The sequence below is a fragment of the Amblyraja radiata genome, unplaced genomic scaffold, assembly GCF_010909765.2.
Source record: "Amblyraja radiata isolate CabotCenter1 unplaced genomic scaffold, sAmbRad1.1.pri S35, whole genome shotgun sequence".
Taxonomy (NCBI): Eukaryota; Metazoa; Chordata; class Chondrichthyes; order Rajiformes; family Rajidae; genus Amblyraja; species Amblyraja radiata.
The window spans coordinates 705543-777631 of NW_022630148.1; the positions used below are offsets into that span (position 1 = coordinate 705543).

The following is a 72089-nucleotide window of genomic DNA, read 5'->3' on the forward strand; positions in this document are numbered from 1 at the left end:
GTCCAATCTAATCAGGTAATACTGTTCATTAATACGGCCAAACCAAGCACAAGTACAGCAGGTAGAGTGAAGAGAGTCTAATGAAATATTAATATTATTCATTGGATCCTTTTACCCTATCCCCGCCCTATCTCGAGGGGCAGAGAGAGAGGGGACGGGAGAGGGATAGAGGGGTGAGAGTGAGAGGGGTGAGAGATAGAGAGAGAGAGAGGGGGGTGGATAGGGAGGGAAGAGAGGAGAGGGGGGAGAGAGATAGAGAGGGGCGAGAAAGAGGGAGGGGAGAGGAGGGCCATGTCTGAGCGAGGAGCAAGGAGGGATAGAGGAGAGAGGGGGGAGGGAGAGAGAGAGAGAGAGAGAGAGGAGAGAGAGGGTAGAGAGTGAGAGATTGAAGATTCAAGAATAAATAAACTGATAAAGTGCAAATAACAGATAATAACGGGCTATTAATGTTCAGAGGTGAGGAGAGGGAGGGGGAGAGGAGATCCATGTCTCTGAGAGGGGGAGGGGGTGAGGGGGAAGAGACAGAGGGAGGGAGGAGAGACAGGGAGAGGGGGGGGGGGAGAGAGAGAGGGAAGGGGGAGAGAGAAGGGAGGGGGAAAGAGGGAGGGGGAAGAGACAGAGAGGGGGAGAGACAGAGGGGGGGGGAGAGAGAGGGAAGGGGGAGAGAGAAGGGAGGGGGAAAGAGGGAGGGGGAAGAGACAGAGAGGGGGAGAGACAGAGGGGGGGGAGAGAGAGGGAAGGGGGAGAGAGAAGGGAGGGGGAAAGAGGGAGGGGCAAGAGACAGAGGGGGGGAGAGAGGAGGGAAGGGGGAGAAGGGAGGGGGAAAGAGGGAGGGGGAAGAGACAGAGAGGGAAGGGGGGGAGAGAGAAGGGGGAAAGAGGGGGGGAAGAGACAGAGAGAAGGGGGGAGAGGGAAGGGGGAGAGAGAAGGGGGGTAGATGGGGGAAGAGGGGGGGGAGATTTTAAAATGTTACAGGCAGATTTATCACTTCTGAATCTTTTTAGATGCCGAAGGAATCAAGAAAGAACACATGGTCAATGCTTACCTGCAGTTCATCGCGTGTCCTCCAGTTGGTGTAGCGCGGCAACAGTGACCCGACTGCCGTGAAACCTCCCTATTGCGGTTTAGTTAGTGATGAACTAACAACCTCTGTCTGTCTGTCTGTGTGTCTACTACACGTTGTTGTCATTCACGATGATTTAAACTTCCCACCTATGTTTATTCAACCCGTTTCCAGCGGGAATGTGAAGGTCGGTGGTGGAGAAGGAACTAACTCCCAGTGACCGAGCGCGCGGGCGAGCGACCGTTGGTGAAGAACCTTCTGGAAACGGCGGGAAATAACGGATGGCAACGGCTGAGGGAGCGCGAGCGGGAGCGGCGACAGTTGCTGGGATCCCGGCGGCCATCTTGACTACTGGCAGTCCGTCAGTCAGTCTCCCGTTGACGTCAATGGGGGTGAAGCCAGAGGCAGCCATCTTGCCTGCTGGCAGTCAGTCAGTCAGTCTCCCGTTGATGTCAACAGTGTGGTCTGTGTCCGCCCGCCCGCCCGGGAGCGATGGTCGACAGTCGGGGTTGGTTAGTGTGTGGGTGGGGGCGGGTGAGTGAATGAGCGACGGTCAACAGCTGCTGGGGGGGTTAACGGGGGCATTGAGCAATTTGATTGAGTTTACGGGCCACAAGCGTCGGCGACAGTTCGGCGGCGGCGGCGATGGACGGTTAGTGGGGGGGGGGGGCCGCCCGGGAGCGAGTGTAATACAGTTTATCCGCCCGGGAGCGAGTGTAATACAGTTTTGGGGCCCGGGAGCGAGTGTAAAACAGTTTATCCGCCCGGGAGCGAGTGTAATACAGTTTATCCGCCCGGGAGCGAGTGTAATACAGTTTATCCGCCCGGGAGCGAGTGTAATACAGTTTATCCGCCCGGGAGCGAGTGTAATACAGTTGTGGGGCCCGGGAGCGAGTGTAATACAATTTATCCGCCCGGGAGCGAGTGTAATACAGTTTATCCGCCCGGGATCGAGTGTAATACAGTTTATTTAAGAAGGAACTGCAGATGCTGGAAGATCGAAGGTACATAAAATGCTGGAGAAACTCAGCGGGTGCAGCAGCATTTATGGAGCGAAGGAAATAGGCGACGTTTCGTAGCAATGTTACAAAATTTTGAGATTTAAAAAATCAAGTCTGTAATTTATCCCATCAGATAAAGCATAAAAAGAAGTTTAATTTGACACCTAATTCACTTTCATATCTCAAGTATTTAAAAAGTTATGGCCATTTTCATACTCGGAAATTAGCATCTAGTTCCCTATTGATTTTCTATGGACATAACAAAAAAGCTGTGATCGTGGACAGTCAAAAGCCCATAACTTTCTTAAAAATTAAGAGAACTGAATGAAATTTTCAGTTATCATAGATTGAAGCATTCTGAAACAAATATAAAACAATCTTACTTGGATGACCTGAAAGTTAAGCATATAATTAGTTAGTTACCCAATTGGAGCTAATTTCAAACTTCAATTACTAGATCTAAACATCTATCTATTTCTTAATAAATGATTAACATTTTTAAATAGCCTAAGTATCCAAATAATATTCACAAATAATTCACAATAAAACATGATTTTTAAATCTCATTTACATTAATTTATAGGCCAAATGGAAGGTATTTAGTGTTCAATTGCTGTAAATTAAAGTCAATTTAAATCAGCTTTCTAGTGGGTTCCTGTGAACGCGCTGGTTTAGAACGTTCACATTGCGGTAGATTTGTGCCTCAAATGCCCAGAAAAATACTGCGGGATATAATGGGCCCAAAATGAGCTACTCGCAACATTAAACTTTGTATAAAGGGATCTTAAGAAGCCCTTTTTAATGTGAAAATAAACAGCCTACCTTCTATTGTCCACTGTATGAGAACTGGTCCGTTGCCAGCGGTCGCGGGTTTAGAGGTTAATTTTTAAACTATAACAATTATATAAAGCCTTTAAAACTAATAATAGCTAAAGCGACGGAATATTCCTGCGATTTCCCGTTAATAATTAACTAGGCTGAACATCCTCGATTGGAACAGCCTAGGGGAAATCGCGTTTTACACCCGCCCCCCCTCTAAACGGCGCCAAAATCGCGCACACCCGCAGCGACAGATTTGCAGCGACGCTTCAGGTAGACTTTGCAACATACCTACGTTTCGGGCCGAAACCCTTCTTCAGACTGATGGGGGGGGGGAGAAGGAAGGAAACAGGGAGGAGGAGGGCGGGGGGATGGGAGGAGACAGCTCGAGGGTTAAGGAAGGGGAGACAGCAAGGACTAGCAAAACTGGGAGAATTCAACGTTCATGCCATCCGGACGCAGACTACCCAGGCGGAATATGAGGTGCTGTTCCTCCAATTTCCGGTGTTGCTCACTCTGGCAATGGAGGAGACCCAGGACAGAGAGGTCGGATTGGGAATGGGAGGGGGAGTTGAAGTGCTGAGCCACCGGGAGTTCAGGTAGGTTATTGCGGACTGAGCGGAGGTGTTCGGCGAAACGATCGCCCAACCTCCGCATAGTCTCCCCGATGTAAATCAGTTGGCATCTAGAGCAGCGGATGCAGTAGATGAGGTTGGAGGAGATGCAGGTGAACCTTTGTCGCACCTGGAACGACTGCTTGGGTCCTTGAATGGAGTCGAGGGGGGGGGGAGGTGAAGGGACAGGTGTTGCATCTCTTGCGGTTGCAACGGAAAGTGCCCGGGGAGGGGGTGGTACGGGAGGGAAGGGAGAATTAACAAGGGAGTTGCGGAGGGAGCGGTCTTTGCGGAAGGCAGACATAGGGGGAGATGGGAAGATGTGGCGAGTGGTGGGGTCACGTTGGAGGTGGCGGAAATGGCGGAGGATTATGTGTTGTATTTGCCGGCTGGTGGGGTGAAAGGTGAGGACTAGGGGGACTCTGCCCTTGTTGCGGGGATGGGGAGAGAGAGCAGTGTTGCGGGGTATGGATGAGTATTGGGGTCCCGGGATCGAGTGTAATAGTTTATCCACCCGGGAGCGAGTGTAATACAGTTGTGGGGCCGGGGGGGGGGGGGGGGGGGGGAGAGAAGGCAAGTCTGGTTGTTCAGTGTCGTGCAATGAACCTGCTTAGATAAAGGCAACTGGAGGTGAAGGAGCCATGAGTGACCAAATAAATGGCCATTCATTTACAGGAATCAAACACGATATTCCTTCCATTTGGCCCATAAATCCACGACAATGAGATTTAAAAATCATGCTATATTGTGAATTATTGTGTGAATGTTATTTGGACACTTAGGCTATTTAAACATGTTAACATAGAAACATAGAAACATAGAAACATAGAAACATAGAAAGTAGGTGCGAGAGTAGACCACCAGGTCCGTCGAGCCCGCACCGCCATTCGCTCATGGCTGAACACTAAACAGACACACTTACCCACAAACAGTAGACACAAGACACAGAACACAAGACACTACCCTCCCCTTTATACCGCTATCACCCCTCTCCACCCCAAGAACCGCGTGATCTCCTGGGGGAGGCAAAAAACCGGATAAAAACCCAGGTCCAATTCGGGAAAAAAATCCGGGAAATTCCTCTCCGACCCCAATCCAGTCGATCGACACTTGTCCAGGAGATCACTCAGGTCTTACTATACTAACCATACCTAGGTCCATATCCCTGCCCTCTCCCCGTAGCCCCTTATCCCCTTGGCAGCTAAAAAACCATCTATTTTAGACTTAAATATATTTAACGTTTCTGCTTCCACTGCTCCCTGGGGCAGTGAATTCCATAAATTAAATTAAATGTTTTCTTAAGAAATGGATAGATTCATAGCAAAAGGATTTGAGTATAAGAGCAGGGAGGTTCTACTGCAGTTGTACAGGGTCTTGATGAGACCACACCTGGAGTATTGCGTACTGTTTTGGTCTCCTAATCTGAGGAAAGACATTCGTGCCATAGAGGGAGTACAGAGAAAGTTCACCAGACTGATTCCTGATATGGCAGGACTTTCTTATGAAGAAAGACTGGATAGCCTCGGCGTGTACACGCCAGAATTTAGAAGATTGAGGGGGGAACTTATAGAAACTTACAAAATTCTTAAGGGGTTGGACAGACTAGATGCAGGAAGATTATTCCCAATGTTGGGGAAGTCCAGAACTAGGGGTCACAGTTTAAGGATAAGAGGTAAGTCTTTTAGGACCGAGATGAGAAAAACATTTTTTACACAGAGAGTGGTGAATCTGGAATTCTCTGCCACAGAAGGTAGTTGAGGCCACAGTTCATTGGCTGTATTTAAGAGGGAGTTAGATGTGGCCCTTGTGGCTAAAGGGATCAGGGGGTATGGAGAGAAGGCAGGTACAGGATACTGAGTTGGATGATCAGCCATGATCATATTGAATGGCGAATGGTGCAGGCTCGGAAGGCCGAATGGCCTCTACTCCTGCACCTATTTTCTATGTTTCTATGTAATAAGGGGTCGGCCATTTAGGACGGAGACGAGGAAACACTTATTCTCACAGAGAGTTGTGAGTCTGTGGAATTCTCTGCCTCAGAGGGCGGTGGAGGCCGGTTCTCTGGATGCTTTCAAGAGAGAGCTAGATAGGGCTCTTAATGATAGCGGAGTCAGGGGATATGGGGAGAAGGCAAAAGTCTTCCATCACAGTGAGGAGGTGCCTGGTGAACTCACTGTGGTGGATGTTAATTTGTGTTTATTGTGTGTTTTGTTATTTATTATTATATGTATGACTGCAGGCAACGAAATTTCGTTCAGACCGAAAGGTCTGCATGACAATAAAGGAATCTAATCCAATCCTGTGTCCAGAGGGTGATAAAAGCGAGCAAACACACTCCTTAACTCTGGCAAGAGGAAGTTGCTCGCAAATCACTACATGGTGGGGGTGTTGGCCACATACCAGACGAGCCTGCAGTGCAGTGGATCACCACATGGTGGGAGTGTTGACCACAGAATGACCGGGCCTGCAGTGCAGAGGATCACCACATGGTGGGAGTGTTGACCACAGAATGGCCGGGCCTGCAGTGCAGCGGATCACCACATGGTGGGAATGTTGACCACAAACTGGAGCGACTTATTTGATGCATTCAATGCACATTGGAAGTTGCTGTCAAACAATTAGATTTAATTCTGCTCTTTACTGCAAAATGGTTCTTTATTGCTCTGTGGCCCGTTTCCTTTCCCCGTAATACACCCATTCCCCCGATGCCAACATTTGTAAAAGCCCTGAAACCAGGTAAACAGACAAATAGGTGCAGGAGTGGGCCATTCCGACATGGGTGTGAATATCGAACAGACACAGATCGGTGACGTTTCAATGTTAATGTGAAGTAGTCATTAACCACTTGTGTCAAACGGTTAATGTGAGGCCATCCTCACCAGCAGACAATGAAGCAGCAATGCTGTATTCTGTGAATGTTTTTGTACTATTATACAATTAACATAGTGCCTTGCTACAGCAGCACCAAGAGTATTAGATAGCATTTATCGACATAAATAAGGAATAATATTGCATCAAGTTTCATCAGACTGGTGTTGCCGTGTGTAGCGAGACCGATGCTCAGCCCCTGTTCTTTAGTGTTTAGAGGAATGAGGGGTGACCTGAATGAAATGTCCATAGATTGGATGTATGCCGGGTGTCATGTTATGCTGCATGTAAGTATTTAATTGTCCCATTGTACATGTGAGAATTTAACACTCTTGACTCCCTGGTTATTCCCCTGAGTGAAGAGTCCAGATCTAGGGGTCAGTATCTGTGACTGGGGTGGTGGTCGTTGTGTTTCTGGGGTGGCTTGTTTCTGACTGAGGAACGGTGGAACAATGCAGGGCTGTCCAGCTCCACCCAGTGTAAATGTGCTTGGGATTCCTGTCTTCATCATTGTGTCTACCAGGGGTACCTCCATCCCCCAGCTACCGTTGGTCATTTGCGGTTTCAATACATTGACGACAGAGGAAGCCAATTATTCTACCCACAGTGTCTTTGTCGGTTGTGCAAGAGTTCATCGGTCAGATCCCACCTTCTGGTAACCAGTCTTCAAGCACACATTGTAGTGTATACGTTTCTTCAAAGGTAATTTTAGGTGTGGAATTCTCTGCCACAAAAGGTAGTTGAGGCCACAGTTCATTGGCTATATTTAAGAGGGAGTTAGATGTGGCCCTTGTGGCTAAAGGGATGGAGAGAAGGCAGGGGTGGGATACTGAGTTGGATGATCAGCCATGATCATATTGAATGGCGGTGCAGGCTCGAAGGGCCGAATGGCCTCTACTCCTGCACCTATTTTCTATGTTTCTATGAGTTCCAGATCTGTACTGATCCTGTGGTGGGAGAAACGTTTCACCAGGTCTACAATCTTTCAGCTAATTCCTGTATCACCATGCTAAACTGCTCCTCCTCCTTTCATCCCTCATCTCATTACTCTATACACCTCAATTGATGCTCTCGTGAAATTTAGCCTTTCCAATCATTTATCAAAGTTCCAAATACAGTTAATAATTTCCAGACTTATTCCAATTAACCACCTAACAGCCGGTGACTTTGCCAATTGTAACCTTTCTTGGAATTAGAAATGTGAGGTAAATGTTTGAGTTGTGTTTACGTGTCGGAACAGCATTTGTTTTATTTGAGCAGAAGATGTGAGCAGCCAATTCCACCCATGACATGTGTGACAGGAACTGTTGGGGAGAGAGTTCACCATTTGGACTCATCGATATTTTAAACTAGAAGGTGGTGTGCAACCTAAATGGGAACTTAAGGTTGTGTTATCCGGTTTGAGTTTAGACCTGCAGCATCTGTGAGTTTGAGTTTAGACCTGCAGCATCTGAGGGTTTGAGTTTAGACCTGCAGCATCTGTGGGTTTGAGTTTAGACCTGCAGCATCTGTGGGTTTGAGTTTAATTTCCTTCCTGCCATGATGACGCAGTGCGCAGGATGGGCGTCGCTTCCTTCCTGCCGACCGACCTGTTGCAGCGGCGGGTGAACAGGGAAGAGAAGTGAAGAGAGGGAGTCCACGGGCTGGGGCAGCGGGGAGAGGAGAGAGACAGGAGAGAGAGGGGAGAGAGGAGAGGAGCTCCACTGTACAGGCCGGGGGAGCGGGGTCCCGCTGTCGGAAGCCGGGCCGCTGTGGGGAGCGGGGAGACTCAGGGCCGCTGTGGGGAGCGACGACAGCAGATTGACATCGGTGAGTATTTTGTCCGCCGCTCCCCAGTGGACGGGTCTAATCTCGGGGAGAGACTTGGGTTAAATTCCCCCATTGAATGTGATTTTCTCTTGTCTGTCAGCAACACATTGAATGTATTGTTGTGAGTAAATGTGTCCCAGTGATAGTTTGAAGCAGAAAAGTCATGTTGAGCAACAGCTGCTGCTGCGTTTTGTCATTGGATGTGTTGGTGTAGATTAATGCTGCACATCCATCACACACACACTTGTATAAAGTTGTAACCAACACTTGATGTGTTGAATGAGCTGAGCAGTCTGCTGGAGTCAAAGCAAATGTCCCAGTTTGTTTTACACTTACTAAATGGGAACTATTTCATAATGAAACCGTCAGCTTGTTATTTCCGCTTTCAGATATTTTTGCTGATAAGACGTCCTCAATTGCCAGAGTAAAGGCCTTTCTGAGCCGTCTGTACGGAGAGTTGCACATTTTTTTCGCCCTGTGGTCACAGATAAGACTGGCTCTGGTTCTAGTTGATTAGTGCGCAAACACCTCATCAGTGGTTATCGGGCGCAGGTCGGATTGAGTAGAGTAGTAATTACATTTTGAAGTGAGCCTTTTTCACCAAGTTGAGGAGATCTAGTTGCTCAATCCCCTTTTTAAATGACTTAACATCGGGAGCAGCACGTGTGTTGGGTCCATTCCCTTATTGTCCTTGGGTAAAGGGAATATTGGTACTAAAGTCTATTGAAATTTAGCCAGTCGATGATGTAGGGACAGTTATTTTGTCTTGTTTCATGGCAGTTGGTGCTCTGGGATAACGGGAGGTTTGATGGTGTGATTTTGTGAATCTCCTTGTAAATTGCAATAACATTTAGCCCGATTCTGCGGAGCTCTAGGGTATCCCATCCGAGAGAAGTCGGCATATTATTCAGGCTTGATTTGCGCTTGTGGTCGTTACATACAATGCGGGCTGCCCGGCGTTGTACTTTCTCCAGGGTGATCTTGTTGTTGTTGAAAGGATCCCATACGGCTCCACAATACACCAATTTGAGCCTGACCAAGGACTTGTAGGCATTCTCTTTGACGGATGTACTACATGCGTGAACATTTATGTTGAGTAGGCCGAGGGACTGAGTGATCCCAGGAGAAGTTGCAGCTGAATGATAGTAAAAGGAAAGGATACTTTGAGGATTTCAGATTTGCAACACAGAATGCGTTTTGTACATGTCAGTTCTCATTTCATTATTCAAATGAGTTGGGACTGACTATTGGGTATGTGAGTTGAAATATGATATTTGCACAAATCTATTGACCACTGTAGGATGACGTGTGACTTTCACAACCGTTTTTTTGGGCGTGGAATTTTTTTTAAATTTTGCTCTTCCAGAAGATCGGAATGAAAAAGAGAAACTTGCTGGAAACACTCAGCAGTTTGATCAGCATTTGATTACAGTCCCAGCTCTGATAATGGATCATCCAACATTGCACTTCCACTGTTTTCTGCATTCACTAATTTAATCAATAAAGTAAATACACATTGTCTTTATTACACAGGTAACAAATGCTAGTCATTTGTACTTGGCCAGATCACACACAGCGGTTAGATAACCAAATACGTTTGATTTAGATGCTAGAGGTTGTTTAAAGGTAGGGAGAGATCACCTGTCCACAGCTGGGATAGTTCAGGACCATTTAATGCAGAATTGTATCTTTCAGCTATGATAATAGAGAATGTCTGCAAGATAGCAAAGGATAATCCATGTTTGTTGAGGATGAATCAGTTGGAGAGCTGAGTGCTGAGAGGAACTGATGTTTGTTCAACAGTTCAGTAGTTCAATATGTAACTGTACAGTGAAATTCTTAAAGCACATATTACACACGCAGGCATCGCCATTTTCACAGTCCAAATCCGATCCGCCCGCGAGCTCGATGTCCTGGTGCAGTTCCTGTGAACTGACCTCCCTCACCTCACCCATCTTTGTCCCGTGGGGCGCCCGTGTTAGTTGTGAGGAGGATGCTAGGAGGCTGCAAGGTGACTTGGATAGGATGGGTGAGTGGGCAAATGCATGGCAGATGCAGTATAATGTGGATAAATGTGAGGTTATCCACTTTGGTGGCAAAACCAGGAAAGTAGACTATTATCCGAATGGTGGCCGATTAGGAAAAGGGGAGATGCAACGAGACCTGGGTGTCATGGTACACCAGTCATTGAAAGTAGGCATGCAGGTGCAGCAGGCAGCGGTAAGATAACCAAATATTTTAGATTTACATGCTAGAGGTTGTTTAAAGATAGGGAGAGATCACCTGTCCACAGCTGGGATAGTTCAGGACCATTTAATGCAGAATTGTATCTTTCAGCTATGATAATAGAGAATGTCTGCAAGATAGCAAAGGATAATCCCTGTTTGTTGAGGATGAATCAGTTGGAGAGCTGAGTGCTGAGAGGAACTGATGTTTGTTCAACAGTTCAGTAGTTCAATATGTAACTGTACAGTGAAATTCTTAAAGCACATATTACACACAGTTTGTTATCAAGGTGCACTCCCAGATATTTATATGTCTGCACCACCTCAATGTCCATCCCTGCAGTGTTAACCGGCTGAAGGGGGAGCTTGGACCTGCCAAACTTAACCACCATCTCTTTGGTCTTGGTTTCAATATAGGAGTAGAGAGGTTCTTTTGCAGTTGTATAGGGCTCTGGTGAGACCACATCTGGAGTATTGTGTACAGTTTTGGTCTCCTAATTTGAGGAAGGACATTCTTGTGATTGAGGCAGTGCAGCGTAGGTTCACGAGATTGATCTCTGGGATGGCGGGACTGTCATATGAGGAAAGATTGAAAAGACTAGGCTTGTATTTGCTCGAGTTTAGAAGGATGAGGGGGGTCTTATAGAAACATATAAAATTATAAAAGGACTGGACAAGCTAGATGCAGGAAAAATGTTCCCAATGTTGGGCGAGTCCTGAATCAGGGGCCACAGTCTTAGAATAAAGGGGAGGTCATTTAAGACTGAGATGAGGAGAAACTTTTCCACCCAGAGAGTTGTGAATCTGTGGAATTCCCTGCCACAGAGGGCAGTGGAGGCCAAGTCACTGGATCGATTTAAGAGAGAGTTAGGTAGAGCTCTAGGGTCTAGTGGAGTCAAGGGATATGGGGAGAAGGCAGGCACGGGTTATTGATGGGAACGGTCAGCCATGATCACAATGAATGGCGGTGCTGGCTCGAAGTGCCGAATGGCCTCCTCCTGCACCTATTTTCTATGTTTCTATACAACATCTCCCCAAGGTTTCAGAATGCCCCACTCTAACACTTCCTCGGAATGCCCCACCCCTTGCAACCTTACAAAAAGGCATATCAAACTCAAGAGGCCAAGTGTCGTATTCCTGCTCCTAATATGTTCATGTATTGTTCCAAATAAACCTAATTTCCAGAGCTACATAGACTATGTGTTCCCCCATCTTATTTCCTGCAAAGATACTTTGCCATTAGTGCTGTCTCCAATGTATATTTGTTCCATTAATTTAGGGGTTTGATTTATTGATAAGACAAGCATGTGTTGGACTGAATCAGTCTGAAGAAGGGTCTTGACCTGAAATGTCACCCGTTTAAAAAAAAAAACCTTTCTCTCCAGAGGTGCTGCTTGTTCCGCTGAGTTACTCCAGCATTTTGTGTCTATCTGTGATTTAAACCAACATCTGCAGTTCTTTCCTACACGCTGTACAGCGTGTGATGTCATCAGCTGAAAGTGTTGTCCTGCTCCTTGCAATTGTTGTCTAATACCGGCTTTTAATCTGTTTATTACAGAGCAGCGGGACGTGTGAACGGCAGTCACCACCATGGCTGATGGAGCGGACCAGGGAGGAGATCCAGTGGCCTCGACAACCTGGACAGACGACGGTGTGTTGTAGAATTACGTCAGATATAAATGTCCCAACAATCAAGAGCAGAACTCGCTATCAAAACATGGAGGGGACGGGGGACACAATTTTTTGGCGGCACACTCACGCGCACGAGGCTTCGGAGGCTCAATCCAGCGCTAAATGCAGCTCAACTCTGCCTGTCTCGCCGGGTTAACTACAGCCCTGACTGGACTGATGGGACATCAGCGCTGCTTCTCTGCGCTGGCCATATTTCCATATTTCCCGCAAGTCCAGGCAGGTTCACCTGGCAGGACAGGCAGAGTTGAGCTGGGTTTAGGGCTGTTTCTCTGTGCTGGCTGTGGGCCTGGGGGTACATCTCGTGTCTGACTGCCGACCTCTCTGGCCATCCGTGGGGGGGGCGCTCGGGACAGCGCCGGAGACCCGGCTTGGATCGATCCTGCCTGCGGATGAGGCGCAGGTCTGTGCCACGTCTCCCTCCTCCAATCACCACGCTCTATCCTCAGTCCCACCCCAACTGTCTCACGGAAAGCGGCGATTTTAAAATCGGATTACAAAAACCTGGTGGTGGGGGGGGGGGGGGGTGTCCCCACCTCTCAAAACATGGGGGGGGACGTGTCCCCTCTGGCCTCCCCAGGTTTTCCGCCCCTGCCAACAATGTGACCGGATCAGATTGCCTGACCTGCAGTACACACGGGGAGAGGGAATAGGGAATCAACGGAAGGCCAAGAGACCTGAGCCGGAGAGAGTACAGGAATGATAGGGCAGGTCTGTCTGCATTACGGTCATTTGTTGGGTGTAAAGACTGTCTGGGAGCAGCTACTAGAGGGGAACGAACATGTGATGATTGGAGGTTTTTATAAGTGAGAGAACTGTTCAGACTCAGCGTGTCAGTTAGCGGAAGAAGCAAAGAAGTTAAGTTTTGTGAGCCTTGGTGAACAAAGGATGTTGAAGGTCTGATGAGGGAAAATAAGTGAATGTTTGTCAGGGATGGAAAGCTACTCCCAGTGAGTTGTTAGAGGTTTAATGGGGAAATGAGAGAGAACCAAGGAATTAGGATGGTCAAAATAGGCCTGAACCCGAAAGGGTTGATTGTAGTTGGGGAGAGAATGCGGAAAGTGGTGGGAGCCTGGCACAGGAAAGTTGAATATGGATGAGGTGGTGAGGGGGGGAGGGGGTGTTGATTGTCAGATGGTTAGAGATGAAACCAGGACTAAAATGAGACTCAAGAGAAAACGAGTCAAAGGTCTTGTTACGCGACAAGTTGTTTGAATGATGTGAAATGTAAAGCTAGTGGAGAGATTTGGGTGGAATGGTTGGGGAAATTTGTGGATGGGGAATACGTTATGTATTGGGATAAGGAGAGAAGGGAAGGGACTAGGAAGTAAAGAAGGAGGTTGGGGAATTCCATGTAAACTAGCACACTGCAGTACAAGAACAGACCCTTCATGCTGTCTGTGCCCAACATGATGCCAGGTTAAACTAATCTGCTCAGTTGAAGTTTGCAGAATAAGTGGGTGATCGATCGATCGTCTCCGTGGAGTCGATAAACTGAATACCCTGTTTCTATTGTGTATCTTTCAAATCAATATTCCCAGATTCCCTGTATATCCACGTCCCTATCTCAAAGCTCTTCAATGTCATTCTCTCACCAGCATCCACCACCAGCCTTGACAGGGAGATGCCCTTCAGATTCTGCAAAGTTCTTCCACTCTCATCTTAAATCTGCCGTCTAGTTCTTGGTTCCATTGCCCTTTAAAAAAAAAACACTTTGATCACAGAGGGAGGTGGAAATATGGAATGTGTTGCCAGTTGAGGCGCGTACAATAACATGATTTTAGTGACATTTGGGCAGGTACATGGGCAAGAAAGGTTTGGAGTGATAATGGGCAAACATGGACAAACAGGGCTGGCTCAGATAGGGCAGGTTGGTCGACACATCTGGATGAAGCATCTCTGTCTGTGCGGTGTGACTTTGTCATTCTGCCACGTAGCGAGAGAGAAATAATCTGAAACGTCTACATTAGAAAGAAAGTTGAAAACAAACCGTTAATATAATCACATTATATCATTACAATTACAGGATGCAAGAGATGTGTTTGAAGTAACAAGGCCAAATGGAAAATAATACGTGGCCATTCTGTACGTATATCAACAAAGGTAGATAGAGCACAGTAATCTACAGCACAGGAAAGGTATTTACGGTCCACAATGTCCATGCGGGCCGATGCTAAATGAAACTCATCTCCACTGCCTTCATACAATCCATATTTCTCCATTCCCTGCATATCAAAAAGCTTCAATACCATGATGGTATATGCTACAACCACCACACCTGGCAGCGCGTTCCAGGCACCCACCATCCTCTGTGTATAAATAACTTCACCCGCACATCTCCTTTGAATTCCACCCCTTTCAGCTTAAAGCTGTGCACCCCAGTGTTGCCACAGACCCCCAGCCAGAAGAACAACCCTCTGTCTTGGAGGCTGCAAGGTGACTTGGATAGGCTGGGTGAGTGGGCAAATGCATGGCAGATGCAGTATAATGTGGATAAATGTGAGGTTATCCACTTTGGTGGCAAAATCAGGAAAGTAGACTATTATCTGAATGGTGGCCGATTAGGAAAGGGGGAGATGCAACGAGACCTGGGTGTCATGGTACACCAGTCATTAAAAGTAGGCATGCAGGTGCAGCAGGTAGTGAAGAAGGCGAATGGTATGTTAGCATTCATAGCAAAAGGATTTGAGTATACGATCAGGGAGGTTCTACTGCAGTTGTACAGGGTCTTGGTGAGACCACACCATATAACCATATAACAATTACAGCACGGAAACAGGCCATCTCGGCCCTACAAGTCCGTGCCGAACAATTTTTTCCCTTAGTCCCACCTGCCTGCACTCATACCATAACCCTCCATTCCCTTCTCATCCATATGCCTATCCAATTTATTCTTAAATGATACCAACGAACCTGCCGCCACCACTTCCACTGGAAGCTCATTCCACACCGCTACCACTCTCTGAGTAAAGAAGTTCCCCCTCATGTTACCCCTAAACTTCTGTCCCTTCATTCTGAAGTCATGTCCTCTTGTTTGAATCTTCCCTATTCTCAAAGGGAAAAGCTTGATCACATCAACTCTGTCTATCCCTCTCATCATTTTAAAGACCTCTATCAAGTCCCCCCTTAACCTTCTGCGCTCCAGAGAATAAAGACCTAACTTATTCAACCTATCTCTGTAACTTAGTTGTTGAAACCCAGGCAACATTCTAGTAAATCTCCTCTGTACTCTCTCTATTTTGTTGACATCCTTCCTATAATACCTGGAGTATTGCGTATACTTTTGGTCTCCTAATCTGAGGAAGGACATTCTTGCCATAGAGGGAGTGCACAGAAGGTTCACCAGACTGATTCCTGGGATGTCAGGACTTTCATATGCAGAAAGACTGGATAGACTCGGTTTGTACTTGCTAGAATTTAGAAGATTGATGGGGGATCTTATAGAAACTTACAAAATTCTTAAAGGGTTGGACAGGCTAGGTGCAGGAAGATTGTTCCCGATGTTGGGGAAGTCCAGAACGAGGGGTCACAGTTTAAGGATAAGGGGGAAATCTTTTAGGACCGAGATGAGGAAAACATTTTTCACACAGAGAGTGGTGAATCTGTGGAATTCTCCGCCACAGAAGGTAGTTGAGGCCAGTTCATTGGCTATATTTAAGAGGGAGTTGGATGTGGCCTTTGTGGCTAAAGGGATCAGGGGGTATGGAGAGAAGGCAGGTACAGGATACTGAGTTGGATGATCAACCATGATCATATTGAATGGCGGTGCAGGCTCGAAGGGCCGAATGGCCTACTCCTGCATCTATTTTCTATGTTTCTATGTGTTCTCAGTAAACGGGTTCTGAATGTATAGAACCACGTTGCTGTGAATCTTGTGCATTCTTATTATGATGTTATCAGTCTACTGAAAGTTCCTTCCATTGGTGAGTTGTGGCCTGTGTGGGGACACAGTCCTTGTTTTTACCAACTATTTCATTGTGGACGTTGGATGTTTTCTCTGAAACTGTATCGCTACATGCTGTGAAAACTATATTCAGCACTCTCCTCACTCTACCTGCTGTACTTGTGCTTGGCTTAGCCGTATTTATGTATAGTATTACCTGATTAGATTGGACAGCATGCAAACACAATATTTTCACAGTTTCTCAGTACATGTGACAATAATAAGTGTGGGCACAGTAGTGCAGATGGTAGAACCGCTGGCTCACGGCTCCGGAGACTCGGGTTCAATTCTAACCAAGGCCACTGTTTGTGTGGAGTTTGCACGTTTTTCCTATGACAGTGTGTGTTTCCTCCCACATCCCTATGGCATGCTGGCATGAACAACAATTGCCCTCTGTAAATGTGCTCCTAATATGCAGAACGTCAGATAACATAAAACTAGTGTGAGCGGGTGATCGATTGATGATTGGCATGGACTCGCTGGGCCGAAGGGCCTGTTTGCATACTGTGCCTCTGAACTCTGAATGCTAAAGCTAAAGTGTGAGAATAAGTCACGTTTAATGTCGCAACGGTGTATTCTGTCAAAAGGTGTTGACATTGTGTCCATCCAGAATCAAGAAGAGAATGCACCCGTGGGATTGAACAGTGGGAGAGGGACAATTGTTGTGAGTTAGCGCATTGTTTAGATGCCGCAGGGAATAAGTTACAGCAACAGCCTGGGGACCATTGTCAGGGCAAGTCGAGGATCACAGCCGGGTCTCCCTCCCTCCGTACAGGGTGCGGGTAGATCCGGCTCGTGGCCTGACAGCAACCCGCTGATCGGAGCGTCTCATCTCCGTCATGTGGTCTGCCTTTTAGCAGAGTGGGGGTGGTGACAGCTATGGGTGGAGGAAAACAGACAACACTTGATAATTCCATTATTTTGATTCATCACAGCTCCTCCAATGTCTTCGATGATGGAGCTCCTGGAAAGGTGTGATGATTCGCAGCTGCTGGATTTGACAATTCATTACCGCCAGAGGCTGGAAGAGGCGATTCAAGAGGCGTTGGAGAATGTCGTCTTCGTTCTAGCATACGAGAGATATTTCAGTGAGCAAGAGTACAAGGTAGGGAGAGGATTGGATGAGTGGGTAACTTCAGCTGATACTCAAATGTTTTCCTGCAGAAATATTGTGGGCCGAAGGGTCCATTCTTGTGCTGTGCTGCTCTCTGTAATTACAACTCAGTACGGCGCAGTCACAAAGAATATCCCGCACAGCAGTGGTGATCCACAAACTGGAGGGTGCAGGCTTAATAATAATAATAATAAATTTTATTTAATGGGCGCATTTCAGACATCTCAAGGACACCTTACATAGTAATCGGAATAACATATAATCGGAATATAACAAGTAATAAAGACATCACATAGACACAAATTAAAAACAGAATTCAATCCAAAAACAGAAAATCAAAAACACAGTGTGAAGAGAGAGCAGCGGCAGCCAAAGCGCGCCAGCGTCCACTCTCTCTTCACGGCAGCCATCTTGGACACAGACCTACAGGACTACAATTAGACAAAAAAATCATCCCCCCACAGTGGATAGCATTGTGGAGGAAGGCACAATGTCCAGTCCCCACCCCATGTTCACCCCAAAGTCAGGCCTATTGAGGCCACCGCAATTGCCTCTACGGAGGCCCGATGTCCCTGGCCGTTCTCACCGGGTGGTCTTGCCCCGACGTCGGGAGAGTCCTTTCGGCGGCTGGGCCACTTGGAACGGCCGCTTCCTGGTTGGAGCCCGCGGCTGCCGAAGCCGACAAGGCAGCGCCGGTTTGGAGCTCCCAGGCTCCCGATGAAAAAGTCGGCGCCGCATCTCCGCACTGCCGCCTCCCTGCACGCCGCCTCTCTGCTCCGCAGACCCGCAGCCCGGAGATGTTGCTCTCGGCGGTCCAGCTCGCCAGAGCTCCAGCGCGGCGACCCAGGCAAGGCGTCGCCCGCTCCGCTCCGCTCCAGCGCTCCAACGCTGTGCCGCCGCCGAGGCCGAAGTGCTGGGCGGTCCCCGCCAGGAAACGGCGCTCCAAGCCCGCAGGTAGGCCACGAGGACGGGTCGACGGGCAGCCCGGAGAAAAGGCTGCCACACCGACCAGGTAGGGACCTAGAAATAAAGTTTACACCTACCCCCCACATTAAAAAGACCATATCCCCTACAAACAAAAAACAGGACTCACTAAAAACTATTTAAAAAACGGATTTAAAACGGACGGCTGCTGGCTAGCAGCCGTTCACCAAGATGGCTCCTCCTCTTGCGGGGAGGGGAGAAATGTAGGTGGGAGAAAACCAGGCTTGAGGGGAGATGGGCGAAATGTAGGTGGGATCTGGGACAACAGGTTTACTTGGAGAGCAGTCCATATCTGGAACACAATGCCAGAGGAAGCTGGAAAAGCGGATAACATTAGGGATATCAAAGTACATTCAGACTGATGAGTGGATAGGAGGGGCTTACGGGGCTGTAGGCCAAATGCAGGCAAATGGCTCTGGCTTACAATTGTAACTTGGTTGGCATGGACAATGTGGGCTGAATAGCCTGTCTCCCAGTAGTATATTGCTCTATCACTCTACCACTTAAGGCACTGTGACTCCAATAAATCCATCGCCAAGGTTGGCCGAGGGTTCTGTTTCTGTGTTGTACAGCTCTATAACTACTTCTCCCCATGGCTCTTCACAGCGAGTCATCAAACGCACGAAGAGAGGAAGCCGTGCGGCCGGTTCCACACTTCTCCTCAACCTGGTGACTGAGAAAGAGCCGCAGGTCCGTAAACTGATATGGAAATGCTTCGTGAAAATGCACCACCTGCTCCCCAAACTGGAGGAGTTGCTGAAAGCAATGGGGGAAGAAGGTACAGGACATGTTTCTATAGAGAATTTGTCCTTTTTGTCAAAATGCAACTCGGACTCATTCCATGAAATTATTCCAACAGGTTCTGATCTGATCGAATCGTTCAAAGCCATGAAGGTTTCCTTGGAACTACCTGCTCATCTGAAAGGTATTCAATTGCATGTTTTGGCCAACTGCGTATACGCCGTCCATCGATCAGCCCTTCCTATTTATCCCATCTTTATATCCACTATTTGCAGACTAGGGACAATTTACAGATGTCCAATTAATCAACATCTTTGCGATGAGGGAGGAATGTAAAGGACTCGGAAATAACCCTTTCAAACCGAGTGCAGGCCAGCAAATCCAATTTCATAACATTTCAAGCAGAGCGCAGGCCAGCGAATTCAATTTCATACCTAACAAATCATTTATTGCAAGTATATTACAGACTCACAGTTCAGTTGATTCACAGCTTAGAATCACAGTCGTGGACTCTCCCTCGCGATCTTCCGTAGTGACTGACTCACGTCCAGGCATCCGAGGTTTCATAGTCCTGTCCCCCTGGAGCACATTCACAGACATTAGTCATGGTCAGAGGTACAGGAAAATAATTTCTACAGAATGCATCAACTCAAAGGCATCTGTCACATGGTACAAGATATATTAAAAACATTGGCCATTTGGTTAACGACATTTTATTTTATCAAATACATCAAAGAGATCCCCAGCTACTTCTCTGGTTCCTCTCTCGGCACTTGGGAGACAATGTTATAGTATTTATTATCTCACACACCGCAACCTGAGGCAAGCCTAATTTGAGACTAAATATAAGCTGTAGGCTAGCCCAGAAGCCAATTTAATATCTTCTTATATTTTTAACTTAATTCGGCTTTATCAGTAGCCATGACTGAAACCTGGTCAATGTTCCGGGGTACAGGAGCTTCAGGAGAGACAGGGGTGAGGGAAAAAGTGGAGGGGGGTTTCGTCCAGTGAGACTATATGGGTAGAGCTGAATTACAAGAAAAGGATGATCACCTTGTTGGGGGTGTACTACAGACCCCCGAATAGTCAACGGGAATTAGAAGAACAAATGTGTCAGGAGATTGCAGACAGCTGCACCTCAAATAAGGTCGTTGTATTAGGAGCTTTTATCTTTCCCAATATAGGCTGGGTAAATCATAGTGTGAAGGGTATAATGGGATGCAATTAAATGGGGTGACAAATTGTGAATATAACGATGGAGTTAAAGGGGAAGTGAGTAGGAATGAGAGGAATAGATCGGTTAGATGTGCAGAGTCTCTTGCCCAGAGTAGGGGAATCGAGGACCAGAGGACATTGGTTCAATGTGATGGGGAAAAGATTTAATAGGAATCCGAGGAGTAAATTTTCGCACAAAGGGTGGTGGGTGTATGAAGTAGGCTGCGAGAGGAGGTAGTTGAGGCTGGGACTAACCCATCGTTTAAGAAACAGTTAAGGTAGGTGCATGGATAGGACAGGTTTGAAAGGATATGAAGCAAGCGCAGGCAAGGGGACATTGTTGACCGGTGTGGACAAGTTGGGCCGAATGGCCTGTTCCCGCACTGTATCATACTATGACTATATTAGGATACTGTGAATGTGTTTTTCTTTGCGTGATGAATCTAATTTCAGGACCTCTTGTTTATCTCACCTGTTAAAAGATGTTCAGCAGAAGCACATGGAGACTGCGAGCACAGACTGAAACACTGAGTGTGAACACCATCCTGATGAACGAGAAGGTTAAGGATTTCCAGCTGCTTGATCGATACGCTGAGCTCACGGTCATCTCCACTGTTCGAGATCGGACATTGGTGGAACATGAGCTGCTGGCAAGAGGCCGGGACCATGAAGAGTGGAGAGAGGAACATCTCGGGGGAGAGTTTGAAAAAATCCGAACTGATCAGTTATTCCAGAACATTATGGCGAGCAACTCCAAATCTGGGAGTTCGTCTGCCGTGGCCGGAGTTCCGGGGATCGGAAAAACAACAATGGTGCAAAAGATTGTTCATGACTGGGCCACGGGGAAAATATTCCAACAATTTCAGTTTGTCTTCAGTTTCAAATTCCAGGATTTGAACATGATTAAACACAGAATAAACCTGAGGGAATTGATTCTGGATCAGTATCCTTACTTTGGGAATATGCTAGAAGAGGTCTGGAAGAACCCATAGAGATTGCTGTTTATATTCGACGGTCTGGATGAATTCAAGGGTGGAATCGATTTTGCTGACAGTCGGAGAGACACAGAACCTAAGCACCAGTGCCCGGATCCCGAGTGGTGGTGTGAAGTGTCTGACATTGTGTACAGTTTAATCCAGCACAAGCTGCTCCCAGGGTGTTCAGTGCTGGTCACCACCCGCCCCACTGCGTTACATTTACTGGAAAAGGCAGAGATCAGTGTCCGGGCTGAAATCCTGGGATTTGTTGGTGAGGAACGGAAGGAATATTTCACCAGGTATTTTGAAGATCAGACGGTGGCAGCAGCTGTTTTCAAACATGTGAAGGAGAACGAGATCATGTACACCATGAGCTACAACCCCTCCTACTGCTGGATCCTCGTCCTGACACTGGGCCCCTTCTTCAGACAAACACACCGGGACCCGCAGCGAGTTCCCAAGAGCATCACACAACTATATTGCTACTTTATTTACAACATCCTGAAAAACCACGGCCGTGAGATTGAGAGCCTCCGTGAGGTGTTACTGAGGGTTGGTCAGATGGCCTTCGATGGAGTGGCTGAGAAGAACATCGTGTTCACAGATGAAGATTTGATCAAACACAATCTGCAGCCTTCCCAGTTCCTGTCCGGGTTCCTAATGGAACTTTTGGAGAGAGAGGATTCAGCCCGGAGCGTGGTGTACACCTTCCCGCACCTCACCATCCAAGAGTTTGTAGCCGCACTCGCACAATTCCTGACTGTAGATCGCGGGGATATCACGACACTCCTCATTGAAGCCCATGGCATGACAGACGGGCGATTTGAAGTATTTCTCCGTTTTGTCGCTGGTCTCTCCTCCCCACGGGCAGCTTGGATCCTGGAGGAGTTTCTGGGTAAATTCCCTAATCAAACAATCGGCCGAGTGAGTGACTGGGTGAAGGGGGAGGTTAAACGTCAGATTAGAAATGCAGCGAGTGAGTTTGGTAAAAGGAGGCTCCTGAACACGATGCACTACCTGTTTGAGTCTCAGAGTCCTGTACTGGCTCAGCAGACACTGGGATCTGTGGAAACACTTTCATTCAGTGGACTGGGACTGACCCCGATTGACTGTGCGGTCCTGTCTCATGTCATCAGGCTCTGTGATACAATCAAAGACCTAGATCTGGAGAGCTGCCACATTCAGTGTGAAGGTCTCCAGCGGCTGGGACCGGCTCTGCACAAGTGTCAGTGCTTGAGGTAACTGTCCGTTTGTTGCTAACACTGAACTGTAAAATTGTTCCACTATTTTGTTATTCCTTCCAGCACCCCTTCTATGGGGCCGAGCGGCCGTCACTGTGCACGGGGTGGGGGAGGGGGGGCACCTCTCCTATTTTACCCTCCCTCCCCCGGGTCACCAGTCATCACGCGCGCGTTGCCGCCGTTCTCTGCACGGGGAACATTTGTCGGTCGGTCGGGGAATGAGAATAAATGGTGAAGTCACCAAACACCACATCCACAACAATGTGCTGAGGTGTTTCCAGAAATATCTGTTTGGGGGAAGTTATCTATCTCAGCCTCGCCGGGCGGCCGGTGTATCAGCTTGTTTCTTACTCTGTCTGTTTGTGTTTAGACTGGGAGACAACGACCTGGGAGATTCCGGTGTGAAACTGGCGTCTGCGGCTCTGAGGCACCCGGACTGTAAAATACACACACTGCGGTAAGTCCCAGACTGTGAGAGATTGTGTTTACACTCACTGGGTGTCTGACACTGAACATTAATATGATCAGTAATTGTGTCACCGATAAACACTGGGGATTTGCACCGTCTCCTGTCTCTCTCTGTGTCCCTCACCCTCATTCTCTCTCATCTCCAGGCTGTAACGTGTCGGTCTCACAGATTCTGGAGCCGAGGATCTCGCCTCCGTTCTCAGTCCAAACCATACGGTGACGTGGCTGGACCTAAGTGAGAATAAACTGGGAAATTCCGGAGTGAAACTGGTGTCTGCGGCTCTGTGGAACCCGGACTGTAAAATACACACACTGTGGTAAGTCCCAGACTGTGAGAGATTGTGTTTACACTCACTGGGTGTCTGACACTGAACATTAATATGATCAGTAATTGTGTCACTGATAAACACTGGGGATTTGCACTGTCTCCTGTCTCTCTCTGTGTCCCTCACCCTCACTCTCTCTCATCTCCAGGCTGCGCCGTGTCGGTCTCACAGATTCTGGAGTCGAGGATCTCGTCTCCGCTCTCAGTACAAACCACACGGTGACGTGGCTGGACCTAAGTGGGAATAAACTGGGAAATTCCGGAGTGAAACTGGTGTCTGCGGCTCTGAGGCACCCGGACTGTAAAATACAGATACTGGGGTAAGTCCCAGACTGTGAGAGATTGTGTTTACACTCACTGGGTGTGTGACACTGAACATTAATATGATCAGTAATTGTGTCACTGATAAACACTGGGGATTTGCACTGTCTCCTGTCTCTCTGTGTCCCTCACCCTCACTCTCTCTCATCTCCAGGCTGGGCAGTGTCGGTCTCACAGATTCTGGAGCCGAGGATCTCGTCTCCGCTATCAGTACAAAGCCCTCACTGACGAAGCTGTACCTGACAGACAGCTCCCTCACAGACCAATGTGTCCCCGCTCTCCGCCGCCTCATACTGAACCTCCCGAGACTGGAGCTGATCAGGTGCGTGTTTGTGTTAATGTTTAATGTGATCAAATATCAGGGGATCCATCCATCCATCCGCGGGCTTCTTTCTCCTGTGATTTTGTTCTGTAAATGTTGTTGAAATATTAACCCCAGTCCCTGTTATTGACACTGTTGTTTCATCTGTTTATTTCCTCTTTATCCCTCCACTTGTTTCAGGCTGGAGGGGAATAAGTTCAGTGCGATTGGAGAGCAGGAACTGAGGTCGCTGCTGGAAGGCAGACCCAGACTGAGAGTGGACGTGTGAACATCTCTGGATGTAAACGTCACCGCCCTGGGGACCGGTATATTGTTCGCCGATTCCCCGCCCTCCCTCCCCTTTAAACGGCCGCCCTCCCTCCACTTTAAACCCCGACGCTTCCCGAGCGGTGACATCAGAGGCGACCCTGCCCGCTGTCACGTGACCCGGGTACGCTGCGTTGATGCTGATGATGTCAGATATCCGGTGCTGCCCTCCAGTGGGGGACGGGGGAATTACAGCTGGGGTGGGAGGGGGGGAACCTGCAAGATCCCAGATTTGACTTTATCATCAACCCCCCCCCCCCCGCTCTTGCTGTGGGTTGATGGTGACAACTGCATCCATTTGGCAGAGAAGATTAAACATGACTGGTGGATTCCAGACCAGGGCATCGGAGATGTCCTCATTCTTCAGAGAACGGGGGGTTCCCCTCTTCTACTATAGATGAGGCTCTAACCAGGGTCTCTTCTATATCCCGTAACTCCACTCTCACTCCCCAACCCCCCACTCGTAACAAGGGCAGAGTCCCCCTTGTCCTCACCTTCCACCCTACCAGCCGTCACATACAACAGATAATCCTCCGACATTTTCGCCACGTCCAACGGGATCCCACCACTGGCCACATCTTCCCATCTCCTCCCCTGTCTGCTTTCCGCAGAGACCGCTCCCTCCGTAACTCCCTGGTCCCTTCCCACCCAAATCACCCCCTCCCCGGGCACTTTCCCTTGCAACTGCAGGAGATGCTACACTTGTCGCTTTACCTCTACCCTCGACTCCATCCAAGGACCCAAGCAGTCTTTCCAGGTGAGGCAGAGGTTCACCTGCACCTCCTCCAAACCTCATCTATTGCAATCCCTCGGCTCTAGATGTCAACTGCTCTACGGGATATTCTTTGTGACTGCGCTGTAATTATAGAGAGAAGTGTAGATTGGTTACTTCTTACTAACCAATTGTAGTGCTTGTTAGTAGAAGCAACGCCTACTATGCGGTTTATATTATCAGAAGTCTGCTTAAGTAATTAGCAAAGATACTAGAACGGAGCAAGATAGACCACTCCTGCAAATTCCAATGGACTGACGTGTAGTACGCAACGGAGCGGAACTTCCGCCATTTTAGTAAACTCGACCCTGACTTCAGTTATGCCTCTCGCAGTGTAATCATCGTTGCTAGGGGAACAAGTTGTGTTTACTATGTTTATAGTATCTTTGCTTGGTCACTATGTAATATTATGTTTATTGGTAATGAGTGTGAGTAGTTGCTAGTTACTGTAACACCATGCAGATGAATGCTGTGAGGAGTGGACTTTAATAAACGTGTGTTGTACATTGACGTGTGTACGACTCGACTCATTACAAGCAGGACAGCACAAGAATGGACCCTTCCGCCCACAATATTTGTGCATGAAAACATTTCAGTATCAGCTGAAGTTACCCACTCATCCAATCCTCTCCCTACCTTGTACTCTTGCTCACTGAAATATCTCTCGTATGCTAGAACGAAGACGACATTCTCCAACGCCTCTTGAATCGCCTCTGGCGGTAATGAATTGTCAAATCCAGCAGCTGCCAATCATCACACCTTTCCAGGAGCTCCATCATCGAAGACATTGGAGGAGCTGTGATGAATCAAAATAATGGAATTATCAAGTGTTGTCTGTTTTCCTCCACCCATAGCTGTCACCACCCCCACTCTGCTAAAAGGCAGACCACATTCAGATTCAGATTATTCAGATTATTTAATGACCACACAGTCAAGCTGGTGGAATTCATATTCAGTACAGGATGTTACACAATAGGCTGATTCCCGTCAAACATAACATAAAACACAACAACATACAGTATACAGTACATGCACGCGGTGGCTTTGTGATATTATCATAGAATGTTCAGAGTTCGAATTGCATATTGATAGAAACTGTTTTTGAATCGTGATGTTTTGGCAGGCAGTGAGCTGTAGCGCCTCCCTGAGGGCAGCAGGTGGAAGATGTGGTGAGCTGGGTGGGAGGGATCAGAAATGATTTTCTTCACCCTTGACATGGACCGTTTGAGATTGAGTGATTCTATTGATGGGAGGGGAGTGCTGATGATTTTGGATGCTTTGTTGACAATGCGCTGTAGTTTATTACGGGAGTGAGTGTCTAAACTGCTGTACCAGACTGTTATTGATGAAGTGAGCATGCTTTGGATGATGGCTGTGTAAAATCGGATTAGGAGATGTTTCCTCACTCTGAACTTCTTGAGCTGACGGAGAAAGAAGAGTCTTTGGTTGGCTTTTTTATAAATGTGATCTGAATTGATTTTCCATTTGAGGTTATTGCTTATGTGAGTGCCAAGAAATTTGAATGAGTCAGTGGTGGATATGGGTTCGCCGGAGATGAGTAGGGGGGTCTTGGGTTGTGCCTTACGTCTGAGATCGATGATAAGTTCATGGGTTTTTGATGTGTTGAGTAGGAGGTTATTGTCTGTGCATCAAGTGACTGCTTTGTGTGTTTGAGTGCGGTATTCTGTTTCGGAGATGAGGTGCTCCGATCAGCGGGTTGCTGTCAGGCCACGAGCCGGATCTACCCGCACCCTGCACGGAGGGAGGGAGACCCGGCTGTGATCCTCGACTTGCCCTGACAGTAGTCCCCAGGCTGTTGCTGTAACTTATTCCCTGCGGCATCTAAACAATGCGTTAACTCACAACAATTGTCCCTCTCCCACTGTTCAATCCCACGGGTGCATTCTCTTCTTGATTCTGGATGGACACAATGTTCAAGTTCAAGTGAGTTTATTGTCATGTGTCCCTGTATAGGACAATGAAATTCTTGCTTTGCTTCAGCACACAGAACATAGTAGGCATTGACTACAAAACAGATCAGTGTGTCCATATACCATAATATAAATATATACACGGATGAATAAATAAACTGATAGTGTAAATAACAGAAAATGGGTTCATAATAATCAGAATTTTGTCCGAGCCAGGTTTAATAGCCTGATCTCTGTGGGGAAGTAGCTATTCCTGAACCTGGATGTTGCAGTCTTCAGGCTCCTGTACCTTCCACCTGAAGGTAGCAGGGAGATGAGTGTGTGGCCAGGATGGTGTGGGTCTTTGATGATACTAGCCTTTGTGAGGCAGCGACACATTTTGACAGAATACACCGTTGCGACATTAAATGCGACTTATTCTCACACTTTAGCTTTAGCGTTCAGAGGCACAGTATGCAAACAGGCCCTTCGGCCCAGCGAGTCCATGCCAATCATCAATCCATCACCCACTCACACTAGTTTCATGTTATCTGACGTTCTGCATATTAGGGGCACATTTACAGAGGGCAATTGATGTTCATGCCAGCATGCCATAGGGATGTGGGAGGAAACACACGCCATCATAGGAAAAACATGCAAACTCCACACAAACAGTGGCCATGGTTAGACTCGAACCCGAGTCTCCAGTGCCGTGAGCCAGCGGTTCTACCAGCTGCACTACTGTGCCCACACTTATTATTGTCACATGTACTGAGAAACAGTGACAATATTTTGTTTGCATGCTGTCCAATCTAATCAGGTAATACTATACATAAATACGGCCAAGCCAAGCACAAGTACAGCAGGTAGAGTGAAGAGAGTCTAATGAAATATTAATATTGGTCATTGGCTCCTTTTACCCTATCCCCGCCCTATCTCGAGGGGCAGAGAGAGAGAGGGGAGGGGTGAGAGTGAGGGGAGAGAGAGAGAGAGATGGGGAGATAGAGAGGGGGGGATGGGAGTGAGAGAGGCGTGAGAGAGAGATAGAGAGAGAGAGAGAGGGGAGATAGAGAGGGGGGGAGTGAGAGGGGGGAGAGACAGAGGGAGGTGGAGACAGAGAGGGAGGGGGAGACAGAGAGGGAGGGAGAGACAGGGAGGGGGGAAGAGAAGGGGGGGGGAGACAGAGAGGGAGGGGGGGAGAGAGAGGGGGGAGAGAGAGACAGAGAGGGAGGGGAGGGAGAGACAGAAAGGGAGGGAGGGGGAAGAGACAGAGAGGGAGGGGGGAGAGAGAGGGGGAGGAAGAGACAGAGGGGGGGGAAGAGACAGGGAGGGGGGGAAGAGACAGAGAGGGAGGGGGGAAGAGACAGAGGGGGGGGTGGAAGAGAGGGGGAGGGGGGTATGGGGGGGTGGGGAGAGAGGGGGGGGAGGGGAGGAGGGAGAGGAGATCCACGTCTCTGTCGCCACACGTGAGTTTTGTGACTTTGAGGACAGATCACAGCGGGGATATAAACGGGAAATAACATCAATAACGGCAACGTTTGTAAAATAAAATCGAAAGGAGAGAGCAGTGGGGATTTTAACATTCAAAAATGAGCAATTTTGTAAAAAATTAATCGTTCAACGTAAATTTATAAAAAGCATTTTCAGTCTCAATCAGCGGATTTAATAAACGCGACGTTTTTAAACATTTATGCAATAATCTTTTCACAAAGAATTATCCAAATATAAATAAATATCGAAATATTTTGGAAAAAAACAGAAAAGCGTTGACCTTTTTAAAATGGTTCAAATGGAAATAATGAATGTAATCAAAAATAAACAGGTTTTCTACACAAACAGCAACAAAAGGCGGTGTTTTTGTGGCCCAGTGTTGTGATAGTGGGTGTAGATTGGTGACTTATTGCCGTTAATTAGTGATAGAAACATAGACCACAGGTGCAGGAGTAGAGGCCATTCAGCCCTTCGAGCCTGCACCATTCGCCATTCAATATGATCATGGCTGATCATCCAACTCAGTATCCTGTACCTGCCTTCTCTCCATACCCCCTGATCCCTTTAGCCACAAGGGCCACATCTAACTCCCTCTTAAATATCGCCAATGAACTGTGGCCTCAACTACCTTCTGTGGCAGAGAATTCCACAGATTCACCACTCTCTGTGTGTGGGGGAAAAAATGTTTTTCTCATCTCGACTTCCCCCTTATCCTTAAACTGTGTGTGTGGCCCCTTGTTCTGGACTTCCCCAACATCGGGAACAATCTTCCTGCATCTAGCCTGTCCAACCCCTTGAGAATTTTGTACGTTTCTATAAGATCCCCCCCTCAATCTTCTAAATTCAAGAGAGGGTGGGGGAGAGGGTGGGGGAGAGGGTGGGATAAATCTCTCTCCGACCCCCCCCCCCATCCTCTCTTTCTCTCTCTCTCCCCCTCTCTTTCTCCTCACTCTCTCTCTCTCTCTCTCTTTCTTTCTCTCTTCCCCCTCCCTCTCTCTCTTTCTCTCAAGTCAAGTTCAAGTGAGTTTATTGTCATGTGTCCCTGTATAGGACAATGAAATTCTTGCTTTGCTTCAGCACACAGAACATAGTAGGCATTTACTACAAAACAGATCAGTGTGTCCATATACCATGATATAAATATATACACTGTCCACAATCTCTCTCCCCCTCTCGTCCCCCATGGGGCGTCGCTAGCGAGCGGGGGCGCTTCCACATCCCTCCCGGCGGGCTCTAGAACCCGAGAGAGCCCCGTCCGGTTTCCACCCACCGCTCTCCCCCTGCACTTTTTCCTCCTTCCATTCTCCTTTCTCTCTCTCCACACCTTCCCCTCTAGCCCCCCGTCTCTCCCCTCCCCTCTCTCTCTCTCTCTCACTCTTTTTCTTCATCCTCTCTTGTCTCTCTCACCATCCTCTCCCCCAACTCGTATTCCCATCCTAACAACCTGAACTAACAACTAACAACCTCTGTCTGTCTGTCTCTGTGTCTACTACACGTTGTTGTCATTCACGATGATTTAAACTTCCCACCTGTGTTTATTCAACCCATTTCCAGCGGGAATGTGAAGGTCGGTCGTGGAGAAGGAACTAACTCCCAGTGACCGAGCGCGCGGGCGTCGACAGTTGTGTGTGTGTGTGTGTGGGGGGCGCGAGCGTCGACAGTTGTGTGTGTGTGTGTGGGGGGGGGGGGCGCGAGCGTCGACAGTTGTGGGGGGGGGGCGCGAGCGTCGACAGTTGTGTGTGTGGGGGGGGGGGCGCGAGCGTCGACAGTTGTGTGTGTGTGTGTGTGTGTGTGGGGGGCGCGAGCGTCGACAGTTGTGTGTGTGGGGGGGGGGGGGGACATTGACAGTTGGCGCTGGACGGGAGCGAGCACCTTTGCGGGGCCCCACGCGCTGTTACCCCCCCCCCCCCCCATGCATCCCATTGGCTGCCGCCGCCGCCGACGTCCCCGCGCGCTGCCTCTTCCCGCCAAGTCGGGGGGTCGACTGTAGCCGCCATTTTGAAGGACAGGCTCGATATTGTCATGGTGTCGGTCCACTACATCTACAGCTCACTGTTCTGCTGTAAACTGCTGTAATCCGCCCTATCTGTCTTTCTTCAGCTTCCCCAATAACAAAGAAAGGTGAGGAAATATTATTGTTGTCTGTCGATGTTATTCGGTCCTGAATCATTCCTAAAGATACATCCTTTCATTCTGAGGCTGTGCCCTCTGGTCCTAGACTCTCCCACTGGTGGAAACATCCTCTCCACATCCACTCTGTCCAGGCCACCCACTGTTTGATGGAGGAGGTTGCGAGGGGTAGAGGAGAAGGGAGGAGGGGGAGAAGGGGGGATGGAGAGAATAGGAGGAGGGGGGTAGATAGGGAGGGGGGTAGAGAGGGGATACAGCACGTCTCCGTTGCTCTGTATCTGTATCTTTGCCTGTAATCACCACCACTGGATGTCACAAACGTATCCTACACCCACTAGGGACAATGTTTACATTCACCAAGCCAATTCACCTGCAAACCTGCACGTCTTTCGAATGTGGGAGGAAGCCGGAGATCTGGGAGAAAACCCACGCAGGTCTCGGGGAGAACGTGCAAACTCCGCACAGACAGCGCCCGTAGTCGGGATGGAACCCGATCACAAGAATGATCACAGGAATGAGTAAGTTAACCTATGATGAGCGTTTTGCGGCGCTGGGCCTGCACTCGCTGGAGTTTCGAGGAATGAGGGGGAACCTCTTTGAAACATACAGAATAGTGAAAGGCCTGGATAGAGTGGATGTGGAGGCAATGTTCCCACTAGTGGGAGAGTCTTGGACTGGAGGTCATAGCCTCAGAATTAAAGGATGTTTTGGGAAGCAGATAAGTAGGAACTTCTTTAGTCAGAGCGTGGCGCATCTGTGGAACTCTTTGCCACAGAAGTGGATATTTCTAAGGCAGAGATTCAGACAGATTTATGATTAGTGCGGGTGTCAGGAGTTATGGGGAGAAGGCAGGAGAATGGGGTTAGGAGGGAGAGATAGATCAGACATGATTGAATGGGGGAGTAGACTTGATGGTCCGAATGGTCTAATTCTGCTCCTATCACTCATGACCGTATGAAGCCCCGGACTTGGAACCGGGGCCTGGAGGCATCAACTGATACAGCGGTGAACATAGTTCATTATGATCATTATCTTTGCCCAGGGTGTGTTCATTTAAAGTAACAGACAATGGGCAAGAGGACAGAGTGTTTCCAGATATTCAGCATTCAGAGAGTGGGCCCGCGGGCACCTCTGTGCCAACCTTGTTCCTGGAGGCCGGTGACCTCATACAGATGTGAGAGTCTCTCTGGAGGTTTTTATCCAGTGAATTCTTCTGCAGTTGTACAGGGCTCTGGTGAGACCACATCTGGAGTATTGTGTACAGTTTTGGCCTCCTAATTTGAGGAAGGACATCCTTGTGATTGAGGCAGTGCAGCGAAGGTTCACGAGATTGATCCCTGGGATGGCGGGACTGTCATATGAGGAAAGATTGAAAAGACTAGGCTTGTATTCACTGGAGTTCAGAAGGATGAGGGGTTTCTTATAGAAACATATAAAATTATAAAAGGACTGGCCAAGCTAGATGCAGGAAAAATGTTCCCAATGTTGGGTGAGTCCAGAACCAGGGGCCACAGTCTTAGAATAAATGGGAGGTCATTTAAGACTGAGGTGAGAAAAAACTGTTTCACCCAGAGAGTTGTGAATTTATGGAATTCCCTGTCACAGAAGGCAGTGGAGGCCAAATCACTGGATGGATTTAAGAGAGAGTTAGATAGAACCCTAGGGGCTAGTGGAGTCGAGGGATATGGGGAGAAGGTAGACACTGGTTATTGATTGGGGACGATCAGCCATGATCACAATGAATGGTGGTGCTGGCTCAAAGTGCCAAATGGCCTCCTCCTGCACCTATTTTCTATGTTTCTATAACAGGTTGTATGGTGAACGATGTATCACCAGGCTGAGGCGGGATATCACATGTGTCCACAGCTCATGGCATTTCTTGTGTAGAAGAGAGGGAAAGACTGGAGGATAAATAAACACTGTAACCAGGCAAGTTGGGAAAACGGGCAACTTGTTTCATCAATCCGAACCGCACGGACCACTGCGTGATTGGGAACAATCCCGTGTCTTGGAAACAGGGTGTGGAGGGAGGCATAATCTGATCAAACTGTGAACTCAGTTAAACATTATCAGACAGAGATGAGCTTTGCCCAGCGTTTATTAATTTACCATCAGAGCCCATAAAGCTGGGTGGATGCGATCGGAATCAGGAGACCTTAAAAGGTCGGGCAATAGACAAACTTTACATAGATACATAGACAATAGGTGCAGGAGTAGAGGCCATTCGGCCCTTCGAGCCTGCACCGCCATTCAATATGATCATGGCTGATCATCCAACTCAGTATCCCGTACCTGCCTTCTCTCCATACCCCCTGATCCCTTTAGCCACAAGGGCCACATCTAACTCCCTCTTATATATAGCCAATGAACTGTGGCCTCAACTGCCCTCTGTGGCAGAGAGTTCCAGAGATTCACCACTCTCTGTGTGAAAAATGTTTTTCTCATCTCGGTCTTAAAGGATTTCCCCCTTATCCTTAAGGTGTGACCCCTTGTCCTGGACTTCCCCAACATCGGGAACAATCTTCCTGCATCTAGCCTGTCCAACCCCTTAAGAATTTTGTAAGTTTCTATACGATCCCCCCTCAATCTCCTAAATTCTAGAGAGTACAAGCCGAGTCTATCCAGTCTTTCTTCATATGAAAGTCCTGACATCCCAGGAATCAGTCTGGTGAACCTTCTCTGCATTCCCTCTATGGCAATAATGTCCTTCCTCAGATTTGGAGACCAAAACTGTACGCAATACTCTAGGTGTGGTCTCACCAAGACCCTGTACAACTGCAGTAGAACCTCCCTGCTCCTATACTCAAATCCTTTTGCTATGAATGCTAACATACCATTCGCTTTCTCCACGGCCTGCTGCACCTGCATGCCTACTTTCAATGATTGGTGTACCATGACACCCAGGTCTCATTGCATCTCCCCTTTTCCCAATCGGCCACCATTTAGATAACCTGTGGTCTTCGGATAAAACGGCCACTTCACAGTTTTATGGAACTGTTCATTGAGGCTCATATTTAACATTTTTATGTCACATTTGGTATGTGGGAATTATTGTGGACAATTGTGTTTTGTACGGGCAAACGTAACAATCTAGAGATTTACAACCAGAATAAACAAATATATAGTTATGAGAGGCATAGTTTAGATAGACTATGGGGTCGTGCTGAGTGGAATTGGGCGGGGTGGGGTGGGGGGGGGGTATTTAAAAGATTATGATGCAGGACTTTGTGGGTAATGACTCCAATAACTTCCGACGTCAGATGCAGAGTAAAATAAGACTGGTGAGGAATTGGGTTGCAGGGGTCTATAGTCTTACAATAAATAATTCTATACGCTGAAAAAGTCAGTTTTGAGCAAAATAAAGTGTTGGAACTAATCGCTTCACAGAGTCTTTGTATAATTCAGTACCAACATCACGGATCTGGGTGTGGACCTGTTTGCTGATGAGGCTGAAGACCAACTTTATGACTGTGTTATCCATTGGCCTTTACTCAGGGTGTGATCACCCGCTGCTGGGACCAACAAAACTCACTCACGCGGACTCGCTTGAAGCAGAATCGGGAGCATGGCGTCAGGTAAGAACACAAGCCTTGTGGGGCAACATGGTGGCATTTTCACAGGAATTCCTGCCACGGCAGTATTTCTATGCAGCTGTGAAAGTCTCTATGTTGGTGTGTTATTAATGCCTCTGTAAGGAAATAGTTTTTGTTTTAAACATAAGTATTTCTCAATATTCAAAGCTGAACTTCCTCAAGTATTCTCAGCTGTTAGTATCCATTGCTGGCAGCTATGAACAAGTTTGAGATGTTGGGGCTTTCCCTGTTGGCATGTAGGGTGTGTTTGTGGCTAAAGCCCGTGTTCCCAGCAAGCGTGGACAATGGCGGGGAAACAACAGTCACCGTGGTGGTGGTGGTGGACCAATATAGAGAGAGTGGGTGAACGATAACAACAGCTATAAACAAATAGAATCAAGAGTATTTTATTGTCATATGTCCCGGACGTGACAATGAAATTCTTACTTGCTGCAGCACAACAGAAAGAGTGAACATGTAAACATTGTATAAAAAGCGTGAAAAAAAGAATAAGTTCAATAAATAACAAATATAGTGCAAATAACAAATAATAATATAGTCTTTTGCAGTTCAGAGCTCATAGCTTATTCGTTGTGTTTAATAGCCTGATGGCTGTGGGGAGGAAGCTGTTCCTGAACCTGGACGTTGCAGATTTCAGGCTCCTGAACCTTCTTCCTAATGGCAGCGGTGAGATGAGTGTGTGGCCAGGATGGTGTGGGTCCTTGATGATTTTGGCTTCCTTTTTGAGGCAGCGACTACGATAGATCCCTTCGACGGTGGGGAGTTCAGAGCCGGTGATGGACTGGGCAGTGGTCACAACTTTTTGTAGTCATTCACTCCTGGTCGTTCAAGTTGCCGAACCAGGCCACGATACAACCAGTTAGAATGCTCTCTACCGTGCACCTGTAAACGTAGAAATAGTGTTATACTCCATCTATATTATTCACAATTAGAAAGTCCATTGGATATAGTATGGTGTTGTCTTTCATAGTGAACGCACCAAAACCACAAATAGTGGACAGAACTCTTCCAGCAGCCCGATCAGTTTCTGAAGAGCCCAACACACAGTAACACAGAATGCCATGTTCACCTGCACAGAGTGATATATTGAGGGGAATCTCAGCTCTTGGGTTCCATAGGATTCATTTATCTTGGTCATTACAGAAGCATTTTCGCAGCATTTCATTCTGTTGAAAATATGTGAACATCTGACAGATTGATAGATAATTGTGAAATTAAACATTTTTTTTCACACACAGAGAGTGGTGAATCTGTGGAATTCTCTGCCACAGAAGGTAGTTGAGGCCACAGTTCATTGGCTATATTTAAGAGGGAGTTAGATGTGGCCCTTGTGGCTAAAGGGATCAGGGGGTATGGAGAGAAGGCAGGCACAGGATACTGAGTTGGATGATCAGCCATGATCATATTGAATGACGGTGCAGGCTCGAAGGGCCGAATGGCCTCCTCCTGCACCTAATTTGTATGTAAACAGGGTGTGGAGGGAGGCATAATCTGATCAAACTGTGAACTCAGTTAAACACTATCAGACAGAGATGAACTTTGCCCAGCGTTTATTAATTTACCGTCAGAGCCCATAAAGCTGGGTGGATGCGATCGGAATCAGGAGACCTTACAAGGTCGGGCAGTAGACAAACTTTAACCTGGGGTCTTCGGATAAAACGGCCACTTCACAGTTTTATGGAACTGTTCATTGGAGCTGATATTTAACATTTTATTGTCACATTTGTTATGTAGGAATTATTGTGGACAATTGTGTTTTGTTCGGGCAAACATAACGATCTAGAGATTTTCAACCAGAATAAACAAATATATTTCCTTCACTCCATAGATGCTGCTGCACCCACTGAGTTTCTCCAGCATTTTTGTCTACCTTAAACAAATATATAGTTATGAGAGGCATAGTTCAGATAGACTATGGGGTCGTGCTGAGTGGAATTGGGTGGGTGGTGGGGGGCAGTATGTAAAAGATTATGATGCAGGGCTTTGAGGGTAACGATCTGCGAATAACCTCCGATATAGAAACATAGAAACATAGACAATAGGTGCAGGAGTAGAGGCCATTCGGCCCTTCGAGCCTGCACCGCCATTCAATGTGATCATCGCTGATCATCCAACTCAGTTTCCCGTACCTGCCTTCTCTCCATACCCCCTGATCCCTTTAGCCACAAGGGCCACATCTAACTCCCTCTTAAATATAGCCAATGAACTGTGGCCTAAACTACCTTCTGTGGCAGAGAGTTCTAGAGATTCACCACTCTCTGTGTGAAAAAAGTTTTTCTCATCTCGGTCCTAAAGGATTTCCCCTCTATCCTTAAGCTGTGACCCCTTGTCCTGGACTTCCCCAACATCGGGAACAATCTTCCTGCATCTAGCCTGTCCAACCCCTTAAGAATTTTGTAAGTTTCTATAAGATCCCCCCTCAATCTCCTACATTCTAGCGAGTACAAGCCGAGTCTATCCAATCTTTCTTCATATGAAAGTCCTGCCATCCCAGGAATCAGTCTGGTGAACCTTCTCTGTACTCCCTCTATGGCAATAATGTCCTTCCTCAGAATTGGAGATCAAAACTGTACGCAATACTCCAGGTGTGGTCTCACCAAGACCCTGTACAACTGCAGTAGAACCTCCCTGCTCCTATACTCAAATCCTCTGTGGCAAGAATGTCTTTCCTCAGATTAGGAGACCAAAACTGTACACAATACTCCAGGTGTGGTCTCACCAAGACCCTGTACAACTGCAGTAGAACCAATATCAGGGGCGTAATAAAATAAGACCGGTGAGGAATTGGGGTGAAGACCTGAAGCAGTTACAATTACACCCTCTCTGAAGCAGTTAAGGGCCTGTCCCGCTTTCACAACCTAATTCAGGACCTCTGCCGAGTTTGCCCTTGACTCGTACTCGCAGCATGGTCGTCACGAGGTCGTAGGTAGGTCGTAGCAGGCCGTGATACTAGTCGTAGGTACTCGTGGCATCAAGTAAGTCGGGGCGTTTTTCTAGCCTGATGAAAAATGTCCACGTGTAAAAAAGGTGGTGTAAGTGGGACAGGCCCTTTACAATTGTAATAAATGAATCGACTACACCAACCGAGCTGAAGCTACGGGTATGTCGTGACTCCTCTCTGGAGCAGTTGCAATTACTGTGGGGACCTGGTTATTCCCACCATGAGCTGATGTTGTAAGTTTTAATCAAACAAGTCAAGCCAACTTTATTTGTCACACACACATACAAGATGTGCAGTGAAATGAAAGTGACAATGCCTGCGGATTGTGCAAAAACTACAGAACAGAATCAGTATTTGCATGTTAGAAAATATTTTTTTACAAAATCACAACACAACAGTAAATGAGTCGCTGGTGAGATAAGAGTTTACAGTCCTGACGGCCTGTGGGAAGAAACTCCGTCTCATCCTCTCTGTTTTCACACATGGCAACGGAGGCGCTTGCCTGACCGTAGCAGCTGGAACAGTCCGTTGCTGGGGGGGTAGGGGTCCCCCATAATGTTGCTGGCTCTGGATCTGCGCCTCCTGGTGTATAGGTCCTGCAGGGGGGCGAGTGTAGTTCCCATAGTGCGTTTGGCCGAACGCACTACTCTCTGCAGAGCCTTCCTGTCCTGGGCAGAGCTGTTCCCAAACCAGATTGTGATGTTGCCGGTCAAGATGCTTTCTACAGCCCCAGAGTAGAAGCACTGAAGGATCCTCAGAGAGACTCTGAATTTCCTCAGCTGTCTGAAGTGGTAAAGGCGCTGTCTTGCCTTACTCACCAGTGTGTGATGACCTTCCATGTGCAGCGATCGATGGAGGAAAACAGACAACCCTTGATAATTCCATTATTTTGATTCATCACAGCTCGTCCAATGTCTTCGATGATGGAGCTCCTGGAAAGGTGCGATGATTCGCAGCTGCTGGATTTGACAAATCATTACCGCCAGAGGCTGGAAGCGGCGATTCGAGAAGCGGTGAAGAATGTTGTCTTCGTTCTAGCATACGAGAGATATTTCAGTGAGCAAGAGTACAAGGTAGGGAGAGGATTGGATGAATGGGTTACTTCAGCCGATACTCAAATGTTCATGCACAAAGATTGTGGGCCGAAGGGTCCATTCTTGTGCTGTACTGCTCTCTATAATTGCAGCTCAGTACGGCGCAGTCACAAAGAATATCCCGCACAGTGGTGGTGAGTTTCACAAACAAGTCATTATATTCAGGATGTGGTGGGAAACACCGTGAGAGAACCCAAAGTGTTTCAATGATTCACGTCACCTGCAGCATTTTAAACCGATCGTGACACAATAGTTCTCTGTGGATTTTAAATATTTGAGATAATTTAATAGGTGATCACTGCATTCACTGCTCCATATGTCCAGGAAGTCCATCCCTGAGCAATTCTTAACTTTCTTATTTGACGCTCCTTCACAATATCTTCCTTATTAATCTTGTAGTTCAGTTGGAAATGATACAGGCTAGATTAACCAGGATGTCCAGGCCTACTTCTTGAGTTATATGGGGAGGTTGGGTAGGCTGGGATATTTTTTTCTTTGGTTTGCAAGAGAATGAGGGGTGACTTTACTGAGGTGTGCAAGACAAAGAGATGCTGGGATAAAGGGAACACGGTCTTGTTTTCCAGGATAAAGGATCCACAAACTGGAGGGTGCAGGCTTGAGGGGAGATGGGAGAAATGTAGGTGGGATCTGGGGACAACAGGTTTACTTGGAGAGCAGCCCATATCTGGAACACAATGCCAGAGGAAGCTGGAAAAGCGGATAACATTAGGGATTTCAAAGTACATTTAGACGGATGAGTGGATAGGAGGGGCTTACGGGGCTGTAGGCCAAATGCAGGCAAATGGCCCTGGCTTACAATTGTAACTTGGTTGGCATGGACAATGTGGGCTGAATGGCCTGTCTCCCTGTGTATACTGCGATATCACTCTACCACTTAAGGCACTGTGACTCCAGTAAATCCATCGTCAAGGTTAGCCGAGGGTTCTGTTTCGGTGTTGTACAGCTCTATAACTACTTGTCTCTACACTCTTCACAGCAAGTCATCAAACGCACGAAGAGAGGAAGCCGTGCGGCCGGTTCCAGACTTCTCCTCAACCTGGTGACTGAGAAAGAGCCGCAGGTCCGTAAACTGATATGGAAATGCTTCGTGAAAATGCACCACCTGCTCCCTAAACTGGAGGAGTTGCTGAAAGCAATGGGGGAAGAAGGTACAGGACATGTTTCTACAGAGCATTTGACATTTTGTCAAAATGCAACTCAGACTCATTCCATTAAATTATTCCGACAGGTTCTGATCTGATCGAATCGTTCAAAGCCATGAAGGTTTCCTTGGAACTACCTGCTCATCTGAAAGGTATTCAATTGCATGTTTTGGCCAACTGCGGATACGCCGTCCATCGATCAGCCCTTCCTATTTATCCCATCTTTATATCGACTCCTTGCAGACTAGGGACAATTTACAGATGTCCAATTAATCAACATCTTTGCGATGAGAGAGGAATGTAAAGGACTCGTAAATAATCCTCGGGGTTAGAGGGAGAATTCCATTTCAAGCCGAGTGCAGGCCAGCAAATACATTTCATAGCATTTTAAGCAGAGTGCAGGCCAGCAAATCCAATTTCATAGAATTTCATGCAGAGTGCAGGCCAGCAAATACATTTCATAGCATTTCAAGCAGAGCGCAGGCCACGAATCCATTTTCATAGCATTTCAACCTCCTAACAAATCATTTATTCCAAGTACATTACAGACTCACAGTTCAGTTGATTCACAGCTTAGAATCACAGTCATGGACTCTCCCTCGCGATCTTCCATCATGACTGATTCGCGTCCAGGCATCCTGGGTTTTATAGTCCACCCCCCCCCCCCCCCCCCGGATGTGGCGTTACCTTCATTGTGGTGCTTGACAGGCGAGAGGACCAATCAGCTGATCTCAAGATTTTTTAAACACTCATAACTTTTTTATTTTTCATCGATGGGAACAATTCTCGGGGCTGCCGCAGCGGTGGAGAACTGTGAGTAAGATGGCCCAAAATTATAGCGATATAGGGTCGTGTTTTCCTAAAATCAATATTTAGCACAGACAGGAAGTGGTTAAGATGAGACTTTTAGTTCGATAGATACAGCGCGGTAACGGGATCTGAGGTCTAATTTGTCCATAGCGACTAAAATGCCCCATTTAAGCTCTCCCGGCCAGCCGCCACTTCCCAATATCCCTCTAACCCGTTACAATCCATGTATCTGTCCAAATATTATTTTACCAATTTATTTCTGCTTAGTCGACCAATAAACAGCTATAACAATCAGATAATATGTAATCAATAACACATCAACTAATGTTGATGTTCGGGACGACAGATGGCACAATGGGCTAAGTGTTCGGCTGGCGACCGGAAGTTAGCCGGTTCGAATCCCGCTTGGAGTGCATACTGTCGTTGTGTCCTTGGGCAAGACACTTCACCCACATTTGCCTGTGTGTGAATGTGCGTGAGTGATTGGTGGTGGTCGGAGGGGCCGTAGGCGCAGAATGGCAGCCACGCTTCCGTCAGTCTGCCCCAGGGCAGCTGTGGCTACAGAAGTAGCTTACCACCACCTAGTGTGACTGAGGACTGAATGAATAATGCGATGTAAAGCGCCTTGAGTATTAGAAAGGCGCTATATAAATCCCATCCATTATTAATGAGTGTAACACTAATCATAATCGTAAAGCATAATATGGGCCAGTCAATAGTCAGAGATGCAGACAGTTGATTCTGCGGCAGGCAGGCAGCAGGTGAGACTCCAGGATGGTGTGTTGCCTCCCCTTGTGCCAGGGTCCAGGACGACTCGAAGCAGCTGCACGACATGCTCAAGGGTGAAGTGGAGCAGCCGGAGGTTGTTGCACATGTTGGAACAAACGACATAGGTAGGAAGCAGAAGGAGGTAGGTTCTGCAAAACCACTTTACGGAATTGGGTCGAAGACTGAAAAGCAGGACCTGCAGGGTAGTGATCTCAGGATTACGTCCAATACCTCGTGCTAATGAAGGTGTGAATGGGAAGAGGGAAAATGAAGGTGTGGTTGAGGAGTTGGTGCAGGGGGCAGGGAGTTAGATTTCTGGATCATTGGCATCTCATCTGGGGCAGGAGTGACCTGTACAAAAGGGACGGGTTGCACCTTAACTGGAGGGGGAGCAACATCCTAGTGGGAAGGTTTGCTAATGCTACTCGAGAGGGTTTAAACTAGATTGGCAGGGGGTGGGATCTCGTACGGGACAGAGGCGCGTGAGAGGCTAGAATTTGGTATGGAGGGTGGTGTGGGAGAGGTTAGTGAACAGTATAGGTTGGTGAAAGGCCGAGAGCGAGGAAGGAGGGTTGGTTTTAACTGCCCCTGTTTTAATGCAAGGGGCCTGACGGGTAAGGCGGATAAGCTTGGGGCGTCGATAGGTACGAGCGACTGGGATGTTGTAGTGAAAAAGTTACTTTTATAACAACTTAACAGGTTCGCCTCTTAATAAACAGACAACACACAAACTGTTTGGTAGACCAGTTCAAAACTTTACTTATTATCAGCCGATGGAAGGGAGGGAGAACTCTAAGTCAAGTGAGCAATGTAGACACTTCACTGTCCTCATCCACTTCTCTGAACAACAGAATTACATTGTATTATATAGTTGTTTTTTTGTCACCGTAGCACATTCCACAGACATTAGTCATGGTCACAGGTACAGGAAAATAATTTCTACAGAATGCATCAACTCAAAGGCATCTGTCACATGGCACAAGATATATTAAAAACATTGGCCATTTGGTTAACGACATTTTATTTTATCAAATACATCAAAGAGATCTAGCTACTTCTCTGGTTCCTCTCTCGGCACCTCATCTCTCATAAACATAGGACACTTGGTTTACGACATCTTACTTTTCCAATACATCAAAGAGATCTAGCTACTTCTCTGCTTCCCCTCTCGTCACTTGGGAGACAATGTTATAGTATTTATTATCTCACACACCGCAACCCGAGGCAACCCTAATTTGAGACTAAATATAAGCTGTAAGCTAGCCCAGAAGCCAATTTAATATCTTCTTATATTTTTAACTTAATTCGGTTTTATCAGTAGCCATGACTGAAACCTGGTTAATGTTCCGGGGTACAGGAGCTTCAGGAGAGACAGGGGTGAGGGAAAAAGAGGAGGGGGGTTTCGTCCAGTGAGGCTATATGGGTAGAGCTGAGTTACAAGAAAAGGATGATCACCTTGTTGGGGGTGTACTACAGACCCCCGAATAGTCAACGGGAATTAGAAGAACAAATGTGTCAGGAGATTGCAGACAGCTGCACCTCAAATAAGGTCGTTGTATTAGGAGCTTTTATCTTTCCCAATATAGGCTGGGTAAATCATAATGTGAAGGGTATAATGGGATGCAATTAAATGGGGTGACAAATTGTGAAAATAACGATGGAGTTAAAGGGGAAGTGAGTAGGAATGAGAGGAATAGATCGGTTAGATGTGCAGAGTCTCTTGCCCAGAGTACGGGAATCGAGGACCAGAGGACATTGGTTCAATGTGATGGGGAAAAGATTTAATAGGAATCCGAGGAGTAACTTTTTCACACAAAGGGTGGTGGGTGTATGAAGTAGGCTGCGAGAGGAGTTCGTTGAGGCTGGGACTAACCCATCGTTTAACAAACAGTTAAGGTAGGTGCATGGATAGGACAGGTTTGAAGGGATATGAAGCAAGCGCAGGCAAGTGGGACATTGTTGGCCGGTGTGGACAAGTTGGGCCGAAGGGCCTGTTCCCACACTGTATCATACTATGGCTATATTAGGATACTGTGAATGTGTTTTTCTTTGCGTGATGAATCTAATTTCAGGACCTCTTGTTTATCTCACCTGATAAAAGATGTTCAGCAGAAGCACATGGAGACTCTGCGAGCACAGACTGAAACACTGAGTGTGAACACCATCCTGATGAACGAGAAGGTTAAGGTTTTCCAGTTGCGTGATCGATACGCTGAGCTCACGGTCATCTCCACTGTTCGAGATCGGACACTGGTGGAACATGAGCTGCTGGCAAGAGGCCGGGACCATGAAGAGTGGAGAGAGGAACATCTCGGGGGAGAGTTTGAAAAAATCCGAACTGATCAGTTATTCCAGAACATGTCGGCGAGCAAATCCAAATCTGGGAGTTCGTCTGCCGTGGCCGGAGTCGCGGGGATCGGAAAAACAACAATGGTGCAAAAGATTGTTCATGACTGGGCCACGGGGAAAATGTTCCAACAATTCCACTTTGTCTTCAGTTTCAAATTCCGGGATTTGAACAAGATTAAAGACAGAGTAAACCTGAGGGAACTGATTCTGGATCAGTATCCTTACTTTGGGAATATGCTAGGAGAGGTCTGGAAGAACCCAGAGGGATTGCTGTTTATATTCGACGGTCTGGATGAATTCAAGGGCAGAATCGATTTTGCTGACAGTCGGAGAGACACAGAACCTCAGCACCAGTGCCCAGATCCCGAGTGGTGGTGTGAAGTGTCTGACATTGTGTACAGTTTAATCCAGCACAAGCTGCTCCCAGGGTGTTCAGTGCTAGTGACCACCCGCCCCACTGCGTTACATTTACTGGACAAGGCAGAGATCAGTGTCCGAGCTGAAATCCTGGGATTTGATGGTGAGGAACGGAAGGAATATTTCACCAGGCATTTTGAAGATCAGACGGTGGCAGCAGCTGTTTTCAAACACGTGAAGGAGAATGAGATCCTGTACACCATGAGTTACAACCCCTCCTACTGCTGGATCCTTGTCCTGACACTGGGCCCCTTCTTCAAACAAACACACCGGGACCTGCAGCGAGTTCCCAAGACCATCACACAACTATATTGCTACTTTATTTACAACATCCTGAAAAACCACGGCCGTGAGATTGAGAACCTCCGTGAGGTGTTACTGAGGGTTGGTCAGATGGCCTTCACTGGAGTGGCTGAGAAGAACATTGTGTTCACAGATGAAGATTTGATCAAATACAATCTGCAGCCTTCCCAGTTCCTGTCCGGGTTCCTGATGGAACTTTTGGAGAGAGAGGATTCAGCCCAGAGCGTGGTATACACCTTCCCGCACCTCACCATCCAAGAGTTTGTAGCCGCACTCGCACAATTCCTGACTGTAGATCGCGGGGATATCACGACACTCCTCATTGAAGCCCATGGCATGACAGACGGGCGATTTGAAGTATTTCTCCGTTTTGTCGCTGGTCTCTCCTCCCCACGGGCAGCTTGGATCCTGGAGGAGTTTCTGGGTAAATTCCCTCATCAAACAATCTGCCGAGTGAATGACTGGGTGAAGGAGGAGGTTAAACGTCAGATTAGAAATGCAGGCAGTGAGTTTGGTAAAAGGAGGCTCCTAAACACGATGCACTACCTGTTTGAGTCTCAGAGTCCTATACTGGCTCAGCAGACACTGGGATCTGTGGAAACACTTTCATTCAGTGGACTGGGACTGACCCCGATTGACTGTGCAGTCCTATCTCATGCCATCAGGCTCTGTGATACAATCAAACATCTAGATCTGGGGAACTGCCGCATTCAGTGTGAAGGTCTCCAGCGGCTGGGACCGGCCCTGCACAAGTGTCAGGAATTGAGGTAACTGTCCGTTTGTCGCTAACACTGAACTGTAAAATTGTTCCACTATTTTGTCATTCCGTCCAGCATCCCTTCTATGGGGCCGAGCGGCCGTCACTGTGCACGGGGTGGGGGGGGGGGGGACACCCCTCCTATTTTACCCTCCCTCCCCCGGGTCACCGGTGGTCGACCCCTTCCACCGGGTCACACGCGCGCGTTGCCCGCCCGCCTGCCGCCGTTCTCTGCACGGGGAACATTTGTCAGTCGGTCGGGGAATGAGAATAAATGGTGAAAGTCACCAAACACCACATCCACAATAATGTGCTGAGGTGTTTCCAGAAATATCTGTTTGGGGGAAGTTATCTATCTCAGACTCGCCGGGCGGCCGGTGTATCAGTTTGTTTCTTACTCTGTCTGTATGTGTTTAGACTGGGCAACAACGACCTGGGAGATTCCGGAGTGAAACTGGTGTCTGCGCCTCTGAGGAACCCGGACTGTAAAATACAGAGACTGCGGTAAGTCCCAGACTGTGAGAGATCGTGTTTACACTCACTGGGTGTGTGACACTGAACATTAATATGATCAGTAATTGTGTCACTGATAAACACTGGGGATTTGCACCGTCTCCTGTCTCTCTCTGTGTCCCTCACTCTCATCTCCAGGCTGGAACGTGTTGGCCTCACAGATTCTGGAGCCGAGGATCTCGTCTCCGCTCTCAGTACAAACCACACGGTGACGTGGCTGGACCTAAGTGGGAATAAATTGGGAAATTCCGGAGTGAAACTTGTGTCTGCGGCTCTGAGGAACCCGGACTGTAAAATACAGAGACTGCGGTAAGTCCCAGACTGTGAGAGATTGTGTTTACACTCACTGGGTGTGTGACACTGAACATTAATATGATCAGTAATTGTGTCACTGATAAACACTGGGGATTTGCACCGTCTCCTGTCTCTCTGTGTCCCTCACCCTCACTCTCTCTCATCTACAGGCTGATGGATGTCGGTCTCACAGATTCTGGTGCCGAGGATCTCGTCTCCGCTCTCAGTACAAACCACACGGTGACGTTGCTGTGGCTGAGTGGAAATAAACTTGGAGATTCCGGAGTGAAACTGGTGTCTGCGGCTCTGACGAACCCGGACTGTAAAATACAGAGACTGTGGTAAGTCCCAGACTGTGAGAGATTGTGTTTACACTCACTGGGTGTGTGACACTGAACATTAATATGATCAGTAATTGTGTCACTGATAAACACTGGGGATTTGCACCGTCTCCTGTCTCTCTGTGTCCCTCACCCTCACCCTCTCTCATCTCCAGGCTGATGGATGTCGGTCTCACAGATTCTGGAGCCGAGGATCTCGTCTCCACTCTCAGTACAAACCGCTCACTGACGGGGCTGTACCTGACAGACAATTCCCTCACAGACCGATGTGTCCCCGCTCTCCGCCAGCTCATACTGAACCTCCCGAGGCTGGAGCAGATCAAGTGAGTGTTTGTGTTAATGTTTAATGTGATCAAATATCAGGGGATCCATCCATCCATCCATCCGCGGGCTTCTTTCTCCTGTGATTCTGTTCCGTAAATGTTGTTGAAATATTAACCCCAGTCCGTTATTGACACTGTTGTTTCATCTGTTTATTTCCTCTTTATTCCTCCACTTGTTTCAGGCTGGAGGGGAATAAGTTCAGTGCGACTGGAGAGAAGAAACTGAGGTCGCTGCAGGAACGCAGACCCGGACTGAGTGTGGACATGTGAACATCTCTGGGTGTAAACGTCACCGCCCTGGGGATATTGTTGGCCGATTCCCCGCCCTCCCTCCCCTTTAAACCCCAACGCTTCCCGGGCCGGCCGGGCGGTGACATCAGAGGCGGCGCTGATGCTGATGATGTCAGATATCCAGTGCTGCTCTCCAGTGGGGGACGGGGGAATTGCAGCGGGGGGGAATTACAGCTGGGGGGGGGGGGGGAACCTGCAGGATCCCAGATGTGACTTTATCATCAGCGGCCGCCCCGCTCTTGCTGCGGGTTGATGGTGACAACTGTATCCATTTGGCAGAGAAGATTAAACATGACTCTGGTGGATTCCAGACCAGGGCATCGGAGATGTCCTCATTCTTCAGGGAACGGGGGTTCCCCTCTTCTACTATAGATGAGGCTCTAACCAGGGTCTCTTCTATATCCCGTAACTCTGCTCTCACTCCCCAACCCCCCACTCGTAACAAGGGCAGAGTCCCCCTTGTCCTCACCTTCCACCCTACCAGCCGTCACATACAACAGATAATCCTCCGACATTTTCGCCACCTCCAACGGGATCCCACCACTGGCCTCATCTTCCCATCTCTCTTTCCCTGTCTGCTTTCCGCAGAGACCGCTCCCTCCGTAACTCCCTGGTCCCTTCCCACCCAAATCACCCCCTCCCTGGGCACTTTCCCTTGCAACCGCAGGAGATGCTACACTTGTCGCTTTACCTCCCCCCTCGACTCCATCCAAGGACCCAAGCAGTCTTTCCAGGTGCGGCAGAGGTTCACCTGCACCTCCTCCAACCTCATCTATTGCATCCTCTGCTCTAGATGTCAACTGCTCTACGGGATATTCTTTGTGACTGCGCTGTAATTAGAGAGAGAAGTGTAGATTGGTTACTTCTTACTAACCAATTGTAGTGCTTGTTAGTAGAAGCTCCGCCTACTATGCGGTTCATATTATCAGAAGTCTGCTTAAGTAATTAGCAAAGATACTAGAACGGAGCAAGATAGACCACTCCTGCAAATTCCAATGGACTGACGTGTAGTACGCAACGGAGCGGAACTTCCGCCATTTTAGTAAACTCGACCCGACTTCAGTTATGCCTCTCGCAGTGTAATCATCGTTGCGGGGGAACAAGTTGTGTTTACTATGTTTATAGTATCTTTGCTTGGTCACTATGTAATATTATGTTTATTGGTAATGAGTGTGAGTAGCTGCTAGTTACTGTAACACCATGCAGATGAATGCTGTGAGTGAGTGGACTTTAATAAACGTGTGTTGTACATTGACGTGTGTGCGACTCGACTCATTACAAGCAGGGCAGCACAAGAATGGACCCTTCCGCCCACAATATTTGTGCATGAAAACATTTCAGTATCAGCTGAAGTTACCCACTCATCCAATCCTCTCCCTACCTTGTACTCTTGCTCACTGAAATATCTCTCGTATGCTAGAACGAAGACGACATTCTCCAACGCCTCTTGAATCGCCTCTTCCAGCCTCTGGCGGTAATGATTTGTCAAATCCAGCAGCTGCCAATCATCACACCTTTCCAGGAGCTCCATCATCGAAGACATTGGAGGAGCTGTGATGAATCAAAATAATGGAATTATCAAGTGTTGTCTGTTTTCCTCCACCCATAGCTGTCACCACCCCCACTCTGCTAAAAGGCAGACCACATGACGGAGATGAGGCGCTCCGATCAGCGGGTTGCTGTCAGGCCACGAGCCGGATCTACCCGCACCCTGTACGGAGGGAGGGAGACCCGGCTGTGATCCTCGACTTGCCCTGACAATGGTCCCCAGGCTGTTGCTGTAACTTATTCCCTGCGGCATCTAAACAATGCGCTAACTCACAACAATTGTCCCTCTCCCACTGTTCAATCCCACGGGTGCATTCTCTTCTTGATTCTGGATGGACACAATGTTCAAGTTCAAGTGAGTTTATTGTCATGTGTCCCTGTATAGGACAATGAAATTCTTGCTTTGCTTCAGCACACAGAACATAGTAGGCATTGACTACAAAACAGATCAGTGTGTCCATATACCATAATATAAATATATACACACATGAATAAATAAACTGATAAAGTACAAATAACAGAAAATGGGTTCATAATAATCAGAGTTTTGTCCGAGCCAGGTTTAATAGCCTGATGGCTGTGGGGAAGTAGCTATTCCTGAACCTGGATGTTGCAGTCTTCAGGCTCCTGTACCTTCTACCTGAAGGTAGCAGGGAGATGAGTGTGTGGCCAGGATGGTGTGGGTCTTTGATGATACTGCCAGCCTTTTTGAGGCAGCGACACATTTTGACAGAATACACCGTTGCGACATTAAAGGCGACTTATTCTCACACTTTAGCTTCAGCATTCAGAGTTCAGAGGCACAGTATGCAAACAGGCCCTTCGGCCCAGCGAGTCCATGCCAATCATCAATCCATCACCCGCTCACACTAGTTTTATGTTATCTCACGTTCTGCATATTAGGGGCACATTTACAGAGGGCAATTGATGTTCATGCCAGCATGCCATAGGGATGTGGGAGGAAACACACGCCGTCATAGGAAAAACATGCAAACTCCACACAAACAGTGGCCGTGGTTAGACTCGAACCCGAGTCTCCGGAGCCGTGAGCCAGTGGTTCTACCAGCTGCACTACTGTGCCCACACTTATTATTGTCACATGTACTGAGAAACAGTGACAATATTTTGTTTGCATGCTGTCCAATCTAATCAGGTAATACTGTACATTAATACGGCCAAGCCAAGCACAAGTACAGCAGGTAGAGTGAAGAGAGTCTAATGAAATATTAATATTATTCATTGGCTCCTTTTACCCTATCCCCGCCCTATCTCGAGGGGCAGAGAGAGAGAGAGAGGGGACGGGAGAGGGATAGAGGGGTGAGAGAGAGAGAGGGAAGGGGAGAGAGAGGGAAGGGGAGAGAGAAGGAGAGAGAAGGGGGGAGAGAGAGAAGGGGAGAGAGGGGAGGGGAGAGAGGGGGAAGGGGAGAGAGAGAGTGGGGGGAGAGAGAGAGGGGGCAAGGGACGGTGGGAGAGACAGAGGGGAGAGGAGAGGCATGTCTGAGCGAGGGGCAAGGAGGGGAGATAGAGGAGAGAGGGGGGAGGGAGAGAGAGAGGGAGAGAGAGATTCAAGAGAGTTTATTGTCATGTGTCCCTGACAGGACAATGAAATTCTTGCTTTCCTTCAGCACAACAGAACATAGTAGGCATGAATACAGAACGGATCAGTGTGTCCATATACCATTATATACGTAAATACACACATGAATAAATAAACTGATACAGTGGAAATAACAGATAATAATGGGCTATTAATGTTCAGAGGTGAGGAGAGGGAGGGGGGGGAGAGGAGATCCATGTCTCTGAGAGGGGGAGGGAGTGAGGGGGGGGGGGAGAGACAGAGAGGGAGGGAGGGGGGAGACAGAGGGAGGGGGGGAGAGACAGAGAGGGAGGGGGGGAGACAGAGAGGGAGGGGGTGAGAGACAGAGAGGGGGGGGGAGACAGAGAGGGGAGACGGGGGAGAGGTGAGGGCGGGAGAGACGAGGGGGGAGAGTGCGGGGAAGAGAGAGAGGGGGGAAGAGAGGGGAGGGGGGGAGAGAGGGGGAGAGAGAGGGGGGAGGGAGAGAGAGGGGGGGAGGGAGAGGAGATCCACGTCTCTGTGTCGCCGTCAATCCGTTTACTCGCCACACGTGAGTTTTGTGACTTTGACGACAGATCGCAGCGGGGATATAAACGGGAAATAACATCAATAACGGCAACGTTTGTAAAAGAAAATAGAAAGGAGAGAGCAGTGGGGATTTTAACATTCAAAAATAAGCAATTTTGTAAAAAATTAATCGTTCAACGTAAATTTAAGAAAAGCATTTTCAGTCTAAATCAGCGGATCTAATAGACGCGACGTTTTTAAACATTTATGCAATAATCTTTTCACAAAGAATTATCCAAATATAAATAAATATCGAAATATTTTGAAAAAAACAGAAAAGCGTTGACCTTTTTAAAATGGTTCAAATGGAAATAATGAATGTAATCAAAAATAAACAGGTTTTCTACACAAACAACAACAAAAGGCGGTGTTTTTGTGGCCCAGTGTTGTGATAGTGGGTGTAGATTGGTGACTTATTGCCGTTAGTTAGTGATAGAAACATAGACAATAGGTGCAGGAGTAGAGGCCATTCGGCCCTTCGAGCCTGCACCATTCGCCATTCAATATGATCATGGCTGATCATCCAACTCAGTATCCTGTACCTGCCTTCTCTCCATACCCCCTGATCCCTTTAGCCACAAGGGCCACATCTAACTCCCTCTTAAATATCGCCAATGAACTGTGGCCTCAACTACCTTCTGTGGCAGAGAATTCCACAGATTCACCACTCTCTGTGTGTGGGGAAAAAATGTTTTTCTCATCTCGGTCCTAAAAGATTTCCCCCTTATCCTTAAACTGTGTGTGTGGCCCCTTGTTCTGGACTTCCCCAACATCGGGAACAATCTTCCTGCATCTAGCCTGTCCAACCCCTTGAGAATTTTGTACGTTTCTATAAGATCCCCCCTCAATCTTCTAAATTCAAGAGAGGGTGGGGGAGAGGGTGGGGGAGAGGGTGGGAGGGTGGGGGGAGGATAGGGAAAAAACAGGAGCGGGGGTAGAGGGAAAAAAACACAGGGAAAAGTGGGGGATGGAAAGGGAGATGAGAGAAAATCCTCGAGAGACGAGAAAAGAAAGAGGGGACGAAGGCAAAAGGGGGAGACAGGGTAAGAAACGAAAGGAAAAATAAACGAAAAGATTGTAGCTCACGAATCGCGTAGTAGCGAAACAAAGCTGTAACCCTTATTCGAGAGGACGAGCGAAAAAAAGTCTCTCGAGCTCTCTTTCTCTCTCCCTCTCTCTCTCCCCTGTTTTTCTCTCCTCCTCTCTCTCTCTCTCTCCATCTCTCCCCCAACTCTGTATCCCATCCTAACAACCTGAACTAACAACTAACAACCTCTGTCTGTCTGTGTGTCTACTACACGTTGTTGTCATTCACGATGATTTAAACTTCCCACCTGTGTTTATTCAACCCATTTCCAGCGGGAATGTGAAGGTCGGTGGTGGAGAAGGAACTAACTCCCAGTGACCGAGCGCGCGGGCGAGCGACCGTTGGTGAAGAACCTTCTGGAAACGGCGGGAAATAACGGGCGGCAACGGCTGAGGGAGCGCGAGCGGGAGCGGCGACAGTTGCTGGGATCCCGGCGGCCATCTTGACTGCTGGCAGCCCGTCAGTCAGTCAGTCTCCCGTTGACGTCAATGGGGGTGAAGCCAGAGGCGGCCATCTTGACTACTGGCAGTCCGTCAGTCAGTCTCCCGTTGACGTCAACAGTGTGGTCTGTGTCCGCCCGCCCGCCCGGGAGCGATGGTCGACAGTCGGGGTGGGTTGGTGTGTGTGTGGGGGCGGGTGAGTGAATGAACGAGCGTCCACAGCTGCTGGGGGGGAGGTTAACGGGGGCATTGAACAATTTGATTGAGTTTACGGGCCACAAGCGTCGGCGACAGTTCGGCGGCGGCGATGGACGGTTAGTGGGGGGGGTGGGGCCGCCCGGGAGCGAGTGTAATACAGTTTATCCGCCCGGGAGCGAGTGTAATACAGTTTATCCGCCCGGGAGCGAGTGTAATACAGTTTATCCGCCCGGGAGCGAGTGTAATACAGTTTATCCGCCCGGGAGCGAGTGTAATACAGTTTATCCGCCCGGGAGCGAGTGTAATACAGTTTATTTAAGAAGGAACTGCAGATGCTGGAAGATCGAAGGTACACGAAATGCTGGAGAAACTCAGCGGGTGCAGCAGCATCTATGGAGCGAAGGAAATAGGCGACGTTTCGGGCCGAAACCCTTCTTCAGACTGATGGGGGATGGGGGGGGAGAAGGAAGGAAAAAGGGAGACGGAGGAGCCCGAGGGCGGGGGGATGGGAGGAGACAGTTCGAGGGTTAAGGAAGGGGAGGAGACAGCAAGGGCTAGCAAAATTGGGAGAATTCAATGTTCATGCCATCCGGACGCAAGCAACCCAGGCGGAATATGAGGTGCTGTTCCTCCAATTTCCGGTGTTGATCACTCTGGCAATGGAGGAGACCCAGGACAGAGAGGTCAGATTGGGAATGGGAGGGGGAGTTGAAGTGCTGAGCCACCGGGAGTTCAGGTAGGTTATTGCGGACTGAGCGGAGGTGTTCGGCGAAACGATCGCCCAACCTTCGCTTAGTCTCCCCGATGTAAATCAGCTGGCATCTAGAGCAGCGGATGCAGTAGATGAGGTTGGAGGAGATGCAGGTGAACCTTTGTCGCACCTGGAACGACTGCTTGGGTCCTTGAATGAAGTCGAGGGGGGGAGGTGAAGGGACAGGTGTTGCATCTCTTGCGGTTGCAACGGAAAGTGCCCGGGGAGGGGGTGGTACGGGAGGGAAGGGAAGAATTGACAAGGGAGTTGCGGAGGGAGCGGTCTTTGCGGAAGGCAGACATGGGGGGAGATGGGAAGATGTGGCGAGTGGTGGGGTCACGTTGGAGGTGGCGGAAATGGCGGAGGATTATGTGTTGTATTTGCCGGCTGGTGGGGTGAAAGGTGAGGACTAGGGGGACTCTGCCCTTGTTGCGAGTGCGGGGATGGGGAGAGAGAGCAGTGTTGCGGGGTATGGATGAATATTGGGGTCCCGGGATCAAGTGTAATACAGTTTATCCGCCCGGGAGCGAGTGTAATACAGTTGTGGGGCCCGGGGGGGGCGGGGGAGAGAAGGCAAGTCTGGTTGTTCAGTGTCGTGCAATGAACCTGCTTAGATAAAGGCAACTGGAGGTGAAGGAGCCATTAGTGACCAAATAAATGGCCATTCATTTACAGGAATCAAACACGAAATTCCTTCCATTTGGCCCATAAATCCACGACAATGAGATTTAAAAATCATGCTATATTGTGAATTATTGTGTGAATGTTATTTGGACACTTAGGCTATTTAAACATGTTAAATCTTTTCTTAAGAAATGGATAGATTCATAGCAAAAGGATTTGAGTATAAGAGCAGGGAGGTTCTACTGCAGTTGTACAGGGTCTTGGTGAGACCACATCTGGAGTATTGCGTACTGTTTTGGTCTCCTAATCTGAGGAAAGACATTCTTGCCATAGAGGGAGTACAGAGAAAGTTCACCAGACTGATTCCTGATATGGCAGGACTTTCTTATGAAGAAAGACTGGATAGACTCGGCGTGTACACGCCAGAATTTAGAAGATTGAGGGGGGATCTTATAGAAACTTACAAAATTCTTAAGGGGTTGGACAGACTAGATGCAGGAAGATTATTCCCAATGTTGGGGAAGTCCAGAACTAGGGGTCACAGTTTAAGGATAAGAGGGAAGTCTTTTAGGACCGAGATGAGAAAAACATTTTTTACACAGAGAGTGGTGAATCTGTGGAATTCTCTCCCGCAGAAGGTAGTTGAGGCCACAGTTCATTGGCTATATTTAAGAGGGAGTTAGATGTGGCCCTTGTGGCTAAAGGGATCAGGGGGTATGGAGAGAAGGCAGGTACAGGATACTGAGTTGGATGATCAGCCATGATCATATTGAATGGCGAATGGTGCAGGCTCGAAGGGCCGAATGGCCTCTACTCCTGCACCTATTTTCTATGTTTCTATGTAATAAGGGGTCGGCCATTTAGGACGGAGACGAGGAAACACTTATTCTCACAGAGAGTTGTGAGTCTGTGGAATTCTCTGCCTCAGAGGGCGGTGGAGGCCGGTTCTCTGGATGCTTTCAAGAGAGAGCTAGATAGGGCTCTTAATGATAGCGGAGTCAGGGGATATGGGGAGAAGGCAAAAGTCTTCCATCACAGTGAGGAGGTTCCTGGTGAACTCACTGTGGTGGATGTTAATTTGTGTTTATTGTGTGTTTTGTTATTTATTATTATATGTATGACTGCAGGCAACGGAATTTCGTTCAGACCGAAAGGTCTGCATGACAATAAAGGAATCTAATCCAATCCTGTGTCCAGAGGGTGATAAAAGCGAGCAAACACACTCCTTAACTCTGGCAAGAGGAAGTTGCTCGCAAATCACTACATGGTGGGGGTGTTGGCCACATACCAGACGAGCCTGCAGTGCAGTGGATCACCACATGGTGGGAGTGTTGACCACAGAATGACCGGGCCTGCAGTGCAGAGGATCACCACATGGTGGGAGTGTTGACCACAGAATGGCCGGGCCTGCAGTGCAGCGGATCACCACATGGTGGGAGTGTTGACCACAAACTGGAGCGACTTATTTGATGCATTCAATGCACATTGGAAGTTGCTGTCAAACAATTAGATTTAATTCTGCTCTTTACTGCAAAATGGTTCTTTATTGCCCTGTGGCCCGTTTCCTTTCCCCGTAATACACCCATTCCCCCGATGCCAACATTTGTAAAAGCCCTGAAACCAGGGAAACAGACAAATAGGTGCAGGAGTGGGCCATTCCGACATGGGTGTGAATATTGAACAGACACAGATCGGTGACGTTTCAATGTTAATGTGAAGTAGTCATTAACCACTTGTGTCAAACGGTTAATGTGAGGCCATCCTCACCAGCAGACAATGAAGCAGCAATGCTGTATTCTGTGAATGTTTTTGTACTATTATACAATTAACATGGTGCCTTGCTACAGCAGCACCAAGAGTATTAGATAGCATTTATCGACATAAATAAGGAATAATATTGCATCAAGTTTCATCAGATTGGTGTTGCCGTGTGTAGCGAGACCGATGCTCAGCCTCTGTTCTTTAGTGTTTAGAGGAATGAGGGGTGACCTGAATGAAATGTCCATGGAATGGATGTATGCCGGGTGTCATGTTATGCTGCATGTAAGTATTTAATTGTCCCATTGTACATGTGAGAATTTAACACTCTTGACTCCCTGGTTATTCCCCTGAGTGAAGAGTCCAGATCTAGGGGTCAGTATCTGTGACTGGGGTGGTGGTCGTTGTGTTTCTGGGGTGGCTTGTTTCTGACTGAGGAACGGTGGAACAATGCAGGGCTGTCCAGCTCCACCCAGTGTAAATGTGCTTGGGATTCCTGTCTTCATCACTGTGTCTACCAGTGGTACCTCCATCCCCCAGCTACCGTTGGTCATTTGCGGTTTCAATACATTGAGGACAGAGGAAGCCAATTATTCGACCCACAGTGTCTTTGTCGGTTGTGCAAGAGTTCATCGGTCAGATCCCACCTTCTGGTAACCAGTCTTCAAGCACACATTGTAGCGTATACGTTTCTTCAAAGGTAATTTTAGGTGTGGAATTCTCTGCCACAGAAGGTAGTTGAGGCCACAGTTCATTGGCTATATTTAAGAGGGAGTTAGATGTGGCCCTTGTGGCTAAAGGGATGGAGAGAAGGCAGGGGTGGGATACTGAGTTGGATGATCAGCCATGATCATATTGAATGGCGGTGCAGGCTCGAAGGGCCGAATGGCCTCTACTCCTGCACCTATTTTCTATGTTTCTATGAGTTCCAGATCTGTACTGATCCTGTGGTGGGAGAAACGTTTCACCAGGTCTACAATCTTTCAGGTAATTCCTGTATCACCGTGCTAAACTGCTCCTCCTCCTTTCATCCCTCATCTCATTACTCTATACACCTCAATTGATGCTCTCGTGAAATTTAGCCTTTCCAATCATTTATCAAGTTCCAAACTCCAGTTTAATACTTGCGACTTATTCCCAATTAACCACCCTAACAGCCGGGTGACTTTGCCAATTGTAACCTTACTTGGAATATAGAAATTTGAGGTAATGTTTGAGTTGTGATTACGTGTCGGAAACAGCATTTGTTTTATTTGAGCAGAAGTTAGTTGTGAGCAGCCAATTCCACCCATGACATGTGTGACAGGATCTGTTGGGGGAGAGAAGTTCACCATTTGGAGACTCCTCGATAATTTTAAACTAGACGGTGGTGTGTAACCTAAATGGAACTTGAGGTATGTGTTTATCGGTTTGCGTTTAAGACCTGGCAGCATCTGGGGGTTTTGAGTTTAGACCTGCAGGCCCTCGTGGGTTTGATGTTTAGACCTGACAGGCATCTGTGGGTTTTGAGTTTAGACCTGCAGCATCTGTGGGTTTGAGTTCTGACCTGCAGCATCTGGGGTTTGAGTTTAGACTGCAGCATCTGTGAGGTTGAGTTTAGACCCTGCAGCCTCTGTGCGTTTTGAGTTTTAGACCTGGCCTACCGCCGCATCTGCGGGTTTGTTTAATTTCCTTTTTCATGCCATCGATGACGCAGTGCGCCACTGTGCAACAAGCTCGGCAAGTCCCAGATGGGCGTCACTCCTTCCTGCCGGCACGAACCTGCTTGCAGCGTGCGGGTGAACAGGAAGAAGAGAAAGAGAATGAGTCACAGGGCTGGGGCAGCGGGGGAGAGGAGAGGAGAGAGCTCCACTGTCCAGGCCGGGGGAGCGGGGGTCCCGCTGTCGGAAGCCGGGCCGCTGTGGGGAGCGGGGAGACTCAGGGCCGCTGTGGGGAGCGACGACAGCAGATTGACATCGGTGAGTATTTTGTCCGCCGCTCCCCAGTGCCAGATCACACACAGCGGTTAGATAACCAAATACGTTTGATTACATGCTAGAGGTTGTTTAAAGGTAGGGAGAGATCACCTGTCCACAGCTGGATAGTTCAGGACCATTTAATGCAGAATTGTATCTTTCAGCTATGATAATAGAGAATGTCTGCAAGATAGCAAAGGATAATCCCTGTTTGTTGAGGCAGGAATCAGTTGGAGAGCTGAGTGCTGAGAGGAACTGATGTTTGTTCAACAGTTCAGTAGTTCCAATATGTAACTGTACAGTGAAATTCTTAAAGCACATATTACACACGCAGGCATCGCAATTTTCAAAGTCCAAACCGATCCGCCCGCGAGCTCGATGTCCTGGTGCAGTTCCTGTGAACTGACTTCCCTCACTCACCTCACCCCACCATCTTTGTCCCGTGGGGCGCCCGTGTTAGTTGTGAGGAGGATGCTAGGAGGCTGCAAGGTGACTTGGATAGGTTGGGTGAGTGGGCAAATGCATGGCAGATGCAGCTATAATGTGGATAAATGTGAGGTTATCCACTTTGGTGGCAAAACCAGGAAAGTAGACTATTATCCGAATGGTGGCCGATTAGGAAAAGGGGTGTGATGCAACGAGACCTGGGTGTCATGGTACACCAGTCATTGAAAGTAGGCATGCAGGTGCAGCAGGCAGCGGTTAGATAACCAAATATTTTAGATTTACATGCTAGAGATTGTTTAAAGGTAGGGAGAGATCACCTGTCCACAGCTGGGATAGTTCAGGACCATTTAATGCAGAATTGTATCTTTCAGCTATGATAATAGAGAATGTCTGCAAGATAGCAAAGATAATCCCTGTTTGTTGAGGATGAATCAGTTGGAGAGCTGAGTGCTGAGAGGAACTGATGTTTGTTCAACAGTTCAGTAGTCCAATATGTAACTGCACAGTGAAATTCTTAGAGCACATATTACACACAGTTTGCTATCAAGGTGCACTCCCAGATATTTATATGTCTGCACCACCTCAATGTCCATCCCTGCAGTGTTAACCGGCTGAAGGGGGAGCTTGGACCTGCCAAACTTAACCACCATCTCTTTGGTCTTGATTTCAGTATAGGGGTAGAGAGGTTTGGCCATATTTTCATATTTCCCGCAAGTCCAGGCAGGTTCACCTGGCAGGACAGGCAGAGTTGAGCTGGGTTTAGGGCTGTTTCTCTGTGCTGGCTGTGGGCCTGGGGGTACATCTCGTGTCTGACTGCCGACCTCTCTGGCCACCCGTGGGGGGGGGGGGGGGAGGCGCTCGGGACAGCGCCGGAGACCCGGCTTGGATCAATCCTGCCTGCGGATGAGGCGCAGGTCTGTGCCACGTCTCCCTCCTCCAATCACCACGCTCTATCCTCAGTCCCACCCCAACTGCCTCACGGAAAGCGGCGAATTAAAAATCGGATTACAAAAACCTGGGGGGGGGGGGGGTGTCCCCACCTCTCAAAACATGGGGGGGGACGTGTCCCCTCTGGCCCCCCCAGGTTTTCCGCCCCTGCCAACAATGTGACAGGATCAGATTGCCTGACCTGCAGTACACACGGGGAGAGGGAATAGGGAATCAACGGAAGGCCAAGAGACCTGAGCCGGAGAGAGTACAGGAATGTTAGGGCTGGTCTGTCTGCATTAGGGTCATTTGTTGGGTATAAAGACTGTCTGGGAGCAGCTACTAGAGGGGAACGAACATGTGATGATTAGAGGTTTTTATAAGTGAGAGAACTGTTCAGACTCAGCGTGTCAGTTAGCGGAAGAAGCAAAGAAGTTAAGTTTTGTGAGCCTTGGTGAACAAAGGATGTTGAAGGTACACAAAATTGCTGGGGAAACTCAGCGGGTGCAGCAGCATCTATGGAGCGAAGGAAATGGGCGACGTTTCGGGCCGAAACCTTCTTCAGACTGATGGGGGGTGGGAGAAAGAAGGAATAAGGGGAGGAGGGGGAGGAGCCCGAGGGCGGGCGGATGGGAGGGTGGGAGGAGACAGCTAGAGGGTTAAGGAAGGGGAGGAGACAGCAAGGGCTAGCAAAATTGGGAGAATTCAATGTTAATGCCATACGGACGCAAGGTCCCAGACGGAATATGAGGTGCTGTTCCTCCAATTTCCGCTGTTGCTCACTCTGGCAATGGAGGAGACCCAGGACAGAGAGGTCGGATTGGGAATGGGAGGGGGAGTTGAAGTGCTGAGCCACCGGGAGTTCAGGTAGGTTATTGCGGACTGAGCGAGGTGTTCGGCGAAACGATTCGCCCAACCTACGCTTGGTCTCCCCGATGTAAATCAGCTGACATCTAGAGCAGCGGATGCAGTAGATGAGGTTGGAGGAGATACAGGTGAACCTTTGTCGCACCTGGAACGACTGCTTGGGTCCTTGAATGGAGTCGAGGGGGAGGTGAAGGGACAGGTGTTGCATTTCTTGCGGTTGCAACGGAAAGTGCCCGGGGAGGGGGTGGTGCGGGAGGGAAGGGAAGAATTGACGAGGGAAGTTGCGGAGGGAGCGGTCTTTGCGGAAGGCAGCAGACATGGAGGGAGATGGGAAGATGTGGCGAGTGGTGGGGTCACGTTGGAGGTGGCGGAAATGGCGGAGGATTATGTGTTGTATTTGGCGGCTAGTGGGGTGAAAGGTGAGGACCAGAAGGACTCTGCCCTTGTTGCGAGTGCGGGGATGGGGAGAGAGAGCAGTGTTACGGGGTATGGATGAGACCCTGGTGTGAGCCTCATCTATGGTGGCGGAGGGGAATCCCCGTTGAAGGATGTGAAGGTCTGATGAGGGAAAATAAGTGAATGTTTGTCAGGGATGGGAAGCTACTCCCAGTGAGTTGTTAGAGGTTTAATGGGGAAATGAGAGAGAACCAAGGAATTAGGATGGTCAAAATAGGCCTGAACCCGAAAGGGTGATTGTAGTTGGGAGAGAATGCGGAAAGTGGTGGGAGCCTGGCACAGGAAAGTTGAATATGGATGAGGGGGGGAGGGGGTGTTGATTGTCAGATGGTTAGAGATGAAACCAGAACTAAAATGAGACTCAAGAGGAAAACGAGTCAAAGGTCTTGTTACGCGACAAGTTGTTTGAATGATGTGAAATGTAAAGCTAGTGGTGAGATTTGGGTGGAATGGTTGGGAAATTTGCGGATGGGGAATAGGTTATGTATTGGGATAAGGAGGAGAAGGGAAAGGGACTAGGAAGTATTGAAAGAGGTTAGAGAATTCTATGTAAACTAGTACACTGCAGTACAAGAACAGTCCCTTCATGCTGTCTGTGCCCAACATGTTTCTATGTGTTCTCAGTAAACGGGTTCTGAATGTATAGAACCACGTTGCTGTGAATCTTGTGCATTCTTATTATGACTTGGGATTGAAACAGTGGGAGAGGGACATTGTTGTGAGTTAGCGCATTGTTTAGGTGCCGCAGGGAATAAGTACGCAACAGCCTGGGGACCATTGTCAGGGCAAGTCGAGGATCACAGCCGGGTCTCCCTCCCTCCGTGCATATGCGGGTAGCTCCGGCTCGTGGCCTGACAGCAACCCGCTGATCGGAGCGCCTCATCTCCGTCATGTGGTCTGCCTTTTAGCAGAGTGGGGGTGGTGACAGCTATGGGTGGAGGAAAACAGACAACACTTGATAATTCCATTATTTTGATTCATCACAGCTCCTCCAATGTCTTCGATGATGGAGCTCCTGGAAAGGTGTTATGATTCACAGCTGCTGGATTTGACAATTCATTACCGCCAGAGGCTGGAAGAGGCGATTCAAGAGGCGATGGAGAATGTCGTCTTCGTTCTAGCATACAAGAGATATTTCAGTGAGCAAGAGTACAAGGTAGGGAGAGGATTGGATGAGTGGGTAACTTCAGCTGATACTCAAATGTTTTAATGCACAAATATTGTGGGCCGGAGGGTCCATTCTTGTGCTGTGCTGCTCTCTGTAATTACAACTCAGTACGGCGCAGTCACAAAGAATATCCCGCACAGCAGTGGTGATCCACATACTGGAGGGTGCAGGCTTGAGGGGAGATGGGAGAAATGTAGGTGGGATCTGGGGACAACAGGTTTACTTGGAGAGCAGTCCATATCTGGAACACAATGCCAGAGGAAGCTGGAAAAGCGGATAACATTAGGGATATCAAAGTACATTCAGACTGATGAGTGGATAGGAGGGGCTTACGGGGCTGTATGCCAAATGCAGGCAAATGGCCCTGGCTTACAATTGTAACTTGGTTGGCATGGACAATGTGGGCTGAATAGCCTGTCTCCCAGTGGTATATTGCTCTATCACTCTACCACTTAAGGCACTGTGACTCCAGTAAATCCATCGCCAAGGTTGGCCGAGGGTTCTGTTTCCGTGTTGTACAGCTCTATAACTACTTATCCCCATGGCTCTTCACAGCAAGTCATCAAACGCACGAAGAGAGGGAGCCGTGCGGCCGGTTCCACACTTCTCCTCAACCTGGTGACTGAGAAAGAGCCGCAGGTCCGTAAACTGATATGGAAATGCTTCGTGAAAATGCACCACCTGCTCCCCAAACTGGAGGAGTTGCTGAAAGCAATGGGGGTAGAAGGTACAGGACATGTTTCTATGGGGAATTTGTACTTTTTGTCAAAATGCAACTCAAACTCATTCCATGAAATTATTCCAACAGGTTCTGATCTGATCGAATCATTCAAAGCCATGAAGGCTTCCTGGGAACTACCTGCTCATCTGAAAGGTATTCAATTGCATGTTTTGGCCAACTGCGTATACGCCGTCCATCGATCAGCCCTTCCTATTTATCCCATCTTTATATCCACAGAGGTCCAATTTACAGAGGTCCAATTAATCAAAGTCTTTGCGATGAGGGAGGAATGTTAAGGACTGGGAAATAACCCTTGCGGTTACAGGAAGAAGGTGCAAACTCCACACAGGCAGCACCCGAGGTTAGGATCGAAACCGGGTCTCTGGCACTGTGAGGCAGATGGTCTCCCAGCTTTCTCCACCCACCTCCACTATAAACAGTCTGCAGAAGGTTCCTGACATAGAAACATAGAAAATAGGTGCAGGAGTAGGCCATTCGGCCCTTCGAGCCTGCACAGTCATTCGATATGATCATGGCTGATCATCCAACTCAGTATCCCATCTCTGCCTTCTCTCCATACCCCCTGATCCCTTTAGCCACAAGGGCCACATCTAACTCCCTCTTAAATATAGCCAATGAACTGGCCTCAACTACGTTCTGTGGCAGAGAATTCCACAGATTCACCACTCTCGGTGTAAAAAGTGATTTTCTCATCTCGGTCCTAAAAGACTTCCCTCTTATCCTTAAACTGTGATCCCTAGTTCTGGACTTCCCCAACATCGGTAATAATCGGGAATAATTTTGTAAGTTTCTATAAGATCCCCCCTCAATCTTCTGAATTCCAGCGTGTACAAGCTGAGTATATCCAGTCTTTCTTCATATGAAAGTCCTGCCATCCCAGGAATCAGTCTGGTGAACTTTCTCTGTACTCCCTCTATGGCAAGAATGTCTTTCCTCAGATTAGGAGACCAAAACTGTACGCAATACTCCAGGTGTGGTCTCACCAAGACCCTGTACAACTGCAGTAGAACCTCCCTGCTCTTATACTCAAACATGACATGTCTCAGGCCAGTGAATCCAATTTTATAGCAGTTCAAGCAGAGTGCAGGCCATCAAATTCAATTACTTAGCATGTCAAGCAGAGCGCAGGCCAGCCAATCCAATTTCATAGCATGTCAGGCCGCGTGCAGGCCAGCGAATCCAATTTCATCGCATTTCAAGCAGAGTGCAGGCGAGCACATCCAATTTCATAGCAGTTCAAGCAGACGCAGGCCAGCAAATCCAATTTCATAGCATTACAAGCATAGTGCAGGCCAGCACATCCAATTTCATAGCATTTCAACTTCCTAACAAATCATTTATTGCAAGTACATTGCAGACTCACAGTTCAGTTGATTCACAGCTTAGAATCACAGTCGTGGAATCACTCTCGCGATCTTCCAGAGTGACTGAGTCGCGTCCAGGCAGCCGGGGTTTGATAGTCCTGCCCCCCCCCCCGAAAGGGGCGTTACTTTCATTGTTGTGATTGACAGGCGAGAGGACCAATCAGCTAATATCAAGATTTTTAAAACACTCATAACTTATTTATTTTTCATCGATGGGAAAATTTCTCGGGGCTGCCGCAGTGGAGGAGGACTGTGAGTAAGATGGCCAAAAATCATAGCGATATAGGGTCGTGTTTTTCTAAAATCAATATTCAGCGCAGACAGGAAGTGGTTACGGGATCTGAGGTCTAATTTGTCCATAGCGACCAAAATGCCCCATTTAAGCTCTCCCGGCCAGCCGCTACTTCCCAATATACCTCTAACCCGTTACAATCCATGTATCTGTCCAAATATTATTTTACCAATTTATTTCTGCTTAGTCGACCAATAAACAGCTATAACAATCAGATAATATGTAATCAATAACACATCAACTAATGAGTGTAACACTAATCATAATCGTAAAGCATAATATGGGCCAGTCAATAGTCAGAGATGGAGAATGTATTTTTCTTTGCGTGATGAATCTAATTTCAGGACCTCTTGTTTATCTCACCTGATAAAAGATGTTCAGCAGAAGCACATGGAGACTCTGCGGACACAGACTGAAACACTGAGTGTGAACACCATCCTGATGAACGAGAAGGTTAAGGTTTTCCAGTTGCGTGATCGATACGCTGAGCTCACAATCATCTCCACTGTTCGCGATCGGACACTGGTGGAACATGAGCTGCTGGCAAGAGGCCGGGACCATGAAGAGTGGAGAGAGGAACATCTCGGGGGAGAGTTTGAAAAAATCCGAACTGATCAGTTATTCCAGAACATGTCGGCGAGCAAATCCAAATCTGGGAGTTCGTCTGCCGTGGCCGGAGTCGCGGGGATCGGAAAAACAACAATGGTGCAAAAGATTGTTCATGACTGGGCCACGGGGAAAATATTCCAACAATTCCAGTTTGTCTTCAGTTTCAAATTCCGGGATTTGAACACTATGAACTGCAGAATAACCCTGAGGGAACTGATTCTGCATCAGTATCCTTACTTTGGGAATATGCTAGGAGAGGTCTGGAAGAACCCAGAGGGATTGCTGTTTATATTCGACGGTCTGGATGAATTCAAGGGCGGAATCGATTTTGTTGACAGTCGGAGAGACACAGAACCTCAGCACCAGTGCCCAGATCCTGAATCCCGGTGTGAAGTGTCTGACATTGTGTACAGTTTAATCCAGCACAAGCTGCTCCCAGGGTGTTCAGTGCTAGTGACCACCCGACCCACTGCGTTACATTTACTGGAAAAGGCAGAGATCAGTGTCCGGGCTGAAATCCTGGGATTTGATGGAGAGGAACGGAAGGAATATTTCACCAGGTATTTTGAAGATCAGACGGTGGCAGCAGCTGTTTTCAAACATGTGAAGGAGAATGAGATCCTGTACACCATGAGCTACAACCCCTCCTACTGCTGGATCCTTGTCCTGACACTGGGCCCCTTCTTCACACAAACACACCGGGACCCGCAGCGAGTTCCCAAGACCATCACACAACTATATTGCTACTTTATTTACAACATCCTGAAAAACCACGGCCGTGAGATTGAGAATCTCCGTGAGATGTTACTGAGGCTTGGTCAAATGGCCTTCACTGGAGTGGCTGAGAAGAACATTGTGTTCACAGATGAAGATTTGATCAAATACAATCTGCAGCCTTCCCAGTTCCTGTCCGGGTTCCTGATGGAACTTTTGGAGAGAGAGGATTCAGCCCGGAGCGTGGTATACACCTTCCCGCACCTCACCATCCAAGAGTTTGTAGCCGCACTCGCACAATTCCTGACTGTAGTTCGCGGGGATATCACGACACTCCTCATTGAAGCCCATGGCATGACAGACGGGCGATTTGAAGTATTTCTCCGTTTTGTCGCTGGTCTCTCATCCTCACGGACAGCTTGGATCCTGGAGGAGTTTCTGGGTAAATTCCCTCATCAAACAATCTGCCGAGTGAGTGACTGGGTGAAGGAGGAAGTTAAACGTCAGATTAGAAATGCAGGCAGTGAGTTTGGTAAAAGGAGGCTCCTGAACACGATGCACTACCTGTTTGAGTCTCAGAGTCCTGTACTGGCTCAGCAGACACTGGGATCTGTGGAAACACTTTCATTCAGTGGACTGGGACTGGCCCCGATTGACTGTGCAGTCCTGTCTCATACCATCAGGCTCTGTGATACAATCAAACGTCTAGATCTGGAGAGCTGCCGCATTCAGTGTGAAGGTCTCCAGCGGCTGGGACCGGTTCTGCACAAGTGTCAGTGCTTGAGGTAACTGTCCGTTTGTCGCTAACACTGAACTGTAAAATGTCTCCCACTATTTTGTTATTCCGTCCAGAACCCCTCTATGGGGCCGAGCGGCCGTCATTGTGCACGGGGTGGGGGGGGGGGCGGGGCACCCCTCCCATTTTTACCCTCCCTCCCCCGGGTCACCAGTCATCGAACCATTCCCCCGGGTCACACGCGCGCATTGCCGCATCTCTGCACGGAGAACATTGTCGGTCAGTCGGGGAATGAGAATTAAATGGTGAAAGTCACCAAACACCACATCCACAATACTGTGCTGGAGGTGTTTCCAGGAATATCTGTTTGGGGGAAGTATCTATCTCAGCACGCCAGGCGGCCGGGGTTTGTATCAGTTTGTTTTCTTACTCTGTCTGTTTGTGTTTAGACTGGGAGACAACGAACTGGGAGATTCCGGAGTAGTGAAACTGGTGTCTGCGGCTCTGAGGAACCCGCACTGTAAAATACACACACTGCGGTAAGTCCCAGACTGTGAGAGATTGTGTTTACACTCATTGGGTGTCGACACTGAACATTAATATGATCAGTAATGTGTCACTGATAATCACTGGGGATTTGCACCGTCTCCTGTCTCTCTGTGTCCCTCACCCTCACTCTCTCTCATCTCCAGGCTGCAACGTGTCGGTCTCACATATTCTGGAGCCGAGGATCTCGTCTCCGCACTCAGTACAAACCCCTCACTGACGGGGCTGTACCTGAGTGGGAATAAACTGGGAGATTCGGGTGAAACTGGCGTCTGCGGCTCTGATGGCACCCGGACTGTAAAATACAGATACTGGGGTAAGTCCCAGACTGTGAGAGATTGTGTTCACACTCACTGGGTGTCTGACACTGAACATTAATATGATCAGTAATTGTGTCACTGATAAACACTGGGGATTTGCACCGTCTCCTGTCTCGCTGTGTCCCTCACCCTCACTCTCTCTCATCTCCAGGCTGGGCAGTGTCGGTCTCACAGATTCTGGAGCCGAGGATCTCGTCTCCACTCTCAGTACAAACCGCTCACTGACGAAGCTGTACCTGACACACAACTCCCTCACAGACCGATGTGTCCCCGCTCTCCGCCGCCTCATACTGAACCTCCCGGATCTGGAGCAGATCAGGTGAGTGTTTGTGTTAATGTTTAATGTGATCAAATATCAGGGGATCCATCCATCCATCCGCGGGCTTCTTTCTCCTGTGATTTTGTTCTGTAAATGTTGTTGAAATATTAACCCCAGTCCCTGTTATTGACACTGTTGTTTCATCTGTTTATTTCCTCTTTATTCCTCAACTGTTTCAGCCTGTGGGGGAATACGTTCAGTGCGACCGGAGAGAAGAAACTTAGGTCGCTGAAGGAACCCAGACCCGGAGTTAGAGTGGACATGTGAACATCTCTGGGTGTAAACGTCACCGCCCTGGGGACCGGAATATTGTTGGCCGATTCCCCCGCCCTCCCCTTTAAACGGCCGCCCTCCCCTTTAAACCCCAACGCTTCCCGGCCGGGCGGTGACATCAGAGGCGACCCTGCCCGCTGTCACGTGACCCGGGTACGCGCTGCTGATGCCGGATAACCGGTGCTGCCCTCCGGTGGGGGACGGGGGAATTGCAGGGGGGGGGGGGGGACCTGCAGGATCCCAGATGTGACTTTATCATCAGCTGCCCCCTCTCTTTCTGCGGGTTGATGGTGACAACTGTATCCATTTGGCAGAGAAGATTAAACATGACTCTGGTGGATACCAGACGAGGGCATCGGAGATGTCCTCATTCTTCAGGGAACGGGGGTTCCCCTCTTCTACTACAGATGAGGCTCTAACCAGGGTCTCTTCTATACCCCATAACTCCGCTCTCACTCCCCAACCCCCCATTCGTAACAAGGGCAGATTCCCCCTTGTCCTCGCCTTGCACCCTACCAGCCGTCACATACAACAGATAATCCTCCGACATTTTCGCCACCTCCAACGGGATCCCACCACTGGCCACATCTTCCCATCTCCTCCCCTGTCTGCTTTCCGCAGAGACCGCTCCCTCCGTAACTCCCTGGTCCCTTCCCACCCAAATCACCCCCTCCCCGGGCACTTTCCCTTGCAACTGCAGGAGATGCTACACTTGTCGCTTTACCTCCCCCCTCGACTCCATCCAAGGACCCAAGCAGTCTTTCCAGGTGAGGCAGAGGTTCACCTGCACCTCCTCCAACCTCATCTATTGCATCCGCTGCTCTAAATGTCAACTGCTCTACGGGATATTCTTTGTGACTGCGCTGTAATTATAGAGAGAAGTGTAGATTGGTTACTTCTTACTAACCAATTGTAGTGCTTGTTAGTAGAAGCTCCGCCTACTATGAGGTTTATATTATCAGAAGTCTGCTTAAGTAATTAGCAAAGATACTAGAACGGAGCAAGATAGACCACTCCTGCAAATTCCAATGGACTGACGTGTAGTACGCAACGGAGCGGAACTTCCGCCATTTTAGTAAACTCTATCCGACTTCAGTTATGCCTCTCGCAGTGTAATCATCGTTACGCGGGAACAAGTTGTGTTTATTATGTTTATAGTATCTTTGCTTGGTCACTATGTAATATTATGTTTATTGGTAATGAGTGTGAGTAGCTGCTAGTTACTTTAACACCATGCAGATGAATGCTGTGAGTGAGTGGACTTTAATAAACGTGTGTTGTACATTGAACTGTGTACGACTCGACTCATTACAAGCAGGACAGCACAAGAATGGACCCTTCCGCCCACAATATTTGTGCATGAAAACATTTCAGTATCAGCTGAAGTTACCCACTCATCCAATCCTCTCCCTACCTTGTACTCTTGCTCACTGAAATATCTCTCGTATGCTAGAACGAAGACGACATTCTCCACCGCCTCTTGAATCGCCTCTTCCAGCCTCTGGCGGTAATGATTTGTCAAATCCAGCAGCTGCCAATCATCACACCTTTCCAGGAGCTCCATCATCGAAGACATTGGAGGAGCTGTGATGAATCAAAATAATGGAATTATCAAGTGTTGTCTGTTTTCCTCCACCCATAGCTGTCACCACCCCACTCTGCTAAAAGGCAGACCACATGACGGAGATGAGGCGCTCCGATCAGCGGGTTGCTGTCAGGCCACGAGCCGGATCTACCCGCACCCTGTACGGAGGGAGGGAGACCCGGCTGTGATCCTCGACTTGCCCTGACAATGGTCCCCAGGCTGTTGCTGTAACTTATTCCCTGCGGCATCTAAACAATGCGCTAACTCACAACAATTGTCCCTCTCCCACTGTTCAATCCCACGGGTGCATTCTCTTCTCGATTCTGGATGGACACAATGTTCAAGTTCAAGTGAGTTTATTGTCATGTGTCTCTGTATAGGACAATGAAATTCTTGCTTTGCTTCAGCACACAGAACATAGTAGGCATGAATACAGAGCAGATCAGTGTGTCCATATACCATAATATAAATATATACACACATGAATAAATAAACTGATAAAGTACAAATAACAGAAAATGGGTTCATAATAATCAAGAGTTTTGTCCGAGCCAGGTTTAATAGCCTGATGTCTGTGGGTAAGTAGCTATTCCTGAACCTGGATGTTGCAGTCTTCAGGCTCCTGTACCTTCTACCTGAAGGTAGCAGGGAGATGAGTGTGTGGCCAGGATGGTGTGGGTCTTTGATGATACTGTCAGCCTTTTTGAGGCAGCGACACCTTTTGACAGAATACACCGTTGCGACATTAAACGCAACTTATTCTCACACTTTAGCTTTAGCATTCAGAGTTCAGAGGCACAGTATGCAAACAGGCCCTTCGGCCCAGCGAGTCCATGCCAATCATCAATCCATCACCCGCTCACACTAGTTTTATGTTATCTCACGTTCTGCATATTAGGGGCACATTTACAGAGGGCAATTGATGTTCATGCCAGCATGCCATAGGGATGTGGGAGGAAACACACGCCGTCATAGGAAAAACATGCAAACGCCATACAAACAGTGGCCGTGGTTAGGATCGAACCCGAGTCTCCGGTGCCGTGAGCCAGTGGTTCTACCAGCTGCACTACTGTGCCCACACTTATTATTGTAACATGTACTGAGAAAGAGTGACAATATTTTGTTTGCATAATAATAATAATAATAATAATATATCTTTTATTGTCATTGCACGTCAGTGCAACGAGATTTAGTGTGCAGCTCCACTGATGTACAAGAAAGGTAAATAAATACAATACATAAATAAGCAAGCTGAATTGATTGACGTGACCATCTGAGGGAGACTGTCCAAAGGGGGTGGGTGGGGGGGGGCACTCATTAGGGCCGGTTCAGAGCTGCTATAGCTCTTGGGATAAAACTGTTCCTGAGTCTGGAGGTTCGGGCGTAGAAGGCCTTGTAACGTCTACCGGAGGGAAGTAGTTGAAACAGACCGTGGCAGGGGTGTGATGAGTCCTTATGGATGCTGAGGGCCTTCCTGAGGCACCGCGTGTGGTAGATGCCCTCCAAGGCTGGTAGCTCTGTCCCGATGATCCGCTGCGCTCTGTTGACGACACGCTGAAGAGCTCTCCTCTCCGCCTCCGTGCAGCTGAGATACCACACAGAGATGCCATACGTTAGTATGCTCTCTGTGGTGCAGCGGTAGAACGTTGTCAGCAGCTGTCGGGGCAGACCAGTCTTTTTCAATGTCCTCAGGAAGAACAGTCGTTGCTGTGCCTTCTTGACCAGCGCGGCGGTGTTTGTGGACCATGTGAGGTCTTCTGAAAAGTGAGTGCCCAGAAACTTAAAGCTGGACACTCTCTCCACACTTTCCCCGTAAATGGAGATTGGGGCGTATTCTCCAGAATGGGACCTCCTGAAGTCAATAATCAGCTCATTGGTCTTGGAGGTGTTTAGTGCCAAGTTGTTATTGGCGCACCAGTCCGCCAGGTTCTGCACCTCCGCTCTGTAGTTTGTTTCATCACCGTTGGTGATCAGCCCAATCACTGTTGTGTCGTCTGCAAACTTCACGATAGTGTTGGTGTCGAATGCAGGGACACAGTCGTGAGTGAAGAGGGAGTAGAGCATGGGGCTTAGTACACAACCCTGTGTTGTGCCGGTGCTCAGGGTGATGGTGGAGGACAGGTGCGGGCCCAGTCTCACTGCCTGCGGTCGCTCCGTGAGAAAGTTCAGGATCCAAGCGCATATCGGTGAGCTGAGGCCTAGCTGGTGGAGTTTTGTGGTGAGCTTGGTGGGGATGACCGTATTGAATGCAGAGCTATAGTCAATGAAGAGCATCCTCACATACGTGCCCTGTCTGTCCAGGTGAGTCAGGACAGTGTGAAGGGCCAGAGAGATGGCATCCTCTGTCGATCTATTTGCCCTGTATGCAAATTGATGGGAGTCCAGTGAGGCAGGGATGCTGGATTTAATATGGGAGAGGACCAGCCTTTCGAAGCACTTCATAGGGATTGGAGTCAGGGCAACCGGCCGGTAGTCGTTGAGGTTGGTGATTTTGGACTTTTTCGGCACCGGCACTATGGTGGCTGTTTTCAGGCACTTGGGGACCGTTGCCAGAGATAGAGATAGATTGAAGATTCTCGTGAATACCTCCGCCAGCTGTCCAGCTGTCCAATCTAATCAGGTGATACTATACATAAATACGGCCAAGCCAAGCACAAGTACAGCAGGTAGAGTGAAGAGAGTCTACTGAAATATTAATATTATTCATTGGATCCTTTTACCCTATCCCCGCCCTATCTCGAGGGGCAGAGAGAGAGAGAGGAGATGGGAGAGAGATAGAGGGGTAAGAGAGAGAGAGAGAGAGAGGGGGGGGAGGGAGAGAGAGAGGGGGGGGGACAGGAGTGAGAGAGGGGGGAGAGAGAGAGGGGGGAGGGAGGGGGGGGAGAGGAAAGAGGGAGGAGAGAGGGAGGGGGGAGAGAGGGGGGGAGAGAGAGAGGGGGGAGAGAGGGGGGGGGGGGGCAAGGGAGGGGGGGAAAGGGACGGTGGGAGAGACAGAGGGGAGAGGAGAGCCATGTCTGAGCGAGGGGCAAGGATGGGAGATAGAGGATGAGAGCGGGGAGGGAGAGGGGAGAGGGGGGAGGGAGAGAGAGAGGGGGGAGAGAGAGAGAGATTCAAGAGAGTTTATTGTCATGTGTCCCTGACAGGACAATGAAATTCTTGCTTTGCTTCAGAACATAGTCGGCATGAATACAGAACAGATCAGTGTGTCCATATACCATTATATACGGAAATACACACATGAATAAATAAACTGATAAAAAGTGGAAATAACAGATAATAATGGGCTATTAATGTTCAGAGGTGAGGAGAGGAGATCCATTTCTCTGAGAGGTTGGGGGGGAAGAGACAGAGAGGGAGGGAGGGAGGGGGTAGAGAGGGCGGGGGGCGAGAGGGGGAGGGGGAAGAAGAAACTCTAGTTACCCAACCAGATGCAACTACATTTAAAGTAGCTCTTTCTTCCCAATAACCCTTTCTGGCTCCAGTCCTCCCTCCACCACCTCCACGGTTTAAATTCCATTTGGAATATTGTGGAGGACCAAGAAACCAAGAAGATGATTTAAACTTCACACCTGGCCCCTCGCCCGCTCTGTCTGTCTGTGTGTCTAATACACGTTGTTGTCATTCACGATGATTTAAACTTCCCACCTGTGTTTATTCAACCCATTTCCAGCGGGAATGTGAAGGTCGGTCGTGGAGAAGGAACTAACTCCCAGTGACCGAGCGCGCGAGCGTCGACAGTTGTGTGTGTGTGTGTGGGGGGGGCGCGAGCGTCGACAGTTGGCGCTGGACGGGAGCGAGCACCTTTGCGGGGCCCCACGTGCTGTTACCCCCCCCCCCCCATGCATCCCATTGGCTGCCGCCGCCGCCGACGTCCCCGCGCGCTGCCTCTTCCCGCCAAGTCGGGGGGTCGACTGT

General features: G+C 48.3%; 1 protein-coding gene and 1 long non-coding RNA gene across 2 annotated transcripts; both read left to right on the plus strand.

Moving 5' to 3' along the window:
- Nucleotides 1-21963: 21963 nt before the first annotated feature.
- LOC116969386 (ribonuclease inhibitor-like) lies at nucleotides 21964-46389 on the plus strand. Its single transcript, XM_033016251.1, has 6 exons — nucleotides 21964-22300; nucleotides 22674-22760; nucleotides 45195-45365; nucleotides 45521-45691; nucleotides 45847-46014; nucleotides 46197-46389. Exons 1-6 carry the CDS (start codon nucleotides 22071-22073, stop codon nucleotides 46282-46284), a joined length of 915 nt encoding a protein of 304 aa, XP_032872142.1. The 5' UTR covers nucleotides 21964-22070; the 3' UTR covers nucleotides 46285-46389.
- LOC116969387 lies at nucleotides 30828-37814 on the plus strand. Its single transcript, XR_004410744.1, has 3 exons — nucleotides 30828-30866; nucleotides 33736-33923; nucleotides 37786-37814. It is a non-coding gene; the product is annotated as an uncharacterized LOC116969387 (long non-coding RNA).
- Nucleotides 46390-72089: the final 25700 nt, after the last annotated feature.

Bases quoted from the DNA above. Each gene is read 5' to 3' on its own strand.
- LOC116969386 (XM_033016251.1), top strand. From the start codon at position 22,071: ATGCACTACCTGTTTGAGTCTCAGAGTCCTGTACTGGCTCAGCAGACA. The intron at 22,301-22,673 runs GTAACTGTCCGT...GTTTGTGTTTAG, and splicing joins CACAAGTGTCAGTGCTTGAG to ACTGGGAGACAACGACCTGG. The intron at 22,761-45,194 runs GTAAGTCCCAGA...TCTCATCTCCAG, and splicing joins TGTAAAATACACACACTGCG to GCTGGAACGTGTTGGCCTCA.